Genomic DNA, 72,089 nt, shown 5'->3' with positions numbered 1-72,089 from the left:
GGGTTAAAATTGTAAAAACCTTGTTATGTGACGTCACTCTGTAAGGAAACAGAGCCATGAGTGTTAACCTCTCCGCTGGCATACTTATCGAACCATTCAATATATTTACATGAAATTTATCCAGACTGACGCATGTAGCAACCATCCCATGTTCTGTGAATTTCGGTGCCTTGCCTATACTCACTTAATATAAGTTTCTTTGAATGCTTTCTATGCTATGTTCCCCGGCTGAACCCTTAATGTTGATATGGCATGACAATTCGTGTTCACTCTCAGCAGAGTAGCACGAATTTCCAAATATCAAGGATAAGGTCTTTGCATAAGGTATTCAATCACAAAGCATGTTGCTCTCTATCTATGAACTTAAAGAACTCTGTGTCAACAAATATAAAATCAATTACTTTTGCGCCTTGCGCAGTATACCAGACCTTGCTTGTCGAAAGTAAGCCTACGCAAACTAGGTAATTAATTCGCCATGGATTAGTAGGTGCAAAACCCCAACCAGAATCAGAAAACAGGGAGTTGTAGCAGCAAAGAGAGGCGTGGCCATGCCTTAGGCCAGCTGGCGCCAATTTCCATTGGCCACGCCCCATCCTAAACCGGCCTTATTTCCCCCGACCAATCAGGTCGCCTCAAACTCGCCACGCGCACATAAGTTATGGTTGGGCCCTTACTTCCGTCCCCACTTCCCATTGACCAATCAGGTCGCTCTAAAGCCGCCACACTCGCACCAGAAGTGCATCCACGCCCATGCTTGGCCGGACCCTCTCCTTCCTACCGACCAATCACGTCACTTTTAAATGCGCCACGAGCCCTAGAGGTGTGGTCGCGCCTTATGTTTAGCCGGCCCCTTTTTGTGACCAATCAAGTCGCTCTAAACTCATCATTATACATTAAAGGCCAAACGCACCCTGCCGCGCCACTATACTAATTGGCCATCCAAACGCGCCCTGCCACAACAACATATTAATTGGCTTTCCAAAAAGACGCACCAACATGTCGAACGTTCCATGTTGCGCCAATAAATTGAGCGGCATGCCACTTCGTGGCAACATGCCATAAATAGCGCCCTACGTGCTAACCTACCTCATGTTCGGGGCCAACGCAATGGTAAGCTCAAATTAGGGTTTTCTAGTCAGAAGCACGACCCTATATTAACCAAAACCCTAATTTTCGCAACACAAAGTATGCCTCTTCGTCCCCACAACATGCCACGAGCCGTATGGGGCCCAGGAAACCCTAGGAATGGCGACATATCATAGCCACCCACGACAATCCTTAATCCTGTGTCCGTTTCCACACAACGGCCTCGCCATAGTTTCTTTGGCATAGCTATGGCACATTTTCACAAAAAAAGTGTCGCCATGCCGCGACCGCATGCTACAACCAATTAGGGTTTCGACATGCCAAACCCTAATTTAGGCAAAGTTGCTACGCCAAGCAAGCCAAGTAACGTTTCCCAGAGCGTTGGGATTGATGTAGCAACAGGGCCAATGTTGTCAGGCCACATGTGGGTCCATCACCGAGGTGCCAAAGTCCAGTGGCCATGGCTATGCCAGACGCTACTTCGTGCCACTGACATGTGCTAACTATGCTTGCCACGCCGCCATGCCGCAATCATGCCGCACGTGCTAAATAGAGTTGTGATGCGCCAAACCCTGATTTGGCTAAAGTTGCCATGCCAACTGAGTCCAGTGACTCTCCTAAGGCCTCAAGATTAACTTAGCAACAAGGCCAATGTCGCCAGAAGCTATATTTGGGTCTAACACCAATATGTCAAAAACAGCTGCCACGGCTACGCCACTGGCATGCCGCTATGACATGGCTCCACCAGGAGCCACTATCCAATGGCGCCCCTTCGCTATACAACAAGATGCGTCCATAATCAACGACCATCCTTCCTCATGAGATGCAATCTCAGCCATCCAAGTTCATCACCGAACTGACAGACTTGTGGCAAGTTTCAGACAACCAGCTGTCTATATCTAGTGGCCATGGCTACGCCAGGCGCCACTTGCATCATCGTGCCACTGGCATGCACGAGCCATGCCAGCCATGCCACATTACCACTAGCGTAAACCAAAACACCACTGCGCCATTATCAGGCGCCAACACAAGGTAGCCATAATCAACGGCGACCCTCCTTCATGAGATGCGATCTCAGCCATCGAAGTTCACCACCGAACTGACAAACCTGTGGAAATTTTTAGGCGACCAGCCAAAACGAGCCTAATAGCATTGCATGCTATTTTCCTGCGGTAAGTCCCTTGACTTTGACTTGACACACGTAGCAAAGTGCTACATGTTTTCCACGAAAACACTCGAGACATCAAACATGTCACAAACTGGGGATACTCATCAAGGTATTGGTCTGGCGGTTTACAGCGTGCGGTGTGCAATACACCCGTTACAAGAAAGTTTCATGAAGAAGGGCAGTTAGTAATGGCAAGAAGTAATGGTGTAAACGTTTCCTTCATCATGGATGCATAAATTCTAACATTACACGTTACTCCACTCTTCCACCACTCAATTGTTTCCACTTCCTACGAGATCAGGGTACGTTTTATTATGACTTGTATAAATAGGTTTCACCTATTTCCACCAGGCAACAAGTTTTGGTCGGCAACAACACAGTATCTAGAAATCACCTGGTATCTTTCCATTCTTCTATCCAGTTCTACTTTCAGATACAAGTCATAAACAACCACACCTTCATAATGAACTATTCTGGTCTCAACACTCTCTTCGCTTCCCTCCCTAAGACCAACTCTTCTCCTTCACTTTGTGACCGAAGCAAGCCTAGAACGGCCATTTCTTGGTTTAGGACAGGATTGTACAGATTGATCTCTCGAATCAAGAGTACTCCCGTGCAGTACATTGTTTAAGGTTTAGATTCGTTTCTCATCCACACATCCAAAATTACCAAAATCAGCAGAAACGGTTTTCACCCATAAACAGTTGGTATGTCAAGTTTGGTTGTCATATTTTAGTAAATCAAAACTCAATTAAAGAGTCGCTTGATTATGTACTAGAGACAACTTCGTATAGGTTAGACTAGAAATATTAAAATTACGAGACATACAAATATTACTCGAAGACTTGAAGAATGTGAAGAAGTAACAAGCTACAACGACGACATCATCCTTCCTCTTGAGGTCAGTAATATTGTGACTTGAACTTCGAAGTATAACGCTTATCTTTTGAACTTTGTATATAAGACATCGACATAATCGTATGAATGCTATTATGATTATGTTTATGGGTAAGGGAGAAGATTTCATCCTAGGAAACAATGTTTACATTTGTTTAAAGAAAGTACATTCATGAACTTTTTTTATGAATTGAAAGGGAAATAGCTAGGCTTATTGGTATTGTTATTCATTGCATATCTTTAGATTACCAATATGTGTGAGTTAGTAGAACCGATCATAACCTGTTATGTATCTTGGTAAAACTAGTCACAGTACCTGACTTATGTATGGGTATGACTTTTATTAGTGTAATTGACCCTAAGTAATCATCTGAGATGGTATGATCGATATTTGTAATTGGTGTAACCGATCCTAGTAATTGGTATGACCAATCACAAAAGAGTTGTGTAATCGATCCTTGTAATTGGCGTAGCCGGTCCTGGTAATTGGTATAACCGATCCTAGTGACTTGTGTAACTGATCACAAGTAATACCATGAGAATATGGTAACCGGCCCTGGTAATTGACGTAACCGATACTGGTAACTGATGTAACCGGTCCCAATAACCATATTAAGGTAGAACCGATCCTTGTGTTTGGTAGAACCATAAACCCATGATTAGTGAATTGATATTTGATCAATCACATAGTTGTTCTTGGAATACAGATCAACCAATTCTAAACTTGTTTGGAAGTGTGGTATAATCGATTCCAAGATTGTAAATATGAAAAAGGATTTACAAAGAAAAGATGTCGACATACTTTGAACATGTTCTGTAACTATTATCTTTTATTATTCAAAGATATTCCTTAATAACTCAATGAGATCCCGAACCGAAATAAATTAAGAATATTTTAATTAAGGTTGTTAATTTTATATGCTTTTAATTACCAGGAATTAAATGCATATCTCTGGAAAATAAAAATTGGTAATGTGCATTTACTAATTGGAGATTTTCTAGTGAGATTTCGGAAATATTGGACAAAGCATTTCCAAGAATTATGAAAACCGATTTGGGCATTTATTGCATATCTTAAGAATAATTCGGTTTTGGAAATTCCTTGGTGTCCAAGCATCCTTGGTATAGAAATACCCAAGTTTGCATTTCGAGCAAACTATCCTATGAGCCAGGAAAACTTCATCTTTTTGTTGTTCTGGTAGAGCCGTCTATTCGGAGAGGAAAGTACCCTAATTAGTCGAAATCTCTTATGACCGCTCGTTTAAAGACTTATGTGGGATCAAGAAGCATCTACGAGTACCATCGGTGGGAAACTGGATAATTGCAGTTTATTTTAGTTTTCGATTTATTTGATTGACTAACGATTGTTAAACTTTGATTGCACCTAGTTTGTTTATTCTTGAGAATCTTCTCTTCTGATATAAGATTCACTCAAACTAGATCGAAGTTTCGATGGGATCTTTAGAAATGTTTGTAGATCTAAAGACATCTTGTGATAATTTATTGTTAACAGACTTCGTTCTGTGCGTGATTGATCACAAGAGATTGAAGTGGTGTTGTGCAGGTGTTTATTGAAGATTAAAGAAGATTTGAAGACAAGGAAGATTTCTGATTTGGTTTTTATATCTTTGGTGTGCACAAACCTTGATCGGCAGGGATCCAACTAGAATCGTATTTATTTGATTGATTAGTTGTGTAAGATCGGCATCGCCTTATAGTTTCTTGTTTGATTCTATATTGATTGATTGCAAATATAAACTCTGCTACTTCGGTAGTTATTGGATAGATTGATCTGACCAGGAAAAGAAGTTTATTTGTTAAACAGAAGAGCCTTTGCATATGACTTGAGATATCTTCATCTAAAATAATCAAGAGAGTTGTTACCAAACATATTTGTTGTTCCTTTACTGTTTGGAATACGATCCAAAGGAATCATTCCAGTGTGGGCACTTATTGAATGTCGGAAGCGCAGGGATACTGAAGAAACTAGGTGCACTATAGGTTTAGTTGCTTGGTTTCAACTAGGGCTGTCAATGGGTACCCATTACCCGGGTCCGGAACCGGAACCGACGTATTCGGGTCCGGTTCCGGGTCCTTAAATTGGACCCATTAACCATTTTGGACCCGGTGGGTAATTACCCATATATACCCGTTTATGAACGGGTCCATCCGGATCCTACCCGTCGGGTACCCGCGGGTATTCGGGTATTTCATAAAGGTTAATTTTGTAAAATCCCCAGCGAAATTAGGTCATATATAAGGAAAGGATGAGAAGCTCGCCCCCATTCCGATCTACTTTCTTCTCCTGCCTCTGCCTGCAGAAGTAGTTAGAGCTTTCACCACCCATTCCGATGAATTCGATCTACTGTTAATGTTGGCGTTAATCACTTAATCCATCAAAGATTCAAAGTGTGTTATACTGTTATTACTAAGCTCAGACTTGATAAGGATAGGAAGTCGCTCTTGGATCGTAACTCGTAAGGCCAAAGGTAGAGCTGCTGCTGATAAAGATAAGGGTACCAAGTTTACTACTGATGATGTTATGCAGAACGTTGATTAATTGATTGGTGGTTCATCGATCCTCTCTTCAGGTTATTATTATATTGTTTTTAGGGTTTCTTTGTTATGAGTTATGTTTTCGTTTTAGGGTTTCATGAATTTGGGGATTTTGAAAACATGGATTATTATGATGATGATTATGGTAACATTTTGTCTATGAAATTGGATATTTTAGGTTTTAATTTGTTTGTTTATGTTATTATTGAATCTGTGAATGGTGAATGGATGTTTTGAATTTACCCCTTTCGTTTCTTCTTACTCAAGAGGAAAGAATTTTTTAATTTGCAGTATTGGGTGTTACTTTAGTGATTTTGAATTACTGGTGAATGGGCAATTTTTTATGATTCTGAAAATTTGTTATGGATTACTTTATGACACCTGATAGGCTGATACAGATGTTTGTTGGGTTTTCCTTGCAGAGGCAACATGAAAAGTCAAACAGGAAGTAGTGTTGGTGATCATTGTGTTCCTGTAAAGAAGACTAAAGTTACCGTTTCGAAATCCCCGTGTATGCCGCCTCCTAAAGCTGCCGTTTTGAAGGCTGCAAAGAAGAGTAAAGTTGTAAACTCAGCAGAGCCGAAAGAATTAGAAACTGTAGCCAGTGAGTCAAGTGATACTGGTGATTCTGATTCTGATCATATAGAAGCGGCAACAACAGATGTGGTTCCGTCACCTACACGTAAACGCAAAAGAACCTCAAAGTATTGGGCTGAATTTCAAGAGGTATTGATAAAAGGGAAAACACACGGAGAATGCAAGCACTGCAAGAGGAATATTGGTGCGGAGAGCAAAAATGGGACAAGCAGTTTGAGGAAACATCTAAATAGTTGTATGGCGTACAAAGGAGCACAACAGCAAATTAACCAAATGTTCTTGAAAGCTAGTGAAACACAAGATGGGTCAGTAGCTGCTTACAACTTTAAGTTTAACCAAGAAGTAACTCGTGATTGTATTGCAAGAATGATTATCTTGCATGAACTCCCTTTCTCATTTGTAGAGTACATTGGTTTTAGAAGGGTGCTGACTTCATTACAACCCAATATTAAACTTGTGAAGCGGAACACTACGAAGTCAGACTGCATAAAGATTTATCAAATGGAAAAGAAGCATTTGTACGATATTTTTAGTAAGGTACAGAGTCGCATAAGCCTTACTACTGATATGTGGACTTGTACCACTCAGAATAGAGGTTATATGGCTTTGACAGCTCACTATGTTGATGAAGAATGGAAGATTCAGAAGAGAATTTTATCTTTTAACGCTGTGGATGTGCAACACACAGGAGTTAACATTGCAAAGGTACTGATGGAGCAGTTGTACAAGTGGAATATAGATAGGAAGATAGCTTCAATTACGCTGGATAATGCTTCAACTAATAAAGTCGTGGTAAGTGAACTTCTTGCTCAGCTAAAACCAGATAATGGATTACTTTTGGATGGGGAATTATTCCATGTTCGATGTTCTGCTCATGTAGTTGCCATTATTGTTGATCATGGGATGCTGCAAATTAAAGAAGAAATACAGAAAATTAGAAATTCAGTGAAATTTATTAGAGGTTCACCACAAAGACAACAAAAATTTAAAGAAGTTTGCTTGCAAGTCAATGCTCCTGATAAAAAGTTGATTCAAGACGTTGATACAAGGTGGAATTCTACCTATCTGATGCTTGAAACAGCACTTCTATTTCGGGAAGCATTTAACCGGTTTGGGAAGATTGAACCTGATTTTCTTAATGTTGCTCCAACGAGTGAAGACTGGAATAATGCAAGTAGTCTTTCAATATGCTTGAAGGTCTTTTATGAAGTCACCATTCTCTTTTCAGGTACGTCATACGTGACAGTTAATCGTTATTTTGATACTGCTTGTTCTTTGTATTTAGAACTTCGTGAGTGGTGTGATTCCGATGATGCATTAATCTCAAAAATGGCAGTGAATATGATGAAAAAGTTTGAAATATATTGGCAACTTACTAGTAAAACATTTGCAATAGCTTCCATTTTAGATCCTCGGTTTAAAATGAAATTATTGGATTACTATTTCCCATTAATATATCCTGGTAACAGCGAGGAGAAGAAGTTAGAAGTTATGGAAGTCTTGAAAAGATTGTATAATGAATATGCAACAAATTATGCTTCTTCAGCTCATGTATACTCAACAAACATTTCGACAAATCAAGTGAACGTGGAAGATTCAGTTGGTAGTAGTGGTAGTACTTTATCTTCTCAAAGTTCTTTTACTTCTAGAAGGAAAGGTTTGACGGCATTTCTGGAAGAAAGTTCACAACATGACGTTGTTCGCACAGATCTAGAGCAATACCTATCAGCTGATGTTCACCCTATTAGAAAAGGAAGTGGTATTGATCTGAATGATTCTAGTTTTGATGTTTTGGGGTGGTGGAAATTTCATGGACCAATGTATCCAATTGTAGCAGTGATAGCTCGTGATATATTAGCAATTCCTGCGTCATCGGTGGCTTCTGAATCTGTTTTCAGCACCAGTGGTAGAGTTGTAGATAAATTTCGTTCTTCAATGCTTCCAGAAACAATTGAAGCTCTGATATGCACACAAGATTGGATAAGAAGTGCGCTGAAGAGTAAGTAACATATTCAATTCATGTTTGCTATTATATCAATTTTAGTTAGTGATTCATTTACTATGGTTCTTGTACGTCAACTAACTATTTTATTGTGTTAGATGAGGGATATGGGTTAGGTAGTACTTCACTTCAGACTCTTTTGGAGGCAATTGAGGAGCTCGAGTCAGACGATGATGATGCAACATCGCACATTGTCTAACTGACTGACTATCAATTTAAGGTAAAATAACCAGCTAACCTTGGAATATGCACCCTGTACCCAGGTCTCCAATTAGATGAGATAAAGTAAATAAAGGTAGAAAAACAAAACAAGATAAAGTGCATGAAAAGAGTAGAAACAAGAAACTTGTTACTGTGTATATATGTATATTCATTTTCAATCATCCTCTTACATATTTTGCTACAATGACCCTCTGAATTACTTCAGCATTTCATAGTTTTCTTGTATACGTATGATCAGATAACCCTAATGAATAATACTAATAAAGAAGATTTATGGAGCAAATTACTAAATCACAGGCAAGGTCTTTGATTGTGATATGGTTGCTTCTGTTTGGTCAATTGGGAATATGATCAACTGTTTTTGTTTCTCTTGCAGGAACAATTGGAAATATGATGGTTGGAACTTCTTTTTGGTATATATATATTATATAGGCATAGCCAAAGAACATGCGAAGTGCGCGAACTACATCCTTCTTTTTTGTATATGTACTTGTGAAGGAAAAACGCATTTATCTTTTGGGGCTTCTACAGTTTATAGAATGATATGTCTGTCAACTTTTGTGGTTATAATACGACAGACTATAGCCATTAAGGCAGGTACTGAATCTACTGATGGAGCAGTTATCGGCTAAAAACATGTCTGCCAACTTTTGTATTTAATATTTATCATATATAATGGCAGATTCTTACTTACAGCTAGGAAAGTAACTTTGTTTTTCCTAATCTAAGGATTCTAAGCTCAAGTTTACTCTACTTTTGTATGTATGTTAAAGATGGTCACTTGGGAAGTCATATAACTGATAATCTGATATAAGTTTGTGTTTTTACCCGATGGGTACCCGGACCCGGTAATTACCCGTGACCTTTACCGGGGTCCGGTTCTGGGCCAACACATTATGGAACCGGCCCCGGAACCGCTAGGACCCGGAACCGACGCTGATATGTCGGGTCCGGTTCTGGGCCATGTACTACCCGGGAGGACCCGGACCCGTTGACAGCCCTAGTTTCAACTATACGAAGTTTGTTAGATTTTGTATAGCGGCTTAATTCTGAGTATTCAATTCTGGACTAGGTCCCGGGGTTTTTATGCATTTGCGGTTTCCTCGTTAACAAAATCCTACTGTGTCGTTTACTTTTATTTTCCGCAATTATAATTGTTGTTATTATAATTTAAAGTAAACTACACAAACGTTAACTCTGTATTACTTGATAGTGATCTTATAGAGTTTGGTTAAGTCTGAACCTATTATCAAGTAATCACACTTTTCTTGTTGTTGTTTGTGGGTGAAAACCGATCTGCTGATTTTGGTAATTTTGGGTGTGTGGATGAGAAACGAATCTAAGCCCTAAACAATGCACTGCACCGGAGTACTTTTGATTCGAGAGATCAATCTGTACAATCCTAGCCTAAACCAAGAAATGGTCGTTCCAGGCTTCCTTAAAGTCACAAAGTGAAGGAGAAGGGTTGGTCTTAGGGAGGGAAGCGAAGAGAGCGTTGAGACCAGAATAGTTGATTCTGAAGGTATGGTTGTTTATGAATTGTATCTGAAAGTAGAATTGGCTAGCAGAATGGAAAGCTACCAGGTGATTTCTAGATACTGTGTTGTTGCCGACTAAAACTTGTCGTCTGGTGGAAATAGGTGAAACCTATCGTAATAAAAAGTACCCATATATCGTAGGAAGTGGAAACGATTGAGTGGTGGAAGAGTAGAGTAACGTGTAACGTTAGAATTTATGTTTCCATGATGAAGGAAACGTTTACACCATTACTTCTTGCCATTACTAACCACCCTTCTTCGTGACACTTTCTTGTAACGGGCGTATTTCACGCCGCACGCTATAAACCGCCAGACCAATACCCTGATGAGTATCCCCCAGTTTGTGACATGTTTGATGTCTCGAGTGTTTTCATGGAAAACATGAAGCACTTTGATACGTGTGGCAAGTCAAAGTCAAGGTACTTACCGCAGGAAAATAGCATGCAATGCTATTAGGCTCGTTTTGGCTGGTCACCTAAAACTTGCCACAGGTTTGTCAGTTCGGTGGTGAACTTCGATGGCTGAGATCGCATCTCATGAAGGAGGGTAGCCGTTGATTATGGCTACCTTGTGTTGGCGCCTGATAATGGCGCGGTGGTGTTTTGGTGTACGCCAGTGGCAATGTGGCAAGGCTGGCATGGCTCGTGTATGTCAGTGATACGGTGCTGCAAGTGGCGCCTGGCATAGCCATGACCACTGGTCGCCTGAAACTTGCCACAAGTCTGTCAGTTCGGTGGCGAACTTGGATGGCTGAGATTGCATCTCATGAGGAAGGATGGCCATTGATTATGGCCGCATCTTGTTGTATAGCGAAGTGGATCCATTGGCACAGTGGCGCCTTGCGGAGCCATGGCATAGCGGCATGCCAGTGGCGTAGCCGTGGCAACTGTTTTGGCATATTGGTGTTAGACCCAAATATGGCTTCTAGCAACATTGGCCATGTTGCTAAGTTAATCTTGAGGCCTTAGGAGAGTCACTGGAATCAGTTGGCATGGCAACTTTTAGCCAAATTATGGTTTGGCGCATCGCAACTCTATTTAGCACGTGTGGCATGACTGCGGCGTGGCTGGCATAATTAGCACATGCCAGTGGCACGAAGTAGCGTCTGGCATAGCCATGGCCGCTAGACTTTGGAACCTCGGTGTTGGACCCACATGTGGCATGGCAACATTGGCCATGTTGCCACATCAATCCCAACGCTCTGGGAAACGTTACTTTGCTTGGTTGGCGTATCAACTTTGCCTAAATTAGGGTTTGGCATGTCGAAACCCTAATTGGTGCGTGTGGCATGCGGCAGCGGTATGGCGACACGTTTTTGTGTAAACGGTGCCATAGCTATGCCAAAGGAACTATAGCAAGGCCATAGTGTGGAAACGGCCACATGAGTAAGGGTTGCCGTGGGTGACTATGATATGGCGCCATTCCTAGGGATTCCTGGGTCCCACACGGCTCGTGGCATGTTGTGGGGCTGAAGTGGCATGTGTTGCGAAAATTAGGGTTTTGGTTAATGTAGGGTCGTGCTTCTGACTAGAAAACCCTAATTTGGGCTTATCATGGCGTTGGCCCCGAACAGGAGGTAGGTTAGCATGTAGGGCGCTATTTATGGCATGTTTCCACGAAGAGGCATGGTTGGCATGTTGGTGCGGCGGAGTGGCATGTTGGCGTTCCGCTCAATTTATTGGCGCAACATGGCACGTTCGACATGTTGGTGCGGCTTTTTGGAAAGCTAGTTAATATGTTGTTGTGGCAGGGCGCGTTTGGCTTGCCATGGCGCGGCAGGGTGCGTTTGGCCTTTAATGTATAGTGACAAGTTCAGAGCGACTTGATTGGTCAAGAAAATGGGTCGGCCAAACATAAGGCGCGGCCACACCTCTAGTGCTCGTGGCGCATTTTAAGGTAACCTGATTGGTCGGTAGGAAGGAGAGGGTTCGGCCAAGCATGGGCGTGGCTACACTTCTGGTGTGAGTGTGGCGGCTTTAGAGCGACCTGATTGGTCAATAGGAAGTGGGGCCGGCAAGTAAGGGCCCAACCATAACTTATGTGCGCGTGGCGAGTTTGAGGCGATCTGATTGGTCGAGGGAAATAAGGCCGGTTTAGGATGGGGTGTAGCCAATGGAAAGTGGAGCCAGCTGGCCTAAGGCATGGCCACGGTTCCCTTTGCTGCTACGGCTCCCTGTTTTCTGATTCTGGGCAGGGTTTTGCACCTACTAATCCATGGCGGATTAATTACCTAGTTTGCCTAGGCTTACTTTCGACAAGCAATGTATGGTATACTGCGCAAGGCGCAAAAGTGATTGATTGAATTCTATGTGTTCACACAGAGTTCTTTAAGTTCATAGCCAGAGAGAAGCATGCTTTCTGATTGAATACCTTATGCAAAGACCTTATCCTTGATATTTGGAAATTCGTGCTTCTTTGCTGCGAGTGAACACGAATTGTCATGCCATATCAACATTAAGGGCTCAGCCGGGGAACATAGCATAGAAAGCATTCAAAGAAACTTATATTAACTGAATATAGGCAAGGCGCCGAAATTTACAGAACATGGGATGATTGCTACATGCGCCGGTCTGGATAAGTTTCATGTAAATATATTGAATGGTTCAATAAGTATGCCAGTGGATAGGCTAACACTCATGGCTCCGTTTCCTTACAGAGTGACGTCACATCGGATGTAAGGTTTCAATTTTAACCCTAAGCTAAAAACCACCATCAACAGTTGTACTGTCTCGATCTCGTATCCATAGACAATCACACAAAGTGTGAATATCGATTTGTTGTATTGTTTCGACTTTGTCCATAGACAATCACTTTCGGTAAGAGGACTTATAGGTGGATAAATTAAAGACTGTGGTGTATTTGGATATCCTCATGTTTTCAAACTCAAAAGCCCCTAGGAAAGAACTCTATCAATAGAATGTTCCAACTATAGAAACGGGTTTACTTGGGATCAAAGTGAAAATCTATGCTAAGCAGTATTGTGATTACTTGAGATCAAAGTAATTCGTAAACATGAAGACTAGTTCATGAATTTACTTAGGAATGCAAGTAATTGTTGCATGAACTTTAACCAACCTAGCCTTATTCATCATAATAAATAAAGGACTCCCTACAACTAAGATTCTCAATGCCTGCGTACTATGCATCTTGTTGCTGCAAGAATCGTCCTTATAAATCTAGGTTTGCTTTAGAAACATAACTAGGTTAGGACTTTGAAGTCTTCACGTGGAATTCCTAAAGTCCGGTCATACTATCTTTTACCTGATAGAACTTTGTTATCTAAAGTCTTATCTTGATCATCGTAGTTCTAGTCTATTCCAAGGTTCGTCTTTTCAGCTATGCGACCATTCAAAAACCATAACTTAAGGAACAAGATTCATAAAGACTTCAAGGATTTCTTCGTCCCACACCTTGTTAGTTCCACTAGATTAGGATCTAACTTTGACTTAGATAGATCTAGTGAGATAGGATCAATTAGGTTTTGTTGCATGTAAACCCTAATTGTTGAGGATTGGAGCGAAGTAACTCACATAAGAATTAATTCTTCCCTGGTTATGTATGAACGTAAAGATTAAAGTCTCAATTTTATCCGCTACCAATTATGGATCGAGAGAGATAAAACGTTGACTAAGACCATCTTATAGAATCCCTGCAAAATATTTACAAAGTGTAATCGTAAGAAGATCAATATATTCACAAAGTAGTTTACTCCTCCTTTAGTCAATTATGAACAAAAAGAGTTAATATCTTAACATATGAGAACATATGAGATATTTGTTCTAATCACCAGAAATATGATATCAAATAACAAATATACAAATTCTTGGAATATGAAAAACGCATCTCTAGGAATCAGTCGTGTCTACCCAACTATGAGTAAAAGTTAAAACGATTTACTGTTTAGCTAAAAGTTTAAAGTGGTGCATTTCAGATTCTACTACTTCAGATATAAGTGGTGCATGTGAAATTCTACTGTTCAGTTGGAATGATTTCTCAATCTATGATAATTCATTCACCAATCAGTTCTTTACAAACGATAATTAATAAAATAATGAATATATTCAAAATGCCTTCCCTTCCAAGAGAACATGTAGCAACCACAACTTTCAAATGCATGTATAATTAAGAATTATTCATTTTTCCCTTGGCAAAGATAAAAATCCATCAAAAAAGGATCACAAGCAGTAAGAAAATAGAACAACCAAAATCTTAAAAGCAAAGCAAACATAACAAATAGAAAAAGGCACAACAGACAGACTCCAAAACAGACTGAACACCGAACGAAAGAAAAATGAATAAAAATCTCAAAAACATACTAATAAACGAAGCCCCAAAAGATTAATTTCTGAAAATTTGATCCCAACTAAATTTTACAGCATCCTTCATAAATTATTCTCGAGTTTAATTGTTCATCTTGATATCTTATTCATTCAAACCCTCAGAAACTAACCTACTTTAATTTTTAATTTTCAGTGAAGAAGAGAATGAGAAGAATGATGAGACAGATGTCAAAGAGAGTTTGGAATTCATTTTCAAACTTGTGGCTTTGTTTGTGTTTGGGACATTTATTGACGTTTCGCTTTCTTCTCTGACCGATAAATCATTAGGAGGTTGATTTTAATATAATGTTGGTTCCGAAATTGTTAAGAGAGTCATCGTATTATTACACTCGGATTCTTCGGAGTGTCAGTCATTGTTGTTGGAGTCTCTTCGCTGAACACAAAGCAATATAGAGGTGCCCAAAACAGGGGGAAGAGAATCTTGATTCTTCAACGTGGATTGTTAGCCTCACAACTGTTTTTTTCATTCGGATTGGTATTCTTAGCATTGTCTCTTACTGATTTGGTTCAGGTTAGGCTAGGACGTAGGTGTTGTGGATCCACGGGTCCACATTAATAGCATGGGGATTGGTTTTGGTGTTCATAGGTTTTAGCAGTCGTGATGATTGCACAAGGTGTTTGGGCATATAAATTAAAAAAATATAAAAAAAAATTTCTCGTCAACTATAATTTATTACAAATTAAAAAAAAATCTTGCTATAAAATTGTTTCCCGTCAGTTTTTTGGGCACCATGGTTTTTATAGGGATCATTCTCCTTATTATAGGTCATTATGAAGTAAAATTCAACACCCCTTATCTATATATTTTTTTGAATTGCCAAAATATCTTTTTTTTTAATTTATTATAAATTACATTTAGATAAGATAATAGATTATGTTAGTAAGGTTAGATGATCTATTGATTTGATATTAATGTACGAGAATTAATATTAAATATCATTTAAATGAGAAGAATGAGAATAAGAGTTTTTAGGAAAGCTTTCTCAAAAACTAGGCTTTGAGATTCTTATATCCAAAATGAATGATTTGAAAATCAATTTTGAGGAATGTGAATATTCAATCTTCATAACGGTTCGGTAATGAGTGATGGAGGTCTAAAAACTCATAAAAACTTCAGAACTTCCGATATATTTATAACAATAAAATATAAATCGTAATTTCGAATAAGATACTCAACAAATGGTATCTAGAAATATAAATGATTATTTAAATACAATTACAAGATATATGTAGTATTTTACGTTTTGGAATGCAAAAAAGACAACATGAATAAGACATTTTCATATAAAAGCATCACATGAATCACATATGAGAAACATGAAATTTTCCGAGATTCAAATTATATAAGATATTTGTTATGTTACGCATACAATATGTTTTGAAATGACGAGGTTACCAGGTACACCACAATATTTTCGATATCAACCTGTAAGTATGATACCTTGCGTGATCTAATATAGACAGAGACTTTAAGGAATATAACAAACCACAAGGTATACACTTGGTATATAGTACAAGTCTGAAACCAAACTTTAAACTATAGGGATCAACCCAAGTGTTGGATTAACGTACAATGTATTTACTCTTAAATATAACTAAAACAATAATTATAATCGTGAAAAGTAAAAGTAAAGCCACAACAAGATTTTGTTAACGAGGAAACCGCAAATGGACAAAAACGAAAACTCTTAGATTTAAGTCGCTATACAAAGAATACTGTCAACTTCGTATAGTTAAGACCAAGTAAGCTACCCCTAGTTACCTAGTTTCCTTTATATCCCTGCGCCTACAACCAATCTGGCCAATGCACGTGAATCCTAAGATAGAGTCAACTATCTTAAGTTTTTTCAGCCGCTGTGAAGACTTAAAGCACTCAACTCTTTTGGATCGTCTTCCAATCAATAAAGGACTAATCTGTTTAGTAACCGTTCTTCAATCTCTAGAAGTAAATCTACGACGAAGACTCTTCCATTTAAATCAACAAACTCCTTTGTCCTGTTTAAATCAATCAAGATTTGAATTACCAAAATAATCAGATCTAGATTTACAAGTTATCAGATTCAGATACTGAAGAATACTACCAAATGATAACTTGTTGATCTACTACGACTAGTCAATAATTTTCCTATCAAAGATAAACGATATCTAATCGTATCCCAGCTGACCAAGTTTGTGCACGAAGCAAATCACAAAGATACAAAACCAATAAGAAATCTTCTTGTCTTCAAATCTTAAATCTTCTTATGTACATGCACAACCGAACTTGATTCCAACTTATGATCGATCACGCAAAAAACAGAGTCTGTTAATAAAAGATGATCACAAGCCAATATCGGATCTAAAGATGGATCTGAACTACCGCTAGTCTCTTGATCTAGTTTGAGTGAACTTATGTTAAAAGAGAAGGCTCTCAAGAATAATCAAAATAGGTGCAATCAAGGGTTAACAACCGTTAGTCAATCAAATCAATAATTGAAAACTAAAATAACAATGAAATTCTAGTTTCTCACTAACAGTACTAGTAGACGCTGCTTGAACCCAAAGAAGTCTTTAAACTAGTGGACGTAAGAGATTTCACCTAATTAGGTTACTCCCCTCTCAAAGATAATATCACAAGTAATACTATTAGTCGGCTACAATGGTGACTACAACCAATATCCAATTGTACAACCGAAATCCTTATTGGATATTGATAGACGCATTTATGTGTCTAATATAGCCCAATTGTATATATTGTTAGTACCCATTTTTGTACTTATTATGGTATTTTATTTATTTGTAGGTGTTTTTAGAAGAATAAGGTTTTGCGGCGAAATTGGCTGAAAATGCGGCGTTTGGACCTCCGTTGATAGAGTACCGGAAGCACCTCAGAAAGACCTTGGAGGAACCCCGAAAAAGTGCGGAAAATGTCCCAGAAAACTCACTATACGGACCCTCAATTTTGGATAAGGGGTAACCTAATTACTAAGGGGTGACCCATTTCCAGGCAGCTGCTAAAGGGACACCGGAGATGGATAGGGGGCATCTCTTCTTCACATTTCAAATGAAGTTTTGGCGGGAAAGTGAGTTTGTTAACTGGCAGTTTTTGATCGGAATTTTTGAAGGAGCTATAGTGCGATTAAAGGGCTGTAAATGTTTGGGCTTACTCTATGGACTTATAGGAAGCTAACAGGGGTGATTTTAAGGGCCAGAAGTGGCTGGAATGACCGGGAGAAGAAATCAAAGTCCAAACAGGACACGTATGTTGCTGTTCACGTTCAAATATTTTGTGAGAAATTTTTGGGAGACTTTCACGCTGGATATACATGTATTTGGTCCTGTTCAAGTCCTAAGAATAGTTTGGCTGCTATTTCATAGCTAACAGCACGCGTAGAGAGTCACATGAGAGATTTTCTCTCAACTGCATGCGGAGAAGAATAAAAAGAATGGTCGCTGTTAGTAGAGATTTTTGGGGGATTTGAGGGCTATATAAGAGTAGGTTTACGTCATAGAAAGGGGATGAAGAGTTTGGGGTCGAGCCAGAGCCAGGAGGAGCGAAGAAGAAGGAAAAACAGCAATGTTCACCTGCTGCTGCTGCTGCCATTAAAAAGCTTCAAGAACACGAAGAACAGACTCTCCAGGACAGTCTTTTTTTCAGCAGCTCCAGAACAGTCTTATTTTCAGCAGCTCAACAGCAGAAGAGAGGTGTCGCAGTTCGCTGCAGTTTTCTGTTGTCGTTCTTTTCTGGACGTGTTTTGTGAGTCTCAGAACTACTATTTTATAACTTTTGACTCTTTTAATCACACTTTGAGCTTTGAATTAATATGTTGAGTGTGTGATTGATATGAATAGCTAAACCCCAATACTAGGATGATGGAGGAAACCATTCTTTATGCATGAATAATTTTTATTTAATTCTTTTATGACTATTTGCATTATTATGAATTGAATTATGATTTTTCTTAATTATTTGTGATTTCATTTGATGGTTTATGCTTGGGACTAATCCTTTTGATAGGCCATGCTTAAGATTTACACTTAATATTTTTAAAATCTATTTTGGCAAATAAAGAGTCGATGTTTAGAAGCTATAACTGTTTAGAATAAATACATGAATCGCATGAGTATAAGAATTGGTGAAATCCTGAGTCCTAGTATCTCTTGATCCTGTGACAATTTTGTATATATTTTTGTTTTTAAATCTATTCAAGTCCGAGCAACGAATCCGTATTTACCGCAATCTTAATATTACATCAGATACAACATAATATTAGTTATCATACAAGATATTTAACTAATATCTTGCATAGATATGTTTTGCTTGCTTGTGTTGATGTTGGATTTTTGACGAAGGTTATATTCGTAAAATCACATCGAGAATTATGTATCTCTGACCATTTCAGAAGCATAAGAGATTATATGTCTTCACATTCCGCAAGATAAGTGAATTAAGAGATAAAGGTAAAGTGGATCCCCTTGTCTCATTCCCCTTGTTGGCTTGAATAGTGTTGATGGAGAACCACTAATCATAATCTCAATCTGAGTTGTACTGATGCACTGAAAAACTAGCTGACAAAATTTATCAAAAAAACCAAACTTCTTTAAGATTTCAATGAGGAAATCCCGCTCTAATCTGTCAAAGGCCTTTGACATATCCATATTCAATGCTAAATGACCAGTTTTACCACCTTTATTCTTCATTTCTTTAACTAATTCTTGTACCATGCAATTATTTTCTGAAATGAGTCTTCCTGGAACATAAGCAGACTGCATTGGTGAAATAATATCAGTAATATGTTTCTTTAGCATGAGAGCAATAATCTTATAGATTGTATTTCATAAAGCAATTGGTCTGAAGTCTTCTGGCTTATGGGCTGAAGTAGTCTTTGGAATTAAAGATACTCTTGTGTTGTTTAATTTCTTAAGAAGAAAACCTGAGCTGAATAATGCTTAAACAGTCTTGCACACATCATCTTTGACAACATGCCATTGAGTTTGGTAGAAACTTGGTAGAAAGCCATCTGGTCCAAGTGAAGTCCATGGTTCCATTAACTTTAAAGCTTCATGAATTTCTTGATCAGTTGGGACAACCACTAATTATGCATTATCTTGATCAGATATACAGTTTGGAATGTGTTGGAGAAAGTGATAGTTATCTGCATGATTTGAAGTAGTGCTTATCTTCTTAAAGTGGGAGACTAGAAGATCTTCAATAGAATTCCTATCTTGACATCAAGTACCATTTGGAGCCTGAAGAGAGTCAATTTTGTTTCTTATTCTTCCTTAGTTTGCTCTTATATGAAGATACATGGAATTTCTATCCATATCATTGTAGAAATAATCTCTGGATTTTTTATCTGTTTAAGCTAGCTTGCAATTCATTTTAAGTATCAATCTCCTTTTCCAACTTCATTACTTCAGTTGTGTTGTTGCCTTGTATATCTGTTGCTTGCATATGAGATAATTCTTGTTGAAGACTTGTGATTATTTTTTTTTGAATATTACCAAACATGCTCTTACTCCAAATGGATAATAAAATGTTTAGTATTAGACAAGTTATCAGATAAGATAAAAGAAGCAGACCTTGTAGTGTTAGATTTCCAAGCATTTACAATTTCATTCATGCAGGTGTTGATGGTGGTTTTTAGCTTAGAGATAAAATCGTAAAACCTTGCATCAGATCTGACGTCACTCTACAAGGAAACGGTGCTGCGAGTACTAACCTCTCCACAGACACATTTACTGAGCCGTTCAATATACTTTTATCCATAACACTCTGTAAATTTCGGCACCTCGCCAATACGAGACTCACTGAGTACTTTCCCGTGCTACGTTCCCCAGCAGAACCCTTAATCGGTATGGCATGACGGATTTATGTTCACTGACAGCGGAGTAACATGAACCTCCAAGTACCAAAGTTAAGGCCATCGCACGAAATGCTCAGACAGAAAGCACACTGCATTCTGTAGATAAAGATTTTGTGTGGCAGCATACAAAATCCAGATAATTATTGTGATAACTCGCAAAGAACTCATAAACCCAACTAATTTGCAAATTAGGGTTTCTCGCCCCACGCAGTATACTGGACCCCGTTGGTCGAAACCATGCTTAAACAAGCTAGGAAACCAAATCCGCCACAACGCGCTAAAAGTGTGGCCGCGCCCTAGCATGCCGACCCTCTTCCCTTCGACCAATCAGGTCGCTTCAAACCTGCCACTGCCTCAAAAAGGTCGCCATGTTAAGTTGGCTTCCCAAAAAACGTCAGCTTCCCAAAACACGCCAGCTTCCCAAAAACGCGCTAGCTTCCCAAAAAACGCCAGCATGCCGCACGCGCATACCGCACATGCCAGGTGCGCTTACCAGACGCGCATGCCAGACGCGCTTGCCAGACGCGCATGCCAGACGCACATGCCATACGCGCTTGCCAGACGCGCTTTCCAGACGCGCATGCCAGACGCACATGCCAGACGCGCTTGCCAGACGCCCATGCCAGACGCGCTTACCAGACACTCTTCCCAGACGCGCATGCTAGCGCCACTTACAACACCACGGCCACTGGCAGACCATCATGCCACGGCTACTGGCACGTCGCTATGCCACGGACACTGGCATGCCACAGCTACTAGCACATCGCTATGCCACGGCCACTGGCATGCCACCATGATACATCTACTAGCACGTCTCTATGCCACGGTCACAGGCATGCCACCATGCCACATCTACTAGCCAAAACGATCCTAGCATCACATATGCTATTTACCTACGACAAGCCTCTCAATTTTAACTTGCCACACGTAGAAAAGTGCTACATGTTTTCCACGGAAACTCTCGAGACATCAAAACATGTCACAAACTGGGGGATACTCATCAGGGTATTGGTCTGGCGGTTTACAGCATGCGGCGTGCAATACGCCCGTTACAAGAAAGTGTCATAAAGCGGGGCGGTTAGTAATGGCAAGAAGTAATGGTGAAAACGTATCCTTCATTATGGAAACATCAATTCCAGACGTTACCCGTTACTCCTTTCTTCCATTACTCAAACGTTCCCGCTTCTACGAGACCAGGGTACGTTTTATTGCGACTTGTATAAATAGGTCTCACCTATTTCCACCAGACGACAAGTTTTGGTCAGGAGAATAACACCACATCCAGAAATCACCTGGTAGCTTTACATTCAGCTCACCAGTTCAATTTTCTGATACAAGTCACAAAAATGCCCACACTTCCAGAATCAACTATTCTGGTCTCAACACTTTCTTCGCTTCCCTCCCCAAGACCAACCCTTCTCCTTCACTTTGTGACCGAAGCAATCCTGGAACGACCATTTCTTGGTTTATGCCAGGATTGTACAGATTGATCCCTCGAATCAAAAGTACTCCCGTGCAGTACATTGTTTAGGGTTAGACTCGTTTCTCACCTACACACACGAAATTACCGAAATCATTAGAAACAGTTTTCACCCACAAACAATTGGAGACCACAGTGGGAGATTAATCTCTCGGTTACAATATATGTTTCCAATTCCAAATTTCATCTTCAACCCGATCTCAAGATGGTAGAACTCAGGTCCGGATCAGCAACAAACCCTGAGAACACTAGCGCTGAAATCATCCCTTGTACTAACGCTCCTTCCAGTGGCACTAATACGCCACCTGCCAATACCAGCGGCGCGGAAAATGTTCCTTCAGGTGTTACATCGCCGATCATCACAGCCGTTGCCTCCACTCCCAACGTTTCTTCAAGTGTGAGCTCCAACCGTCACCAGAGCCGCTACTACTCCACCATCAGGACGAGAGACTGGAGGAGCCAAAAGAAGACGACCGCCTCTTACCACTATTGATTTAATGGAAATACAAAAGGTTCTCGTGAGGCTCAGATATACATGGATACAACTCAGAAAGAGATACCTATTTTCCTCAAGACACTAACGGAGCGGCCACCACAAGAGTCACGTCAACCCCATATGGAGATGACAAGGAATACTTTTAACATCCGGCGCAGGCACTTCAGCGGGACGCGCGTTTATAGATGAAGAGGCTCGCGTTTCTCTTTAACTCCCAGTAGAAGGGAATCGGCAATCCAATTTCATCACACGTGAAGATCAGGAACGACTTCTCCAAAATCGAGGCAAAGAAAATCAGCAACCCTCCTGAGTTCACAGAGACCCTCTTCCCGTCAAGAGTTGCATGATTTCTGGGGACTTCGCCCACAAAATCGTGCAGTCTATGATGAAACATTTATGTGAGATTCTATATTTCTCCAAGGCGCAGCGTCAAGACATATTTGCAGTCCTCAACCGCACTTCATCAGGAAAGCAGTTGTTTCCATCCCGGGAAGTCGTTCCCAAACCCCAACCTCTCCTGGAAAGCACAATTGATAGATGAAACTGGGGACTCCTTACCACTGTTCACTTTAAGGATGTCGAGTTTGACAGCACGCTGACTGACGCGGCCTCCGACTTCAACATTGTAACCGTCAAGGATCTGAGAGTTGCAAGGGAAAATCAAACAGAAGAAGCGTATTCTTTAACATGAGAGAAAAAACACGACTTGTCGACCAACACTATTTGTGCCGTCTTCCCATATATCATATCGTATCAAGTCTTTTTCCGAAGTCAAGGGTTAAAAGCGCCCTCACTGGAGTTTTTTCCAGGAGCCGCTTTGATGTTTCTCTCCAGGAGCCGCTTCAACGTTCTCTTCAGAAGTCGCTCCGCTTCAACAGCGGCTCCGCTTCAATGTTCGCTCCAGCAGCCGCTCCGCTTCAGTGTTTTATCCATAAGATGCTCCAGGATCCGAAGCCGAAGCTTCAGCGTTTTACTCCATAAGATTCAACGTCCTCTCCAAGATCCGAAGCCGCTTCAACGCCTCCTTCCTGCCAAGGATCGTGCCGTAGCCGCCACTCCTCCCTTCCAAGGTTCGTTCCCGTAGCCACCACACTCGTCCCTATCAAGGATCGTGATCGCATCCAGCCAAGGTTCATAATTATGGCCACTTTTGCTTCATCCCATCAAAGACCTATGACTTTTGTCCGTCTGTCGACCCGTCATCGTCTTGATGTCATCACTAATGCCTGATGCTGCTTACTCATGGGGGAGCCTAAAATACCCAAAGACCAATCATGCGCGAAGGACATGCCTAGCGGAGACAGAGCTAAGTAACTATCCTTAAACTAAATGTTTTATATCTATTAGGCATATTTAATAAATTTTAAAATATCTTAGTGTTGAGACGTCTAAATTCCACAACACTCACTACCGTGTTGCTAGGCATCCTTCCTCAACACATTCTTCCTCTTGGTGTTGAGACGTGCAAATTCCTCAACACCACTATTGTATTGCTAGGCAAGCTTCCTCAACACATTTTCCTCTTGGTGTTGAGACGTGCAAATTCCTCAACACCACTATTGTGTTGCTAGGCATGCTTCCTCAACATATTCTTCCTCTTGGTGTTGAGACGTGCAAATTCCTCAACACCACTACCGTGTCGCTAGGAAAGCTTCCTCAACACATTTTCCTCTTGGTGTTGAGACATGCAAATTCCTCAACACCACTACCGTGTTGCTAGGAAAGCTTCCTCAACATATTTTCCTCTTGGTGTTGAGACGTGCAAATTCCTCAACACCACTACTGTGTCGCTAGGCATGCTTCCTCAACACATTCTTCCTCTTGGTGTTGAGACGTTCAAATTCCTCAACACCACTACCGTGTTGCTAGGCAAGCTTCCTCAACACATTTTCCTCTTGGTGTTGAGACGTGCAAATTCCTCAACACCAATACCGTGTTGCTAGGCAAGCTTCCTCAATACATTTTCCTCTTGGTGTTGAGACGCGCAAATTCCTCAACACCACTACTGTGTTGCTAGGCAAGATTCCTCAACACATTTTCCTCTTGGTGTTGAGACGTGCAAATTCCTCAACACCACTACTGTGTTGCTAGGCATGATTCCTCAACACATTCTTCCTCTTGATGTTGAGACGTGCAAATTCCTCAACACCACTATTATGTTGCTAGGCAAGCTTCCTAAACAAATTTTCCTCTTGGTGTTGAGACGTGCAAATTCCTCAACACCACTACCGTGTTGCTAGGCAAGCTTCCTCAACACGTTCTTCCTCTTGGTGTTGAGACGTGAAAATTCCTCAACACCACTACTGTGTTGCTAGGAAAGCTTCCTCAATACATTTTCCTCTTGGTGTTGAGACTTGCAAATTCCTCAACACCACTACTGTGTTGCTAGGCAAGCTTCCTCAACACATTTTCCTCTTGGTGTTGAGACGTGCAAATTCATCAACACCACTACTGTGTTGCTAGCAAGCTTCCTCAACACATTTTCCTCTTGGTGTTGAGACGTGCAAATTCCTCAACACCACTATTGTGTTTCTAGGCATGCTTCCTCAACACATTCTTCCTCTTGGTGTTGAGACGTGCAAATTCCTAAACACCACTACTGTGTTGCTAGGCAAGCTTCCTCAACACATTTTCCTCTTGATGTTGAGACGTGCAAATTCCTCAACACCACCACTGTGTTTCTAGGCATGCTTCCTCAACACATTCTTCCTCTTGGTGTTGAGACGTGCAAATTCCTCAACACCACTATTGTGTTGCTAGGCATGCTTCCTCAACACATTCTTCCTCTTGGTGTTGAGACGTGCAAATTCCTCAACACCACTACTGTGTTTCTAGGCAAGCTTCCTCAACACATTTTTCTCTTGGTGTTGAGACGCGCAAATTCCTCAACACCACTACTTTGTTGCTAGGCATGCCTCCTCAACACATTCTTCCTCTTGGTGTTGAGACGTGCAAATTCCTCAACACCACTACTGTGTTGCTAGGCAAGCTTCCTCAACACATTTTTCTCTTGGTGTTGAGACGTGCAAATTCCTCAACACCACAACTGTGTTGTTAGGCATGCTTCCTCAACACATCCTCCCTCTTAGTGTTGAGACGTCTATATTCCTCAACACTCATTACTGTGTTGCTAGGCATGCTTCCTCAACACATTCTTCCTCTTGGTGTTGATACGTGCAAATTCCTCAACACCACTATTGTGTTGCTAGGAAAGTTTCCTCAACACATTTTCCTCTTGGTGTTGAGACGTGCAAATTACTCAACACCACAACTGTGTTTCCAGGCATGCTTCCCCAACACACACTCCTCTCGATGTTGAGACGTGCAAATTCCTCAACACCACTATTGTGTTGCCAGGCATGCTGCCTCAACATATCCTTTCTCTTAGTGTTGAGACGTGTAAACTCCTCAACACTCACTATTGTGTTGCAAGGCATACTGCCTTAACACATCCATCCTCTTAGTATCGAGATGTGTAAAATCCTGAACACTCACTACTCTGTTGTCAGGCATGCTGCCTCAATACATTATAGTGCTGACGGCTCCACCACCTCAACACTCATCTTAGCCGTTCAAAGCAGCGGCATCTTCTCCGCTTCATAGCCAGCCAACAGCGCCATATTCTCCGCTTGATAGCCAGCGCCAACAGTCCGCTCCACAGCCAGCACCAACAACTTGCATCCTCCCAGCGCTAGATTCTCTGCTCGATAGCCGATACACCTGCGTCCTTCTCAGCGCCAACTTTTCCGCTCTTGACAAGTGTCATCCGCAGCCCAAGCCAACTCCAACCGCGTCCTATCCAATGCCCAAGCCAAGTCGCGCCCAAGCCAAGCCAAGTCGTGTGCAAGTCAAGCTAGCACCAGTGCCAACGCCAAGACGCATCTATGCAAAATCCGCCAGCACAAGGATCACAGATTTCTTATGCCTTCCACTAAAGGTTAGTTGAATTTCCTTGGCGATCTCTTCACGTATTGCTATCTCGATTTTACTCTCGCCTGTCACCATCTCATGCTTGCCCCGCAACAATGTCACTGTTACGTGCTAAGCAGGGGACTTAATATTGATAGTGGTGTTTAGCTTAGGGTTAAAATCGTAAAACCTTGCATCAGATGTGACGTCACTCTACAAGGAAACGGTTCTGCGAGTACTAACCTCTCCATCGACACATTTATTGAGCCACTCAATATACTTTTATCCATAACACTCTGTAAATTTCGGCACCTCGCCAATACGAGACGCACTGAGTACTTTCTTGTGCTATGTTCCCCAGCAGAACCCTTAATCGGTATGGCATGACGTATTTATGTTCACTCGCAGTGGAGTAGCATGAACCTCCAAGTACCAAGGTTAAGGTCATTGCACGAAATGCTCAGACAGAAAGCACATTGCATTCTGTAGATACGGATTTTGTGTGGCAGCATACAAAATCCAGTTAATTATTGTGATAACTTGCAAAGAACTCATAAACCCAACTAATTTGCAAATTAGAGTTTCGCGCCCCGCGCAGTATACTGGACCCCGTTGGTCGAAACCATGCTTAAACAAGCTAAGCAACCAAATCCGCCACAACGCGCTAAAAGTGCGGCCGCGCCCTAGCATGTCGGGCGTCTTCCCGTCGACCAATCAGGTCACTTCAAACCTGCCACGACCTCAAAAAGGTCGCCATGTTAAGTTGGCTTCCCAAAACACGCAAGCTTCCCAAAAATGCGCTAGCTTCCCAAAAAACACCAGCATGCCGCACGCGCATGCCGCACATGCCAGGAGCGCATGCCATACGCGCTTACCATACACGCATGTCAGACACGCTTCCCAGACGCGCACGACAACGCCACTTACAACACCACGGCCACTGGCAGACCATCATGCCACGGCTACTGGCACGTCGCTATGCCACGACCACTGGAATGCCACAACTACTAGCACATCGTTATGCCACGGCCACTGGCATGCCACCATGCCACAGCTAATAGCACGTCGCTATGTCACGGTCACTGGCATGCCACCATGCCACAGCTACTAGCCAAAACGAGCCTAGCATCACATATGCTATTTACCTACGGCAAGCCTCTCAATTTTAGCTTGCCACACGTAGCAAAATGTTACGTGTTTTCCACGAAAACTCTCGAGACATCAAAACATGTCACAAACTGGGGGATACTCATCAGGGTATTGGTCTGGCGGTTTACAACGTATGGCGTGCAATATGCCCGTTACAAGAAAGTGTCATAAAGCGGGACGGTTAGTAATGGAAAGAATTAATGGTGAAAACGTATCCTTCATTATGGAAACATCAATTCCAGGCGTTACCCGTTACTCCTTTCTTCCATTACTCAAATGTTCCCGCTTCTACGAGACCAGGGTACGTTTTATTGCGACTTGTATAAATAGGTCTCGCATATTTCCACCAGACGACAAGTTTTGGTCAGGAGAATAACACCACATCCAGAAATCACCTGGTAGCTTTCCATTCATCTCACCAGTTCAATTTTCTGATACAAGTCACAAAAATGCCCACACTTCCAGAATCAATTATTCTGGTCTCAACACTTTCTTCGCTTCCCTCCCTAAGACCAACCCTTATCCTTCACTTTGTGACCGAAACAAGCCTTGAACGACCATTTCTTGGTTTAGGCCAGGATTGTACAGATTGATCTCTCGAATCAAAAGTACTCCCATGCAGTACATTGTTTAGGGTTAGACCCGTTTCTCACCTACACACACGAAATTACCGAAATCAGCAGAACAGTTTTCACCAACAAACAGCAGGCATCATTTTCAAGTCGATGTTGAAAGAACTTCCAATTTTTACCTGATATATTGGTTGTACAGTAAAGAGACAATAAAATGGGAGATTGGTCTGAACCTTTTTGAGAGAGATGAGTTAGAGTGGCATCAAGGTAACTTAAAGTCCACTTACTATTCACTAAAGTTCTATATAGTCTAAATTTGACTTTACGTGTGCCATGACTATTACTAGTCCAGGTAAAAGGGTTACCACTAAAACCTAGATCGGATAAATCAGAAGCTCTAATAAGGTCTAAGACTTCTTGAGTTGTTATCTCAGAATTAGTATTTCTTTCAGAAGGTTCCATAATAATATTAAGGTCACCAATAAGAAACCATGGGATTGAGACAACAGAACTGGGGTTTTTTATGTACCCCCATTGACTAGGTTGACCATTTTTATAAGGAGTTCCATAGACACAAGATAGTAACCACTGACTTTTGGCATGATCATTAATAACTAGAGCATGAATCATATTGGTAGACTAATTAACAATTTCTAGAATATAACCATCCTTCCAAAGGAGGACAATACCACCTGCCTGGACTATGGAAAGAACAAAACATCTATTTGTCAAACCTAAAAATTCAGTGAGCTGTATGATTCTATCATCAATAATTTTGGTTTCAGATAAAAAAAATGATATCAAGTGAATGCATTTTATTTAAATGATCTAGATGATCTCTTGTGTCTTTGCCCAAAAAACCTTGGCAATTCCAACTTAAAGATTTCATGTTTAAAACCGAAAAAACAAAATGTAAATTGATACTCAAGTCAAAAACCCTCTAATGTACGGATGCAGCAGAATTAATTAACAAATGACATGCAAAATTATTAAACTTTGTATAAGAGATGTAATACTGACTATTGATAAAATTCAATAAATAACAATTAAGAGAACAGGGTGAATGACAACAACCTCATTCATCTCCTGGGAATACTCCTTTGCTCCTCCTTCTTCTTCTTGTTCAACCAAATCATGTTCCATGTCATCCATTTCATATGAGGATGTTATCTTCCCAGTATTACCATCTATGTAATCATCAAGAGAGTCATTAAATTCAGTTCTGGGTCTTTTGTTGGTTCTTATTTCCGCTTCTTCTTCCTTAGTTTTTTTTACTTTTTGATTACGAGCAACTTCACTAATTCTTTGTACTAGTAATTCTAGATCATCAATAATCTCAACACCATAATCCTCTGAAAAAGCGGAGGTCTAACAACCACACCCAATATTTTGTTAGGCAATTTGTATGGACTAACTCCAATATAATTCCAAGAGAATCAACTAGACAGTCAGACTCAATCAAGGAAAATATATCCAAGATTTATATATTTGTTTCTCAATGTAATCAGCAAATCAAACAGATAGAATCCGTGAGCCTGATTATCATGAGAAACAACTTGAATGGTACCAAAGACCAATGTTCAAGTGTCAATCAATTTCAATCAACAACTAACGGTTGGATTTACCAATTGATTGAACTACGTACAACCTGTGATATTTATATAAACAAATATAACGCGGAAAAAAAAAATAACATAGACACCAAAAGTTTTGTTAACGAGGAAACTGCAAATGCAGAAAAACCCCAGGACTTAGTCCAGATTTGAACACCGTACTGTATTAAGCCGTTACAGACTCTAGCCTACTACAAGTTAACTTCGGACTGGAATGTAGTTGAGCCCTAATCAATCTCACACTGACTAAGGTACAGTCGCGTTCCTTACGCCTCTGAATCCCAGCAGGACTCTACGCACTTGATTCGCTTAGCTGGTCTCACCCATAACTAAGAGTTGTTACGACCAAAGTCGAAGACTTGATAAACAAATATGTCTCCCACAGAAAAGTCTTTTTTGATAGATAAATTTGTCTCCCACGGAAATACCTATGAAGTTCTTGTTCCGTCTTTTGATAAATCAAGGTGAACAGGAATCAATTGATAATCCGGTCTTATATTCCCGAAGAACAGCCTAGAAATATCAATCACCTCACAATAACTTAATTATATGGTAGTAGAACAAGTTATTGTGGAATCACAAAGAATGAGACGAAGAGCTTTGTGATTACTTTTTATATCTTACCTATCGGAGATAAATCTCGAGCAAATATTAGAGAAGATGGTACTCAATACGATAGAACAAGTAAGATCAGAACATACAACTAGATAAAAAATAGTTGGGTCTGTCTTCACAATCCCAATGAAGTCTGTAAGTCGTTAACCTATAATGGTTTTAGGAAAAACCTAGGTTAAAGGAGAATCGACTCTAGTCGCAACTAGTATCACACAGGAGGTGTGGGGATTAGGTTTCCCAATTGCTAGAGTTCTCCCTTATATACTACACCATATTTGGCGTTTAGCAACTGAAATAGGATGTTGCTAAATGGGGTTGTAACACAAATCAACCGTTATAAAAGGGGGTGTAACAAAATTTCGTAACGAACATGTTGTCGTTACTAATCTGGAGTCGCAACTGTTTTTGTAACGAAAATGTGGTCGTTACTAATGTTTTAGTTCGTAACAGACTGCAGGTCGTTACTAAATTTTTACCACTGTTGCCGAATCCTTTCTAGGTCAAAGAAGACGGACTGTTGTTCTTTACGGTAAAAATTTAGTAACATGTCACTGTCGTTACTAAACTTTTGTAACATAAAAAAAAGGAAGGTCGGTCTTCATTGACCCAGTCAAAATCAGTTTTCCCCCAATAAAAGTTTCCCTATAACTACTCAATTCAACACCCAGATTCATCCAATTCTAGAAACAGAAACAGATTCATTCTAAGTTATAAAAAAGTTTCATATTACGCAAAAAAGTTAGAAAAATATTACAAGAATCATGAGAACTAAAATTTCCATTTGGATAATGTCTATACACTCAATACTATACCAAGTACCAACAGAATGTTACATAATGTTTCAAACAATAAGGGAGTCTAACATCCTATGTCTTTAACAGAAAAATGAAATCTAAAAGACAAATACATGATTCGTCTCTAGATACAACTGCATCATAACCAAACAAACACATAATATGGGAAATGTGTGATCATGAAAGCTATTTCGAATGTCTGGATTTGCAGTACCTTTTATGAGACAAGGAAAGGTGTTAAATTTCCTGCGAAGTCCTTTCACCATCTTAAGAGATGCACTTCCTACACTCTTCATGCATGGTCATAGCAGAACACCAGTATGGAAGTAGAGCTCCAACGAGCAAACCAATCAAGACTTTTGGTGCTTCCAGCAGCATCTAGGGCATCAGTCCTTTTGAGAATTCAGTGCATATTCAGTGCCCAACCTGAACCCTATTAAAGTAAACAAAAGTGAAGTAAGTCATCAGGCTTTAACATATGGGGGCAAAAGAGGCCGCAAACTATAACATGTTGATTTGAACAACGTTTAAACAAAGAGTATGAATGTATATCAAGTGTTGTATAAGGATGTGGAGACGATAAGGAGATAAAAACATACCTTGACTAGAAAATAACAAGATAAGACCATTTAATGGTGGAGAGATATTGCCTTGGTTTTGAGGAAACTTAGCTTGAATCTTAAATCAGGTTTTCATCCAACGGTGAATATTGATTGCTTTGTTCCAAAGTTATCAAACCCTGATTTGAAGACTATATATATTTGGCGTTTAGTAACTAAAATTAGTGACGGAAATGTGGCTGTTACTAATTCGTAACTAAAAATTCTGTTACTAAAATTTAGAAACGGCTAAGTTTCAGTTAAGAATTTTTTACGGATTCGTAACTGCCCTGTTTCTGTTACTATTAGTAATTGACAAACTTAAATCGTGCGAAACAAGCGTGCGCAAGGTAACACTATCTAATTTAATTCCGCCCAAATTTCGTAACTGCTAAAAATACTTGGAAATTTTTCCACCCTATGGACCTAGCTTATAATCCTAACTCCTCCCACAATTATCTTTTCCTCTTCCTTCTTCAACGAGCATAGAACAACCCTTTCTTCTTCTCTTCCTTCCTCTTTATCTTACTTCGCTCGAGCACCACCATCACCATATCAACAGTTACATTTGAAGAAGAAAATTGTCAGAAACGACCTAAAAAGATAAGTTTAATCTTTCCTAATCTTCGTATTTCAAATACAATCTCTAAGTCTTCGATTTGAATCGATTTTTAGAAAAAAGATTTTTAGGGTTTTGAAAACCCAAATCTCTATTTTTATCTCAAATTTCTCGATCAAAATATGAACAGAGCTTAGGTATGTATTCTCCTTATCTAAATCTTTCTATTGAGATCAAAATCTCGAGAAAAAAATTGAATAACATGACTCTTAGGTTGAAGATTGAAAATCATGGAATCTCTTTATCATTATTCTTGATTGAAAATCTGTCTTTAGATCCGTAATCAGCGTCATTGAATCTCTATTACCCGTAAAATCAATTTGATTTTCATCGACTTTCAATTTTCAACCTCATATTGAACTTAATATCAAAATCTGTTTAGCAACTTGATTATATACACCAGCAGATGTAATTTGATAACATGTCTCGAGCTATGTATCTAACTATTTGTGACTTGTCCAAGTTCAGGTGTTTGAGTCTCAACCTTGTTTCTCTTGATGGTGTATGTTTTCTTTCTTCAATGTTTTGTAAGAATTAGTAATTAAGCTTCGATAATGCTTGTTTGATTGAAAATGAGTTTTATTTGAAATTGATTTCTGATGTTAAATGGGTTTTTATGAATTTTTCTCACAGACTATTATAGCAGGTGTCTTGGCAGGAATAAGTGATTTTGTAGCTCAGAAGCTGTCTGGTATACAGAACCTTCAATTGAAACGCCTTCTTTTTGAAGTGATAACTTCTCTTCTTCTTTTCTCAGTTCAAATTGAAGTTGTTGAATTTGCATATTTTCTCTCTTGCTTCTGATGTTGTTATCTTGAATTTGCATATTAGCTTCGTTGCTTCGTAATCTCAATATACCATACTGCTTACAATTGCTCTCTGTCCACCAAATAGCCAATTTTAGCAGCCACAATCTTTAATCTGTAATTTGTATGCTGTTAAGTGTATGAGTTTAAAGATGAAGTTTAATTTTTTTTTATTAATGTATTTAGCGAGGTTTCAAAGACTGGAATAAATTACAATCATTTGGAATAAAACACACTCCAACTGGAGCAACTGTTGTTTCTCCTGATGCCGCCTGCAGAGGTATGTTATGTGTACTAGTTTGCATTTTGTGGAAACAAATTTGGTTTATCATTTCCAAAGTCCGCAAACTGAAGCAGAATGTACAACAGAGTTGCATTGCCAATCTGCATTTTCTTCGTTAAATACTTTTATCACAGAAGGATGTCAGATACTTACCTAATGAGATAGAAACATAAACGTAATAACAAGGGCGGATTTTTAATGTTAAATTCTTTCTTGTACAGGATTATTATAGATAATCAAGCATTGTTATTGTGTTTGTTGTGCATACCTATACATATGCTTGAACTTTGGTTTTCATTGCAATTCAGATCAAAGAGCAAGATGAGGAGATTAAAGCAGATTGAGTTAATTATCAGCTGGAAGTGATGTGTCACCTAAAGTGACTAAAGATAATGTGTGCTTACTGTTTAATAGCTTTGGATAAAATGTTATGCATATGTTGTTACGCCAGTTGTGAGTTCATGTGTAGAATATATACCTACTTTATCTACTCCCTGGATTTATGGTGGGTTGCAGTTGAGAAATTGTCCAGAGGCTGGGAGGTGATGCAGCAAATATACAAAGTGACATGAGATGTTTGGACCGTGGTCCGTGGGAAATGGTGGTAGTGGTGCAGCATGCGCTTACCATTTCGTTTATAATGTTTTGATCTATTTGATAGTAGCAATCACCCAATATCTTGATCATTTTCTGCCTTGCTGACTCTCTTTTGTAGGGGCAAAAGCTTTTTTATAAACATTGACTGTTCTTCTCTTATTCTTACCCATATATAATCATTACATTATATGTGCAGGTCCTTGGATCAATGCTAGGAAGACAAATGAAGTACTAGAACAAGGATTTTACACACAAATGAAATATACCTTTATTTAGATATGGGTAACCGTACCTAAACGTGTATATTGAGTTGGCTCAATAACAGTTAACCGAAGTTAGCCATATGAACACTTTTGCATTAACCATGTTCATCTTAACACTTCTGGATCAATTGATGATCAAATGAATCTAGTTGTGTTACTCATAGAGTTGTTCAATTGTTTATATTCTCATAGAAGTATACAAGACACAATTGAAGTATATTAGGTTACTCATAAGACTCGTTGGTAGACTAGCTCAGCAACCTGTTCAATTTATGTAGTAATATGTTGTTGGAGCTTCGATTGTTAGGCGTCCAACTAGTTAATGTAATACTTTTTATCCTCAAAGTAAATCGGATTGATTCAAAAGTATCAGTTCATTAACATTTTAGCCACGGTTTGCAAAAATTGCATTCCTTAATATATAAATGTATTCGTTCATGAGTATGAAATCATACTTAACCGATTTTAGAACTTAACCTCATAAGTTTGCGCACGGGTATACAATGTTAAGTTCCGGACTTGATCCTTTCCGACAGTACGCAAATGGGTACACATATTGTCGTTCCAGACTTGATTTTTTCCGACAGTTCGCAAACGGTACGCATATTGTCGTTTCAGATCGAATTCAGGTGAAACAGTTTGCAAACAGGTACGCAAACTTAGTTCCCGGACTTTACAGTTAAAACCGTTCGCATACGGATATGCATACTTGTTTCCCGGTCCTGAATCATTCTTACAACAGTTTGCATACGGGTATGCATACTGTGCTATATCCAGACAGTGGTTAATTATTCTAAACTCCTATTTCAATCTATGAAACATTCTTAGAAAGCGACAATAGCTGTCTCACACAAACTATTAGCTTATAAGCAATTTTCAAGTGATCGAATGATCTATACGAAACATTCCGAGTCTACATTAAATGACTGTCTCGCACAAATCATGTAAGATGTTACAAGGCGATTTTCACATGATCATATTTTGACTTTCATCAAGAATAATGATGAACGTAGTTAGAGAAAAAAGCTTTCCAACACATATTTCGAGAAAGATATAAGCGAGTTAAACTTAGCTCGAAATATCAAATGTGTATAATATTAAAGTCTATATAGCTATACAACTTAGTCTCAATAGGAGATAGAATAGAATAGACTTTTGAGTGATAGATGAGTTCAAGTCTCAACATACCTTTTGTTGATGAAGTTCCTCCAAGCTCCCATTAGTAGATCTTCATCTTCAATCGATGAACTTCGTGAAGTCTAAAGCTCAACTACACATTCTATCCTAATCCGAGACATAGCTATAAGTAGACTAGAAATCAAGACTTATAGTTTTGACAACTAAACTTGACAAACAAGCTTGAGATAGCAACGCTTGCGAGTTCGACCGAGCAATGCTCTAATAATCTCTCCCTTTGTCAATTTTAATGACAAAATTATCAATACACATGGATTACAAAATAAATAAACTTTGTACCTAGCCGAGAAAAATACCCTCATCGCTTTTTGAATCAAACTTCCCTTTATGTTCTCTATCCTTTAGAATGTAGCACTTACTGCCGAACACTCTGAGATAGTGTAAGTTGGGTTTCTTACCGTACCACAACTCATAGGGAGTGTTTAAGGTCTTTGACCGTAAGTAAACATGATTGATCAAATAGCAAGCCATAAAAACAGCCTCACCCCAAAACCTTAACGGTAAGTTTTTGTTATGGACCATTACCCTAGTCATTTCCTGAATATTTATATTCTTCCTTTCTGCAACTTCATTTGCTTGCGGAGTGATAGGTGGTGAATATTGTTGAATAATTCCCAGAGAGTCACGATATTCAAATACCTTGGTGTCTTTGAATTCTGTGCCACGATGGCTTCTAATTTTCTTTAGTTTGCTACCTTATTCATTCAGGATTCTATTAACAATAATCTTGAACTCACTGAGAGTTTCATTCTTGTGAGCCAAAAATGCCACCCAGGTGAATCTAGTGTAATCATCTACCATAACCAAAGCATACTTCTTCCCAGCCATTGTAGATTGTTGAATTGGGCCGAAAATATCCATATGAATTAAATCAAGTGGAGCTTTGGTGAGAATATTTCGGGATAATTTGTGTGGAACTTTCGTTTGTTTACCCTTTTGACAGGTACCACATACACCTTCAACCTTAGCATTGATTTTGGGACTCCTCTAACAAGTTCTTTGTTAATGATCTTAGTTAGAAGATGATAACTGATGTGACCAAAACACTCATGCCAAACGTATGTACATTCTACCTTAGTCAAATTGCAACAATTGCTGAACTGAGTATCTAGAAGATAACAATTATTTTTGCCACGTGATCCTTGAAAAATCATTTTTCCAGATTTGTTGACAATGTCACATCCTTTATCATTGAAGACAACCTTATGGCCTTTGTCACAGATTTGACTAACAGAAAGAAGATTAGCAGACATACCTTTAACGTATAAGACATCACGAATTTCAGGAACGCCAGGAAACTTGATCTTCCCCTTCTTGCTTATGTAACAGCAGCTTCCATCTCCAAAAGTTACAGGTCCACCATCAAAATTGCTTGAGTTGATAAACCATGAGAGATCTCCAGTCATGTGCCTGCTACACCTACTATTAAGAAACCATTGAAAGGGTGATGTTGACTTCAGAGCAAAAGCTCCACTTTAGGCTTTCTTGTTAGTATTGAATGTCTTTTAAGGGATGAAAAAAGTTGAATAGCTTTCTTATGAAAATCACTAGCAACCTTTAGTCTTCTATTGAAGGACAAACACACATGTTGAAAGTGATTGTGAGAACCACAAAACAAACATGTACCAACATCATAAACCTTGTTCGAAGAGTTCTGAGAACTGTCAGGTTTCACAAAGCCTAGACCTTGCTTATCACCTGACATACGACAATTCTTCAAGGAAGAATTAGAGTTGTCATTTAAAACCTTTGAAAAAGACTTTACAGACTTCAAATTCTTAAGCTTTGCAATTTCTGCAACAAGATCAGAATTAATCTGGATTTGTTTATCTAACTTTTTCTGGAGGTCAACAACCTCTTCAGAGCAGTCTCGAGATTTAGGTTTTTTGATATAACCTTCGCAATGAGATCCATCAATTTCCCTTATCCATCGAAATTTTTCGAGACACAAGAACTTGTTGAGTTTTTTCAAATCAGGATTCTCAACCTTTTCGACGGTTTTTAGAACACAATCGATGTTGAGTTTATCCATTTCTGGCTAAGCGTTTTCAGAGACAATGTTGTCCATCATCAGATCGCTACAAACACAGACTTGTAAGGTCTTTAACGTGTTTGCATGCTCTGATACCAATTGAAAATGCGGGGGTCTAACAACCACACCCAACAATTCGTTTGGAAATCTGAGAGGACTTACTCCAATACACTTTCTAGAGAATCAACTAGACTGTCAGACTCAATCTAGAGTAAAGTATATCAAAGAGTTTTAATATCTCTGTTTCACAATGTAATCAGCAAATCAAATAGATAGAAATCCGCGAGCCTGATTATTATATGAAACAACTTGAACGGTTCTAAAGACCAACGTTCAAGTGTCAATCAATATAAATCAACAACCGAAGGTTAGATATTCTAATTGATTAATTTTAACGCACAACCTGTGATATTTCAATTATACAACAAAATATAATGCGGAAAAGAAATAACACAGACACCAAAATGTTGTTAGCGAGGAAACTGCAAATGCAGGAAAACCCCGGGACCTAGTCCAGATTGAACACCACACTATATTAAGCCGCTACAGACTCTATCCTACTACCAATTAACTTCGGACTGGAACGTACTTGAACCATAATCAATCCCACACTGATTCAAGGTACAGTTGCGCTCCTTACGTCTCTGATCCCAGCAGGATACTACGCACTTGATTCCCTTAGCTGATCTCACCCACAACTAAGAGTTGCTACGACCTAAAGTGGAAGACTTGATAAACAAATCTGTCTCACACAGAAAATTCTATAGGATTGAATAAATCTGTCTCCCACAGAAATACCCAAGAGTTTTTGTTCCGACTTTTGATACATCAAGGTGAACAGGAATCAATTGATAAACCGGACTTATGTTCCCGAAGAACAACCTAGTATTATCAATCACCTCACAATAATCTTAATCAACTAGTGAAACAAGATATTGTGGAATCACAAATGATGAGACAAAGGTGTTTGTGACTACTTTTCAATCTTGCCTATCGAAGAAATTGATCTCAAGCCAATTTTAAGATTGTACTCAAATACGATAGAAACGGCAAGATCAGATCACGCAATTACAAAGAGAATAGTTTTCCTAATTAAAAGAGAATTGACTCTAGTTATGCAACTAGTAACACACAGGAGGTGTGGGGATTAGTTTTCCCAGTTGCTAGAGTTCTCCTTTATATAGTTTTCAAATAAGGGTTTGCAATCCAAGTTACCTTAGTAACAAAGCATTCAATATTCACCGTTAGATGAAAAACCTGATTCAACCAAGCTAATATCTTTCAACTGTTAGATCGAACTTAGCTTGTTACACATAAATGAAATGTACCCTCATTTAGGTTTATGTAACCGTACCTAAATGTGTACAACATGTTGGTTCACAAATAGTTAACCGAGGTTAGCCATATGATTACTCTCATATCAACCTTATTCATCTTAATCATAACTAGTTCAAATGAATCAAATGAAACTAGTTAAAGAGTTGTTCAATTGTTATATTCTCATAGAATTATACAAGAACACAACTGAAGGAAAATCGGTTTGATTCACTCGAATCAATACATGAACATTATAGCCACGGTTTTCAAATCATTAATAATATATGTTTAGGTTCATGTACACAACCGATTTTAGAAAGTAAGCCACTTAAGTATGCGTACGAGTATGCGTACTTAAGTAACTAGATTTGAGTTTGGTTTGGTTTTCAAACTCAGCAGAAATTCACGGACGTGAACTTTCCGCCAGTATGCGTACGGGTACGCGTACTTTAGGTAACCGGATGAGTTTGGTTTGGTTTTTAAACTCATCATAAATTCACGGACGTGAACTTCCGCCAGTATGCGTACGGGTACGCATATTTACCCAGTTTCCTTCAACTATTTTGTATACACACAAGTATGCATACTTTTGGTTCCTGGTTTTGGACTTATACACTAATGTGCGAACACACTATGCTTATATCAAAGATGGTTACAAGATTTTAAGCTCTTTATTTCTATCATTGAAACATTCTTAGGGGATAACAATAGCCGTTTTCACACATTATTAGCATCAAAGCAATTTTCAAGATATTGAAATAACCATTATCGAAACATTCCAACCCTACATCAAATGATTGTATCACACAAACCATGTAAGATGTTAATCGGAAATTTTCTCATGATATAAGATGAACTTAGTCGAAGCGAAAGCTTACCAACACATATTTCGAGAAATATGTAAGCGAGATATACTCAGCTCGAAATCTCAAATGTGTATATAGAAAAGTATATCATAACGCGACTTATGTCTCAATATAGGATATAGAGTAGAAATAGACTTTCCAAGTGATAGATGAGTTTAAAGTCTCCACATGCCTTTTGTTGATGAAGTTCCACAAGCCCTTAGTAGTTTTTCGTCTTCAAATGATGAACGCCGTGAAAACTAAGCTCAACTACACAATCTATGTCCTAGTCCGAGACATCTATAAATAGGCTAGAAATCAAGACTTACAGTTTTGATCACTAACATTGACAAACATGCTTGAGATAGCAACGCATGCGAGTTCGACCGAGCAGTGCTCTAACAGTATTATTACACAACATCAAAGTTCAATTGTATTATTCCCGTTAGTCAATACTTCATCTCACAATGAAGACCACTCCCCCTTAGATAATGATCCGTAAACCATATGTATATGTAGTGTGAACTACAAAATAATTCTCCCCATTTTTGTCAATATAAATTGGCAAAGGTACAAAAACTAGCGTGATCATAATGAAAATCTCAAAAAGATACTTCATGACTAAAAGAGAACATATCAACTTTGTTTCGATGATTTCTGTTTCGATGATTTCACATAGTCGAAACTTAGTATATTCATCAAGGAGTTTATAAAGATACAAGATAACTCCTACAATATTCCACAGTCACACTCCCCACAAATATTTAGTAATCAAGCAAAAGTTCAATTAAGAACTCTCCCCCATTAAATGTCATTCCCGAAAGAACAACAAGAGCGTCGTTACTTTTACAAGAAAAGAAGGATTTCTTTGGACATTAATAAATCACATGAAACATGAATTTGTATCCAGAAAACTCAATTAAATTAACCACAGAGGAACCTTAATGATTAATTTAATCAGAAATGCTCAACATTGTAGATGGGGAAAAACGATTTGCTGGTTTTTAAGGAATTGAGGAGACGACCGTACGGAGGAGACTCCTTGAACCGAGCGAAATGTTAAACCTCACACAAATGCACTGCTGCAAAGGGGGTGCTTTAGATTCGAGAGAGCAATATGTAGTACTCCGACCTAAATCAAGACAATGACCGTTCCAGAGTAAATTCGGTCACAAGAGAGGATGGTTGATCTGTAGGAGGGAAGCTGAGAAATGTGTGGAATCAATGGTAATCAAAGATTGTGAGTGTGTGGATTCTGAATATGATAAGCTCTGAGTGATTGAAATTGCTCAATTGAGAGTAATTGCTCAATTGATGAGTTGATGATCTCGTGTTGTCAGTTTGACGTGAGATTGATGATACTAATGATGTTGATGATTCAATCATGATTCAAAGACTTATTTATATTGCTGGAATTTTAGACACCATGATCCCATGAAGTGTGACAGTTGATGGAATCAAGGAGTGGGGAAGTGGAGATCGTGTTTGAAACCGTTGCTCAACGTGTGGAGACTTGGTCGATTTTCCACACACTACCTCGTGAATTCCTTCAACTGATTGCACGACTTGCTCACATTCCATCATGTGTTTGAACACACGTGTTGTAGACCGCCAGACCAAAACCCTAAGTGATATCCCCCAAAGTGACACGATTGACGTCTCGTGGTATGTTAGTCAATTGATGACTTCGTGGTTTTATGGGAAAATGAGTCCATGTAGTTGCTGAGTTGAACATGATGTTCTGAAACTCACGAATTGAACATGTCATGAGACAGAGGTATAGTTCTTACGATGAAGTGAGCAAGTATTCCTCATTCGATGGATAGTTGCATATTGATTGTTGAACCAATATTCCTTGGTTTGAGAAAATATTTATCATCTGAGCAAGTGTTTCCCATGTGATGAATTTTTGAATATTTGATCGTCTAAGCATGTGTTGCTCATCTGATGGCTTATTGGCAGCATACCAAAAACATTAATTAGAATACTGGTCGTTGAACCGAGCATAATTAATAAAATTAATGACCATGAGGCCGTCGTAAAATTATTAAGGTTGGAATATGGAATGATGATCCTTGGATTCAGAAACCCTAATTTGATCAATTGATGATCAATTCATGGTTCGTCAGAAGTTTAACCATGGGACGAAGGAGGGAGCGACTACATGGGACCGTGGATCAACCATGTAGTGTCCATATGCTCACCTGAGCAAATACTAAGAACTCCTTGTAGAGTTGACGATTTTTTGGTGAAAGAATGATTAAATGCTGGTTTAATCATTTATTCGAAAATGCTCGTCTGAGCCTTAGGTGAGAAAACCTAATTAATTATGACGAGGCGAGGGACCGACCATGGAGTCATGAAACCGTCCCTGGGTTGTCACGTGACCGACTGACGATCACTTCATGACAACGGTCCCGTGGTGCTTTTTCCTTAATTTTATAATATTTTGATGATTTTATGAAAAATTCATGAATTTTGAGAAATTTGATGAATTTAGGGAGTTTCCATGAATTGAAGGAGTTTTCATGAGTTCATGGAAGCAAAATATTAAAATAATAAAAACACGGGCGTGTGGGACCATGGAGGCATGGTCGGCCGGCTATGGACCGGTCCCACGAGTTTTTTATAATTTTTTAATATTTTTTAGGTATTTTTGATGATTTGAGGGAATTTTTCCTAATTTGAGAGAAATACCATAAAATCAAGGAATTTGATGAATTCAAGGAAAAATAGGATAAATAATAATAAAATAATAAAGCAAAGGGCGTGTGGGACCGGCTAGGGCATGGCCGGCCGGCTAGTGGCCCAGTCCCACAAGTTTTCATAATTTTATTTTATTATTATATAATGATTTGTGCAAAAATACCATGAAATCAATAAGTTTTTTCATGAAATTAGAGAAATAATAAAATAATAAGGAACCGTGGGGTGTGGGGCAGGTTGAGACCACAACAATGGTCACGCCTCACACTCTTTTCCTTAATTTTATATTATTTTTTATGGATTTATGGAAGTACCATGAAACCGAGGAGTTTCCTCGAGACGAAGGAGATTTGATAAAGTGAGAGAATTTTCATCAAATCATGGAAAATAATAAAAATGTATTAAAAATATAAAACTGGCGTGGGATTGACCACGACACGGTCGGTCGGTCGTGTGTCCGTGCTCCCAGCATCCTGGTCAATATTTTTAATTATTTATTATTTTCTTCTCTATTTTGCATAGGTTCATCATTTCGTTGTATTTTTTAAATACTCGTTCGTGCGGTGACTGTTAGTGTATCGTCGTTGAATACACCTTCACCATTTGAATCAGGGCTTACTTAGAGGTAGCTCAGACGCCCGGTTGTTGATTATTTATTACTAATTGTGGAATTCGGTGGAGAATAATTCACAAAACTGAGCAATAAGATGTTTATTATTAATTCATAGGATCAGCTGAGGATTCGACTACGAATTCAGAATAATAAAGTGAGCATTACCATTCCATGGGATCGTAGATTCGACCACAGAATCGGAGTAATTAAGATTTATATATTACCATTTATGAGACCAGTTGTGGATTCGATCATGAAATCGGAGTAATGAGATAATATAGTTATTGTTATTCTATGAGATCAAGCTGTGGATTCGATCATAGAATCAGGACAATTGTTTATTGCCATTCCATGGGAGCAGTCGTGGATTCGACCATGGAATAGGAGCAATTGTAATTAGGAATAATTAACTTTGTGGCTCTATACTAGCAGAGCAAGCTGTCTAGGAGCATTAATTATCCCGATATGAGCTTGTTGGTAAGTTATATCCTTTATATAGTCAGGGTAAACTCGTTGTTTGTTCCTGAAGACGTTATCGCTCTATACTAGCAGAGCAAGCTGTCTAGGAGCCGTCCATCTCGTGATACTATATAGAAATAATCACTGAAAGTATTCAGTATTCATGAGATATGTCGTTGTCCAGTCGTGAGACTACATATCTACATGTACTCTGAGAGAAACTACTCTCCGTTGAGAATTCGATGAGAGAGTCGTGTCTCGATACTCACGTCTGATTGATGAATCAGAGCTTTGTATAATTATGAGTTTACGATTTTAGCCTTTGTCGAAAATCCACCATCTACAAACATAAGAAAACTTACGGAGCCATATAGTACTTTCACACAATGTAGTTAATATCGGATATCGGTTTATCTCGGCCGAGACAGATACACTGGTATAACTTTATATCGGGGATATTATCGTTCAAATATCGGTGCAATATCGGTTCAATTTAATACTATAATTTTTACAGTGAAATTATAACTTTATAATTTCAAATATTGGGGATATTATCGTTCAAATATCGATGCAATATCGGTTCAATTTTAATACTATAATTTTTACAGTGAACATTTTATTCGCACATTTTTAATCACACAAAAAATGTCCTATGCAATCAATATCAACCAGATGGTACGGAACAAGATGGCCTTTCCTACCGAGAGTTTAACCATAAGAAAATTTAACAATTGAAAACTAATACCTCAAAATTAACGAGTATAATTATTTACATAAGCATAAATGAAAACACGATTTCAATATTCATTCAAAATCATGAACCTACCCCGAACCAAAGCTTAATACACAACTGAAATCTCATTAAAAACCTAAGACTATTTATGTTGCTAAACCTATGTGTTTTTTCAGTAAGCTTAAACCTGTGTTGCTAAACCTAAACCTACAAACTTCCTGCCTGTTACCCGTACAAAAAATCAACCATTAATCACAAAAAAAAATCATAATCAAAGCAAACAAAGGAAGTAATTATCAAAATATTCAAGACCCCAACCTGTTGTTAGCCAATAATCTATGATATTTAGAGATGTAGAAGATCAATAAACAATAGTTCCTTCCCTAGATTGAGATCCTCAGTTATGAGATTGAGAAGAAGAACATGATATGTTAAACTAAATTTCTGAAGAATATGATCTCTTTTCCTTTCACTTCAGTTTTGCGGCTGAAGAACTAGATTTCGGATCGAGTTTTAGGGATTTATCCATTCCCTTACCCTTATTCTTACCTAAAACGACTAAGATATCCCAATACTGGAATATCGGGAATTCGTATCGGCACATATCGGTCGATATTATCGGGCAGATATCGTTTCGCATATATAGTACTTCTTGTATCGCTCCAAGAGTGATATCAAAATTTCGCCGATATATCGGCCGATATTGACTACATTGCTTTCACATAGAAGTGGATCAGGGAAAGATCAAATAGATGGATTCCAAATACATCAAGATAAAAGATCAAATTACAATTCAAAGGTACTAAGAAATAGTAATTTGTGAAGAAAAGTGACAAATTACCAACAAGAGTACCAACCAAAGTAGTTGAAATTGCTCTCCTAGGCCGAGTAATCGGCGAGTACTCGCTACAAGGTAAATGAGCGAGGCGATTTCCGAGTCCAAGGTCATTCCGAGTAACAACCGATTAATCGACCGAGGAGACCGAGTAATCCACCGAGGAGCCGAGTACTCGTCGAGTAATTGGACGAGGAGACTGAGTATTATATATAAATCGACCGAGTAATAGGTATAAGTCACGACTTATGAGTATTATATATAAATATCTAATATATTGGTTCCGAGTATGAGGCCGAGTATTGGCGATTTCCAAGTCCGAGCTCATTGCTCCTCGCTACAAGGTACCCCATCGAGTAGGACCGAGGAACGTTTTCGATTACTTTGGTACCAACAATTCTAAGATTGTGAGAATGATTTTGAGATTATAATCCAACCATTTTAAAAGGTTTTTTTTTTCTTAAAAAATAAATCTTCCCATAAAAATACGAGAGTAAGAGGCTCAAAATCTCGAAAAAGAGATGCGGAAAATTCTAGTGCCCCAAAACAAAAAGAGGTCGCCCTAGTATAAACAGGGCGAGGAGTGTCTTACTTTTATCTCCACACAAAAAAACCACTATATAAAAATCAAAACCCCCAATTCGACGCTTTCACTCTCGCATAAAACCGAAACCCTAAGTTTGGGCATCTAAACCAGTTCGATTCAATCATGGTTTGCATCCGGCAAGCAACGATCGATGATTTACTAGCGATGCAAGCTTGTAACTTGCTTTGTTTACCAGAAAATTACCAGATGAAGTATTATTTTTATCATATCCTTTCATGGCCTCAACTTCTCTATGTTGCAGAAGATTACGGTGGTCGTATCGTTGGTTATGTCCTTGCTAAGATGGAAGAAGAAAGTACTGAATGTCATGGTCATATTACATCATTAGCTGTTCTTCGTACTCATCGCAAATTAGGGCTTGCTACAAAACTCATGACTGCTGCTCAAAATGCTATGGAACAAGTATTTGGTTCTGAATATGTTTCACTTCATGTTCGTAGGAGTAATCGTGCTGCTTTCAATCTTTATACTGAAACATTAGGGTATCAGATTCATGATATTGAAGCTAAGTATTATGCTGATGGTGAAGATGCTTATGATATGAGGAAGCAACTTAAAGGAAAGCAACTTCATCACCGTGGACATGGGCATGGACATGGACATGGTCACCATCACCATCATCATGGAGGTGGATGTTGCTCGAGTGAAGCGAAACCTGCAAAGGGGGGAGAGACTAAAGCAATTGCTGCTGCTCCTGCTGAGTGAAAGTTATACTGAGGTAAAAAAAAATTGATGGGAGTTAAAGGGGTTTGTTTGGGTATGTTTGTGACTCTGTATTTCTGTTTCTAAATGCGTGCGGTAGTTTTATGGATGAATTATGTGCTAGAAGAATGTCTTTTATTTATTTACTTGATTATGAATGTATGAGGATAAACATGTTTCGGTTTTGACATGCTCATTTATAAACCTTGAATTGTACCTCTCATCTTAGATTCAATATATTTTTGAGGTTCAAGTAGAGCTCTGGCTGGTCAATTTTTCTCGTTATTAGAGGATGTTAATTTACATGTTTCAACTGAGATGTGGCTATATATATGGAGTTTAGGTGCCAAAACAATAAATACTCGGGGTATGATGTTCTGATGTTGGTTGCCATAAAATGTTTAAGATGATGATTTTTTCTTTTATTGATTGTTAACTGATGTTCAAGATTTGGCTGGTAGTAGGTTTAGTGGCAGAGGTTTTAGTGCCGACTTTGTTGTTTTGTGATGTTCTTTTTACTGCATTGTAATGATGGTAGGTGACTTTTAAGATGGGTGGAGATGCTCAGATTCTTAATCAAGCTATGTTGTGGTTGAAAGAGTTTTCAGGAAGTTAGCATAAAACTACAAAAGCTCTAGTGTTGATGAATTGAGGGTTTGATGTGGATATCCTGCAATGCCAGTAATTCATCCCTAATAAATCAACCTAGTAAACAGTTGGACCCGACATTTAAACACCAATTTAAGGAAATTCAAGCACCTGAGAGTAGTAATCAGGGTGTAACATGACAGGTTTATAAAATCAGTACTGATGGGGGTGGCAACTAGGATTTCTTTGGGCTGTTCAATGCTCTAGTCCCTTAGCTGACGTTTTATACAAGTGTCTTTCTGAGAACACATTTATCTGTCCTGATTAGCTGTTCTAGGCTAAGCCTTGATCCTTTGTTTCTTGTTGGCCAAACTGTGTTCCCTAGGAAGTTTGGCAAAGCACTCTTACCGATCTTTTGCTGTTACATGGATGGCCTATTCGTCTCTATAGTTATTCTTCTTTGCGATGGTTTGTCCGGGCAAAATCACAACTTGTTACTCAAGCCTTGTGTACCTTATAGATATAAACTGTGTGGCAAGGAGTTGTCTTTGCTAGTTTGGTGTATGACAATCTTAATTGGGTACCACAATTTTACAACATCTCATGAGTTACAGGAGCTCATGAAGGTTGTAGGATAGCCAGGTGCAGACCGCAGTTGTATATAAACAATGCAAAAAAGTTGCTCTGGATTTTTGGAACTGCTGTGAATACTCTGCAGAGAAAAACTCCGATATTATCCTAGGCTTCCTACGAATTGTTATCTCTGTTGTTGAATATTGCAGATGTGAATTCACTGTTGTTGAATACATCTATGAGATTACAACCAAGTGTTCAACCTCTAGACATAAATCCTGGCTTTCATGCTTTAGATGACACTCTCTGGAACCTTACTGAATAGAGGATGCACATACTTCCCTTCTTACTGGTAGAGTCAGGAGTGTTTGGTGGTTTTCTGTCATTTCAAAGCTGATTCCACACCAGCAATTTATAAAACCTCCAACGTGGAGTAGACATGGGTAAACAATTTACACTCGCAATGGAGTGATGGGAAATAGCTAATTACTTACAGTAATCTCAAAAATAAAGAAAACTATAGAAAGATAATCTTATTATCTTTACCTAGGAGAGGGTGGTTCCACGGAGAAAGAGTTGTGTTTATTTCTCCTTTAGTTACAATTAGCTCGTTATTTGCTAGACTTTGGTCGTAAAGAAGGAGCATTTTTATTTTTGAAAGACATGCTGGAAGGTTGTTTGTTCTTGTAGCTAGCTATCAGCCATTGTATGATGAATGAGTATGTTGCACCAGTCTAAGTAGGTCATACTTAACCCTTAAACTGCTAGCTAGAGCACGTGAAAATAAAGTCTAGGCAAACAATCCATATACTCAATCAATTTGAACAAGTACCTAAGGACAAGCAGGACGAAGACAATAAAGCAACAATATGAAATAATTTTTTTTGAAGGTTGCATTTATCATGTTTGATATGCCTATGTTGCTCATTCATCACACTTTCGTTGTACCTAGGCCCAGTAAATTATTTTAAAGGTTGACATGACAGTCTGTTTGTTTCTTCTCGTGACTCTGTTTGTGTATTGAATTTTTGATGTCGGTGTTTTGAGAAAGATATAACTGTTACATTACTATCCAAAGAGCATTTCAATAGTTCTTTGAGTGATTACTGATATAATCATACAGTATATAGTAAATATGATGGCCACCTTCGACCTTTGAGTGTAATTTTTAGGGACAATAAGCTTATGGGATTTCTTACTAATAAACTTAAGGGTAGCTTTTCTAAGTAGTTGTTTTGGACCTCTGGTCAGGCTGTACGTGGATTTCTTGACTGGTGCTAAGTAGCTTTTTCATTGCACCTGGGCTTTCTTGAAATTGTAACTCTGGGTTTCTGTATTGTACGTCAAGGACTCAAGGCTAAAGGTTACGAAATTGTGGGCTATTCTGCAATCTATATTTGGTAAAGGAAATTATCAGGATGGGTGTATCTAATTCGAGATTTGTATGATGATTTTATTATGCAATTTTTAGCTTCAAAATTAATACTATGCTGTCTGTTTTGGTGAAGTGGATTGTGGAAGTGTGTGAAATATAAAGCAATCTGTTTTGGTGTCTTTTTGTTTTTAGGTGGTGGTTACACAATAGAGTCTTGCAGTTTCTTCCGTTAGATGACAGGGGAAACTTGTTCACAGTTGATCTTCCTCTTTGTTGTTAAGTTGGAACTAATTTTTTCTTTTCTTTTTGTTTTTTTTTTGCAATTTCTGTTTTTTGTTTGTTTAGACGGGAAAGCCGTAAACTTACAAGTGTTGATGTCTAAAAAAACAATGAAATCACAAATCGTGAGTGAAAAAAATACGAGTAGCATTTTTCATGAGCATTTTTGTTATGACACTTCTTAGCGGTTAAAGTTGTTGGGATGAAACCTGTTAAACTTGTTATAATTCCCCTTTTCCTACCCTTTTTTTTTCTTCGAAAGGTTGAAATCTAGAATCGCTTAAAAGATGAATATCGGTACTTTTCTTCTCAGTTCTTGCTTTACAAGTATTCCAGTACTCCACTTTTTTTTGCTTTAAAAAACGAAAATAGCATTCTTCTCTTTTCAAAAACATGTCAGTATCTAAAAAATGGAAGTCTTTGTAGGTTGAAACTAAACTAGGACTATACCCATACTTTCTTTTTGCTCACCAAATTAGCCATATTTGGAATTGGATGAAGTCAGAAAGTATAAGCTTACCTCTGACGGTGTTTTGGTATTAAAATTCTAAAGCTAATCCTGAAATCATCTGAATCTTTAACGCAGTTGTTGTGGTTTTTGCTGGTCATTTAAAACATTCACCTGCAGACATTTGTGTTCGGAATATGCTGAAAGTTGTTCCGACAAGTGTGTATCTATTAGACCGGGGCTGGTGGATTGCAGGACCCTTCCATTTACTGCTTTGTCTGCATTCTCTGGACTTGTAACCGGAATACTAGAGTATTGTATTAACTGACACTGACTTGGAATCAATAATTTATGTTTATGTTATGATATTCTATTAAGCATTCTACTAATACTTACAAATCAATTCTGGCTAGATTTCTTAACCTGACATTTTTAGGGGTGACCCCAAAAGAATTAGGGGCGATTTTTTTATTCCCAACCCATACACAACGTTAAGGGATGTCCAAAAACGCGGAGAATACGTTAATGCCCTTACACAATCGGAAGATTTATCTTTATGTAGGTGCTATGTTCAATTCTATCCGAGACGAGGAGAAGAACGTAGGCAAGGCGGCATAATGAGTCTGAGTTATTTGGGGAGAATTCACGAAAAATTCTGCGCCGACACCGGTAACCCAAACAACCGCTACTCCGCTGATCTTTTCTGCCAAATTGGTTCAATAAACGGACACGTCGAAGAATTCGTCCATTTAACTTATCTTGTGAATCAATATCGATTGAGGGGTGAAACCAATGATGAGATTAAAGAACGATCTCTAGGGGAATGGCGGAGATGGAAAAGATCAAGCTTCCGTTATGAAGCTCATTTTAGAATCCTTAGGGCGATGGAAAGATTTAATCCGTTTAGGACTCGTCCAACACGTCCACGACGCTAATCACAATACCTTGTAATAGAATTGTGGAAGTTCAATGTAAAATTATGATGATATGTAGGTGATATTGTGAATTTCAAAATATTTATGAAAATCAGAAGTTTTAATTCTTTATATACCTACCGATTATACTCCAACGGCTATTTCTTTCAAAAGAATCTAGTTGTGCCTCGAAAACCACACACAATCGGTAGTATATAACTATCAATGCCTACCGATTATACCACTCTAATGAGACTGAGAACTCTGTTGACAAAACAACCTATAATCGGTAGTATATGACTATCAATGTCTACCGATTACGCATAATCGGTTGCTTTGGTTCAACCATTTCTTACCGATTTTATGGAATAATTGTACGTAATTTCAATACAGTCTTGTAAAAGTACGCATCAACGACCATATTTTCAAAAAATAGAGACGTTGGGACTCTCATCTATATAAGGAGAGTAAACTCTTCTTATTTTTGCACCAAACAACACATATATAGCATCGTGTATTCTACAAATACATTTTCCATCGTCTACTCTTGTGAATTCATTCTATATCTTAACTTACAAGCATGGCAATGTTTGACGCAACTGAAGATTTGGTCATTGTTAAAACATGGTATCATGAACACAAGACGTGAAGATGTCATAACAGGAAGGTTAACACCCGAAGTCTTTTGGGCGAGGGTATATAGCCAATTTGTGCGAAAGTATGGAAATCCAAAGCAAAGATCACTCCAACAAGTCCATGGTCGTTTCCGACTTGTCCAAAAAGGGGTAAATGATTACATAACGATACAAAAGAGGATGTTTAACACTAGCAACTTAAGCTTGTCGATCCAACAATTTTTAAGTATTTGCATACTTTTTTTAAATAACACCGGGTGTCTAATCTTTCTTACTAAAACGAAGTTGACATAATTTTGTGTTTGTTTATGTAGGAGACACTCGCAAAAAGACAGTACTTAGTGGAAAAGGGTGAAGAATTCACTTATGATGGGAGTTATGAATTCCTGAAGTCTGTGGCAACAGTGTGAAGATTGATCGATGGTTACAATCGGAGGTTATTAAGTTATGTAGTCTACTGATTACAGGAAACCGGAAGTTTATTTCATATGTTGTCTACCGATTCTGGGAAAAATCTCACTCTTTTTTGTCAGAGTTTGTTGACAATCGGATGTTTATTTAATATGTAATCTACCGATTCTGGGAAAAAATTTCAGTTTTTTTGTCAGACTTACAATCGGAAGTAGCATTAGAAAATATGATAACCGATTATAACATTGATTGTTTCTGTTTACAAAAGCTTGTATAATCGGTTGATATATTAATAATATACCTACCTATTATAGGTTTATACTTCACAGAAGTTTCCAAAAAGTTCCAAAAAACACATCTTTCAAAAGTAACGATCATTCATCTTCATCATCTGACGGAACCAATTCGAGTAGGCCTTCCGGAAAGTTGTCCTTCATGACGCGATCCCAATCCAAAATGTTGGTCTCATATTGTTTCAACCAATCGTTACATTGATTCGTTGGGAAGTAATCACTCCAGCCACCCAATGGAGGTAATGGGCACTCTCTCTTTACTCTTAAACCGATAAAATGCATCTCATTCACAAATGCCATAACAATTCTTCTGTTTTTAACCGATTCATCTCAAACCGTCCTTGTAGGTGCAAACGTAAAAGAGTGTCCATACTTAGGAGGAACAAAGAAATGTACCACGCAATTCAAAGTGTCCGCTAAGAGATATCCACATTTAGGCATTGTCATCCAATACTTGGATCCGATTGTCTTCAATCCCTTTCGTCACTTTACATGCGCAACTAAGTCTTTGAATTGTAGTTCTTTGTCGTGTATATCTCCTTCCTTCATCATCCCAATATATAAATCCTTGTCCTTGATTAGTTGTACCGCCATCTTAGTTCTTAAATCTTGCCATTGGGTGACATCTTCGTTCACCGCCTCTCCAAAGTAACCAATTTGTTCCGTAGCGACGTGAAACCCACAATTGCCATCCCCATCAACCTCGTCGGTGGACAAAACAAATGGAACAATGAGTGGAGGGAGTTGTTCCATATACTCTTCTATAATCGTATACCTTGATCGTGTTGGTATTCCATTAAAATCCCTAGGACAACGAAGAGTACCATACTTCTCTCTTATAGTCACGATTTCCGTTGATTGTGTTTGTTGCGAGTCGCTCATTTGATCAATAACTACAGAGCTAGTTTGGGTCTCCACCAACACAACTTCTTCCACCGTCTCGGCTTGACTTACTTGAGAAGGATCGATAGAGAGCTTTGGCCTCACTTATCGGACGGTCGGTCCATTTTGATCTTTTCTTGGACGACCTATTTTCTTTGGTACCGGCTCATCTTCAAATTCGGCTTCCGAACGCTCATGCCTACACAATATTCTTTTACTAGACAAATACTCCTTCAATTCTTTTCTTTCAATGGTCCTCGACACTTAGGTGATTGGCCTACCCGCACTCTTTTGCTTGATAGATTCATCAACCTCTCTTAAACGAGGGTGAAGAGCTTGCTCCAAATCATGCATCAATATTTGCTTCTTGGCGCCATTTTATGTACCATAACGCTCGGCTATTCTTTCACACAATTCCGACTCCATGAACGACGGACCATCAACTACGGGGGTGCTTGGAGTGAAAGTTAATTGCTTCCAAAATGGATGAATATCATTGATGTCAATCACATCGACTTACCTACCCATTTTATGACGACATGGGAGACCAATACCTATCATATCCTTGCAAACACAAACCGTATTCTCGTCATCATAAGCCTTATATAACTTCAATTGTTCCATCATGTGATTTATTGCCCATTTTGAAACTTTATGAACGATGCCCCTTAGAACCAATCTTTCCTTTTCATGTTCCGTAGGAAATTTATGCACACTAAATTGCATAGAATCCTTAATCTTTACGAGATCACGATTGGTGAATTCATGGATTGCTTCTTGGATCGACACAACTCCATTTTGATTACCTAGAAGTATTTTCTTTAATCGGCCATGAGATCCCTCCGCAATGCTCGTCGCCTCGTTCTTGAAGTTACGATATTCGTATGTCCATGCATACACAAACCTCTCCTTAATCGGTAACCATTGTGTTTCACAATACTCAACGGCCTTTGGGTAGTCCGTGCCATATTCATCCTAAAACTTCTTCAAGTTACGTTTGTATATTTCCTCGGTTATTGACCAAACGATCTTGTCTCATGCTTTCATGAACGCTCTCCAAATCTTTTCATCCTCCTTCCATTTTTCATCAAATAACCTCTTCTCTTCCTCTCTTTGTACCACGGTTAATTTACTAATGCGCTCGTCCTCTTCCTTCGACCTCTTGGTACCCTTCCTTGGTTTTTTAGCTTGGAAATGGAGATGAAAATTGTGTTTGATGTTGCATCGAATGTGCCACGTACATTGAAAATTTCGGGCTTCAGGAAACACTACCGCTATTGCATGCATTAAGGCTTGATCCTTATCCGTTATAATAACCCTTGGAAAATTATCGCCATTATAAATGGACCTCAACGTCTCCAACATCCAAATGAAACTCACGTTGTTCTCATGATCCATTAAACCCCATGCAATGGTAAACGTGTTTTTGTCTGAAGTGTGACAAGCAATGTTCAACAACGGCATGTTATATTTGTTTGTCTTGTATGTGGCATCTATCAACAAAATTTGATGAAAACACTGAGTTAATTTTATCATTTCGGGATGTGCTAAGAAAATATGTACCACTTTAGCATCCTTTTCTTCCGTTCTCAACGTGTAGTCGTGTAACTCAGCTAACCACTGCGATTGTTGCATGACCGTTCTACCATCCCATTCCGTCCTTTTGATCGTAGCTAGGACTGACTTAATTGTAGACAAAGAAGACAAGTTGTCGGGGTCGTCCGCCTTTATTTTACTTAAGATCGCACTCGCCTTTTGGATACGCATAGACCTCACCGTCTCCATTTCATGTGGTTTTAACTTCGCAACCATTACATGTCTAATAAGAGTATCCGGATCATCGTGGTTGTGACAACCATTAGAAACTTTAGACATTTTCCACTCTTTACTTTCCTTACCATAGGGCTTATAGAAGACAATCTTAAATGGGCATCCAATCTTCTTTGTATGAGTTCGGTACTTCTTCCTCTGCGTCTTCCTTACATACTTATTATTCTTTCCCTCGTGACTCTTTTTCTTCCCACTTCGCTCACACACCATTTCAAACCTAACGTCCTTCACACAAGGGTTCTGAACTACCACACACATATCCTCTTTTGCCTTGTTCACAAGCCATACCTTTGCCTCCTTCTTACTTCCAAATATCTAAATGCGCATATAACAAAACAAAAATAATAAGCATAACCATGTAACATACATGATTGGAAAAATAGAAGATGATTCATGACCATACCAAATCGTTTGCATAGCGTAGGGAAGTATCCGGCCTCAAATAATAATCGTCATTAACCGCTACAATCGCCTACGCACCATAAAAACAAGTTTTTGATTAATAATCGGAAGATAGTTTAGAGACGACACACCCGATTATAGATTAATCGGGTACCATTAGGACACAGGCTGACCGATTATAGATTAATCGGTAGCCTATTACGACCATAAGCTACCGATCAACGAAATAGACAAATGAACAATTTTCCTGTAAAGAAAACTTCAATAATCGGAGGTAAAAGTAATTCATAAACAACCGATTATGAAATATCAAGAATCACAAATATTTTATTTTTGGAGAATTTCGTATTTGGGGCAAAGTTTTACAATCGGACGTTTGTGGATGTATAAAACTTCCGATTGTGAGAAATTGAAGCTTTCAATTTGGGGATTTTTTCCATATTCGGCAGATTATTACATCAACATATATCCGATTTCCAATAATCGGTAGATATGGTACTAAATTAACTACCGAATATATGTCGTTCATGGCATTCAATGCATGCAGAAATCGAATTTTCACGTTCAAAAACAGACACAAACGCATATAACATGGATAACTTGGGTATTAGAGTTTGATAAAGACATACCTGTACGTTTGATGCATCGTTAGCTTCGATCTCGGGTGATTCTCCATATTCTTCCATGAAAGCGTCGTCGTCTAGGGTTTCATCTCCATTAAAGTTTTGATCATTCAACATATACCCCAAATCATCATCTCTAAACGGTAGTGAACCTTGAACTTCAACAACTTCACGTTCTTCTTCGTACCCATCCATGTTTATGGAAGTTGGAAACAATCGGAAGTTGACGACATATACCCCTTCTTCTTCTTTTTTTCTTCTTCTTCTCTCACTCAATCGGAAGATATCTCACAATGACCCAAAAACAATTTCCAAACACTAATATATAGACCCCATACTACCGATTACAGGATTACACTTCCGATTATTTGTATAATCGGGAACTTTATAAGTTGTATATCCTACCGATTATAGCAGATTTCAAAATTCACGAGCCACATGGTTATGTCTGGCTCTGTACCCTCTAAACCTATGGATTTTGGCAAAGGTTGGACTTGGGGCTTCGTATAATCGAACGGTAAGAAGTAATATATCCTACCGATTAGGCTAGATTTCAAAATTCATTACATGAAGGATTTTTGAAAAAACTCATTTTGGGGCAACTTATAATCGAAAGGTTGTGGAACATATTAAAATTTCGATTACCGCTGCATCCAAAACACGAACCAAGTGGTTGTGGCTGGTTGTGTACACTCAAAACCTATGAATTATGGCAAGGGTTCGATATGGGACTCCTTGTAATCGGTAGGTTGTTAAGCTGTACAAACTTCCGATTATAACAGGTTTCAAAATTCATTACGTGAAGGATTTTAGAAAAAATTCATTTTGGGGCAACTTATAATCGGTAGGTTTTGTAACCTATTTAGTTTCCGATTATGGCTACATCCACAACTTAAACCAAGTGGTTATGGTTGGCTCTACACCCCTCAGAACCTATGAAATTTTGGCCAAGGTTGAATATGGGGCTCCTTATAATCGGTAGTCTTATAATTTGGATAACCTACCGATTATACAAGGGATTATTAGCCAAAGTATCTACACTATAATCGGTAGGTATAGTTTCAATTCAACCTACCGATTCACCTCTAACCTACCGATTATGGTGTAGGCTCCCGATTATATGAGGACATATTTGCCATTTCGAAAAATCAGAGATAAGGGGTAGCTTAGAAATACGCTTGGGTGACCTTTTTGTCTTTTAGTGTTGCCCCTAATTCCTTTTGGGTCGCCCCTAAAAATACCAGGTTTCTTAACGAGTTAAAACATAACTTAAAACTGAAATTTCCACTAATGATGAAAAAAAGTAGAGGAATACAAAAATGTTTATACACGTTAACAAGACGAACAAGACAAGTAGATTTGTATGCTTAGTGGAATCTTGTCAGCCAATAGAAGAGGGCCACCAGCGATTAGGGGCCACCAGCAATTGTAATCTGAGAGGATCATGAGGAAATCTAATAATTTATTGAATTGTCACCTTCACCAACTATCTCACTAAATATTATTGGCCATGATAGGCTCATAGTACATCCATAATTGAAGAAATGCTGGTATCAGAATCATCCGGATCAACCCAATTACAAAATGGTTAAATGGGTCTAACCCGAGAGAAATGTGACCTTGCCTAGGATCTCTAATATTCAATGAGCTAAGGTTAGATAGATAGAAAGACGGCTTCAAATACTTCTTTGTACATTGTTTTGAATGAATAGATGGGATCAATATTAATCTAAATTCTATTTTTCTTTAGTTTAATCTCTGAATCGTCGAGGAACTCGAGGAGTAGGTACAACAATATCACGGTCGTTTTTGATTAGATCTAAACGTTTAGGAATTGTGTCGCCGAACAGCGTGCCCCGAGGGTTCTCTGCGTAACATACATAATAACAGCTCACACAAGCATGGGGTAATGCCATCCCAATTCGAGTCTGCAAACAACAAACAACACTTATTAATTAATCAAACTTAATACTGAATCCATAGGATAGTATTATCTGCTCCAATTGCTGACTAACCACTTTCTTGTTGGGTACTAAGCACCTGTCTGTTATATTACTCTGCACTAAAAACTCACAGCTAAAGATTATGGATTGTACCGTATGAGAATCCTCAACGGTCACGGGCACGTTTTTAGTGCTCAGTGTCAGATTTTCATCCGGGAAAATCATAAAATGAATAGTTATGAGGTTTTTGTTACTAACCAAGAGGTATCCAAGGAAGAAAGCAAGGAGTGAGACGGTGGCTGTATAATCCTTGTGAACAGTGAAAGTCCAAGAAGCAGTAACGATGACACAAATGGATCCACTACATACACCAGTTAAGAAGCAAACCGAACTTGTGATGTCAGCATCCACCACTTGTTCCATGTTATCTATTCTCTCAAACAATGCCCATGTATCTTGTGATGCCCTCACAAAGCCCTTACCATATGCAGCAATCTATAACAAACAAAAACATTGAAATTCATTAACAGTTAATTGATGAAGGAATGAACTAGATTGGTTTTAATTTCTGTTGTGAATTATACCTGAACAAAAGCCCAACTGTTGCCGTACCGAAAAATGGAATCCATAACTCGAAGGCAACAATGAGCACAAGAGAACATGAATTCATCTTCACCTTCTAATAAGTTCAAACCTCTTGCAATAATCCGAAGAGCTTCAATTGCCGGGACAAACAGTGACCCTAAACAAGCACTTCCAAGGTTTGTAGACAATGCTCTTTGAAAACAAAATCCAGTACCACATTGCATCCCTCTAAGATAATACAATGCAATCACTCGGCTAACTGTTATATTCGCAACGTTCCGTAATACTTCAGCTGTCCAAGCTAAACTAAGTACTAATCCAATTATAACCAACGGCGGAAAGTAAAAATTCAAAGCTCCGATGATTGCGAAAACCCAAAGAGTAATGTAGATGAATCCAAGTCCAAGCATCCAATAAGTTGGTTGATTTAAATCCCTGAATTTACAAACAGGTTCGAGCGACTTCTCAAGAACTTGAGCTGTGAATCTAATTCTTTGACTAACCCAACATGCATAAAGACCATTGCCGATTGCAAATGCAATCAGTGCAACACCAACACCATCTGTTGAAGGCTTTTGAAAAACAAGAAGAAGAATTCCAGCTGCAAGTGAAGTAAAAAAACTACACCAAAGTATGAGCTTCAGTGTTAATGATGGCCAAGTTCTCATAGCTTTTTGCCAAGTAAATGCAAGAATTATACTTAAAATTGCTGCACCTTCAACTTGTGGTAACCAATATTTCAAAATCTTTGTCTCTTTTCTTTGAATCTCTCCTGGTTTTATAATTCCTTCAATTGCTATGTACCCAAGATAGCCTTGTAATCCGATTACTGCAACCATATGCACTAAGAATATGAACAACGAAATCCTGTTTGTATATGTCGTTGAATTCAATGTTGGTATCTCCAAAACTTGGTTCTGTTTCATTCAACAAACCAATCAATACCCACAAAAATTAGATTAAACAAAACCAAAATTAACATGAAACTTGATATCTTACTTGTTGTGGTGGAGTATTTGGATGAGGATGAGGTTGTGGGACATGACGAGACTGCATCTGATGGCGATGATCAGTTGAAGGAGGTGGAATAGGTACTTGAGAAGCACCTTGAATTACAATCCTCAATGGATTTGTAGGATTTAAAGTTTGTAACATATTAACCTTAAATTCATTATTATTGTTATTCTTATCTAAAGATTTATCTTTTAATTTTGCTTCATAAAATTTCTTCATTTCTTCTTCTTCTTCTTCATCATCATCTGTTTCTATATCTATATGATTCATATCTTCTTTTTCATTTTTTCTGTTCTTTTCTACTTGATTATTACCTTCTTCTAAATCCCTTCGAGTTTCTTCTTTGTTCATCACAACCTAATCACACAAATTCAACAATAATCAAGACAAATAAGATATCGAAATATGATGGTAACAAAGCTCAGTAAGGTAATGCAAGAAAAGTAAGCTCTTACAGTATCTGAACTGAGGACACCCATTTAATCAAATAGTCAAGAATGTTTGATAACGAACTTCTTCAATGGCGGCTTTCTTCTTCTACCTTGCTGGTTGGCTTTATAATAAACCTTTGGATTCTCTGGGTGTGGTTGAAACTTATAATAAGAAGAAAATAAATAAAAATCCAGTCTTTATTTATCACAGACAAAAATATTCAATTTTTAATTTTTAATAAAAATCCAGTCTCTATATAACTCAGTTTTGCATCATTTTTTTTTATTAGGTTACATCATCAAAATTTCTACCCAGACAAACCCCACAGTTTTAGTTTATGTTTTTTGTCTGTTGATTCCATTTTTGTGAAATAATTTGAGAGAGAGAAGAAGAGAACAGAATTTTACTGAAAAAAAAACCTGTCGTTTTTAGGGGCCATCCCAAAGGATTTAGGGGCCATCAATTTATACTCAGTCAAATACTCTAGTTAAGGGGTACCCTATATGATATTGAAGTTACATAAATGCCCTTCTAGTAAAACTGTATAAAAACCAAATCAAAAACAATTCTACTCATTTCAACTCTTCTTCTTCCAGTTTCATATTATCTTCCGATTGTGAAAGAAAAAAAAAATTCCTCGTTCAACCGAAACATCGCCGCGAATCGTAAAATCAAAACATCGTCGATTCGATTATAAAACAATGGATAAGAGAAATGAAACCCACAGACCTAGAACCAAAAATGTTGCTCGGGGTATCGATCCAAACATTGGAATTTTAGCAAGAAATAAAGAAATTCTTGCTGCAAATGAAGAAGAACGCGAAGAACGCGAAGAACAAGTACCCGACAATGTAGTCGGTGGTGGCGATTCCGAGACTCAAACACTTCGTCAACTTCAAATGGCCCCAATTAGGTAAGAATCTATCATTTTTGGGGTTTATTTCGCTTTAATTCGTCGAATCGAGAAAAAAAATTTCTAGGGTTTTCGGTTATTTATCCAGATTCGGACGATATGCATGCTCATTTACTTCCGAATGTAGTCGTGTTCTTCATTTTTCAAGAACATCGACAGTATTCGGGAGAAAGATTTGATGATTATCTGCCGAATATTGGTGGCCATATCTTCCTGGATACAAACTGCTAATAATCGGTAGTTTAATGAATTTTTTGGCTACCGAATATATTTAAGTGGACACAAAGTATTCGGAAGAACACTCACTACCGAATGTATATATTGAAAAAATCTCAAAATTTATGATATAGGAAAAATCCCATTTTGGGGCCAGTATTTATTCGGAAGACAATATAATGTTTTATACCTCCGATTGTGTAGGATAAAATTTAGAGTTTCTGAACTCCAGTTGATGAATATTTGGTTTTAAACGTGTTTAGTTATATTCCGATTGTTTTTCATTCGAAAAAAATATGTGTCTTCTTACTTCCGAATTTGTACATTCGGGTTATAGAGGTGCACTTTTTCTTCCGATTGTGTAGGATGAAAAATTTACAGCTTCTGAACTCCAATTGATGTATATTCGGTTGCAAATATGTTTAGTTAGCTTCCGATTGTTTTGTATTCGGAAACAATATGTGTCTTCTTACGTCCGAATGTGTACATTCGGGTTATATTTCCATACTTTGTCTTCCGATTGTATAGTTTGTAAATATTGTTCCTTTCTTTGTTGTTTAGACAAAGTCGAGAAGGGAGGAAGAAAGTGACAGCTAGTGCTAGGAGGGAAAGGAGTGCCAAAGATAATTCAGGTGCTCAACAAAGCGAACAAGAACAAAGCAGTCAACAAGGAGTGCAACCAACTGTTGAACAACAAGGCAGTGAACAAGGGGTGCGACCAAGTGTTGAACAAGACGCTCAACAAAGTGCAGGACCAAGTGTTGAACCAGTTGATCCAGTGGCAAGAGTAGAAGAAGAAGGACAACCAAGTGGTACCCAAAAAGCCAAAAAAGGAAAAGATGTTGTAAGGAAGGATATTGCTAAGAAAGCATCACATCTTGTCCCTCAGCACTTGAAGAAGAAGGGTATTCCAGCAGGCACAATCCTTGGACTACCAGCGGATGGAGGAAAATTGTTATTTGGATACAAAGACTCATGGGCCAGAGAAATATATGAAACCGAGGTAATAAAATTACTATTTTTTATTAATGTATTGTCTATGTGTTATATCGTAATACTTGTATTAATAGGATCATCAAGATGCGGTCCGTCTACTCAAACCTACCGCCGCACCAACAAAAATGCTTGCGTGGCCTTTATCCGGTGAATGTGAAAGGTTCAAGACAATTGTTGCCAACTCGGGGTTAGCTAATGCCGCCGAGAATTCATTGTTGGAACATGATCGTGTGGCCATATCGGCGTTCGTGGAGAGAATGTATCCTGAGACCGATACTTTCCATATGCCGTTTGGGGAGATGACGATCACCCCGGATGATGTTGTGCAGATTCTTAACCTTCCCGACCAAGGCACAGCTGTGAAGTTTAACTACACAAAGCAGTTAAGTTGGGCACAACTTTATTCTCTAACTAACAAGTGCTTAGGTTGGGATGAAGAGACAACAACAACAGAGTTTAGGAGGCATGCAAGTTACAGAACAAGACAGATCAACATTACAGCTTTGATGAATATGTTTCGAGGCACCTTGGAGAAGGAAAAGAATGGAACGTTAACTGATGAGCAAGTGAACCACGCTGCCACCGCATATCTCCTTTGTGTATTGGGATGTGTCATATTCCCCAATACTTCTGGCAACCGGATCGACGCCAACCTTATACAACTTTTGGATCCTCTCCATGAAGTCGGTGACTATTCTTGGGGCACGGCATGCCTAGCATTCTTGATGGAAGAGTTGAGAAAGGCTTCGAGGCTAGGAACCTGCCAAGTTGCCGGGAATGTGGCTCTATTGCAGGTTTTTTCTTTAACTCTATAACTCACTCTATAGTTATTCAGTAGACAATACATATGATGCATATCCATAACTCCAAATGACGCATATTCGGTAGGAATTATCCATCTCTTTTCCCGAATGTTGGTTATTCGGTGGTTAAGTACTTACTTTGTTTTCCGATTATATACAATCGGAAATATTCTTTTGATATTAGAACCGAATATACAGGCCAGAAAAGCTATAGGTTACTGAACTCCAAATGACGCATATTCGGTAGGAATTGATCCATCTTATTTTCCGAATGTTGGTTATTCGGTGGCTAGGTACTTAATTGTTTTCCGATTATATACAATCGGAAATATTCTTTTGATATTAGAACCGAATATACAGGCCAGAAAAGCTATAGGTTACTGAACTCCAAATGACGCATATTCGGTAGGAAATGATCCATATATTTTCGAATGTTGTGTATTCGGTGGATATCTACTCAGTTTTGTTTCCGATTATATATAATCGGAAATTATGTTTGGAAATTACTACCGAATATACACAATCTATTTACTAAAACTTGGTTTCTTATGTATATAGGCATGGATCTATGACCACTTCCCTATCCTGAAGTTGGCCGGAGAGAACCCGGGGTGGTGCAAAGGTACTCCTAGAGGAACAAAGTATATATTTGAAGACAACCGTTCTAGGACAAAGGAGCAGCAGTTGATTCGCATGAGGGAGATTTTGGACCAATTGAAGGCCTCAGACGTATGCTTTGATCCATACAAAAGATCGAGTCAGTGGGCATATAAATGTTCGGTCGGACTTGTCCCTTTATTTTGGACCATTGTGGCACCCCACAGGATATGTGATGTATAACCCCTCTAGGGTGATGCGACAACACGGGTATATACAACATCAACCTCTGGAGAAAATGGGGGATTACTACAAATTGGAGTTGGAGTTGTGTTCTTCTAGTGGTGACAATCTCACGATTGTTCACACAGGCCCACCTACTGTTCTTGATAACTGGGATAAGAGGAATGACTTCATTATCGACACTGGTAGACGAACCATCCGAGGTGATGAAAATTCTCCAGACTATATGAGTTGGTATAACAAGGTATCACATCCTTTGGTTATCCGTGAAATCAAATCCAACACTACTGCGGCGGGTTCAAGTTATAATTGTATCATCAAAGACAAACCAGCTGGTTATGATAGACTGGTGCGTGTTCTTATATTTTTGTTCATTTTATATTATTCCTATAAATCTTAGGTAATTACCGTTTGATGTTATGTCATTACGTATAAAAAACAGGTGAATAGGTTCAAGCGTGTTTCCAAAATGTTAACTGCATGCTTGAAGAGCGGAGATCCCATGCCAGCTGAGAAGATCAAAGAGGCTAGAGATCTAGTTGATAATATGGATAACGAAGATTATGCTGCCCAGTTTGGGGAGAAAGTCACGAAGAGGCATCAGCCCAAGGTGGCAGTATCAAAGACGGGTAAAAGAACTCGAGCTTCATCGAGCGCTGAAGCTGCTCCAACTGAAGGTGCTCAAACTGAAGGTGCTCAAACCCGTGGTCGTGCAGGACTGGGAGGTAGTCACGGTCGTAAAGTAAAGAAGAGCAGATAAATGACAATGATTTTTGTTGTACATTCGGAAATTTGTTTGGGTAACTAAGTTAGACAAGTTCAAATGACAATGATTTGTGTGGTATATTCGGAAGTTTTGGTAACTAATTTAACTTCCGATTATTTCAAAGACAAAATTTGAAAAGTATAAGTTTTTCCAAATTCTGATTTTTGGGCCATCGTACATTCGGAACTTTATAAAAAACCTATCCTCCGAATATCACAAGTTCAAAACAAACCACGCCATGGCTCCAGGTGGTTCCAAGGGCCAATATTGAAGGTTAGACATCCCATATTCGGAAGTTTTGGTAACTAATTTAACGTCCGATTATTTCAAAGACAAAATTTGAAAAGTATAAGTTTTTCCAAATTCTGATTTTTGGGCCATCGTACATTCGGAACTTTATAAAAAACCTATCCTCCGAATATCACAAGTTCAAAACAAACCACGCCATGGCTCCAGGTGGTTCCAAGGGCCCATATTGAAGGTTAGACATCCCATATTCTGAAGTTTTGGTAACTAATTTAACGTCCGATTATTTCAAAGACAAAATTTGAAAAGTATAAGTTTTTCCAAATTCTGATTTTTGGGCCATCGTACATTCAGAACTTTACAAAAACATTATCCTCCGAATATTACAAGTTCAAAAAAAACTGTTTCCTGGAACCAAACAACACCATAATCGGAAAGAAAGTTGACTCATAAAATAACCGAATATTACACTCGGTAGGTTGTTTAACAAAATAATCTACCGATTTCGTATAATCGGCTAGTTTTTATATTAATAATACTCCGATTACATCCATTACATAAAGTTCAAACGGCCTTAACCTTACAATTTCGTCAAAAGCACCTAAATCCATACTCCTAATTGACCATAAAAGTATTAAAACAGATCATAACTTCCAGTGACCATAGAAATTGTCCCTCTTGATTTTGTAGCATCCTTCATGTTCAAATCGTTTCCCGTAGAGGTCCACATACCGGCGATCCGCAAGATTTCTCTGAAATTACGAATGAGTAACAAGTTAGTACTAACTTTTGTTAATGTGAATTGGAGTTACCGAGATACTTACTCGTTTTTCATACGTCCACCAAGGAAAAGCGTTCCTAACAAACCGTTCCTCATCTTCAAGTTTGTCAATCTCCTTATCTAGCGCATTCTTTCTCATCTTAATGTCATTGGATGATCTTCGAATTCGATTACCATCTAAGGCCTCAAATACCATTAAGATACGGTTCCATATCTGCTCTTCGGATTCCGATTTGTGGAGCTTGTGAACACGATCATGAGTAGTTACCACAACCCACGCTCTATAAATAGCACAATCTTCTTCTTCGGCAAAAGCAATATCCATGTTTTTTGTTATGAAAATTAAAACTGAAGAGAGGAAAGAGTTTGGTGCAATTGGGGTGATAGATATGAGTTTCTTTATATAGGTTTAGGGTCCAACGCTCTTTTTGTTTTTCCCAAAAACTCCAACGGCTAATTTGACGAAAGTTGAATGTGGAGAAACCAAAAATCGGTAGGTATTGGATTTAGCATATCTACCGATTATGGTAGCTTTCAAAATTTGAATTTGCGGTAACTTATAATCGGTAGGTTTTGTAATATATTTAACTCCCGATTAACGCTGAATCCAAAACACGAACCAAGAAATACTGCACCTCGTATAATCGGACGTCTGACAAATATTTTGGCCTCCGATTGCATTCGGAGGGTAACAATGTTATCATATCCTCCGAATATATAAGGGTAATTTCGTCATTACGAATTACGCGAGATAAGGACTGGCTATATTTTTCCTTTGGGTAACCTTTTTTGTTTTATTGTTGGCCCCTAAATCCTTTTGAGTGGCCCCTAAAAACGCCAGGAAAAAAAACGCCCCCACCATTATTCATAAAGAAAATTTACCCATTTTCTTTGTAAATGGTGTACTGCTTGACTTGGACTATTTGGGAAAGTGAGCAAGTTTCCCCACAAATTCAGCCAAAAAAAAAACACAGTAATAATAAGTCCCTTGTTGTGTAATGACTTAACTCTACCCCTTTGGATTCGTGTAGTAACACGACAACTTATTTGCACTTGGGTATACATAAATCATGTATGTATATATATGGGTATAGTAGAAACAAACATATACAAGTGGAAACTAAGAAATAAAATGAAATAGAGAAATGAGAGAAGAGAGGGTGAGAAGGATATCTTATTAATTTCATGTGTTCGTACAAAGAGCTAGCTTCGGCTATTTATAGTTCTAACCAAACATAAGGCGGTAGATGGAGATTTCGAGAATCTGCCCATATGGCAGTACATGAACATAAAAGAGATCTCAAGCTTATCTCTAAATAAAAACGCCAAATTTAAAATTTATCCTAATTCCAATTTTGACCAAAGTCAAACGGTGGTCAGTCACCAATAAGACTATAACACGACACTCTCAATGATGGTCATCCATCTAAAATTCCTTGGGACCCACATTATATAACACTCCCCTTGAATGACCACCGTTTTGAAATGTCATTTCATCAAAATCTTGCCAGAAAAATTCAGTAGCCAAAACTTGTTTCAGTATTGGTAGCTTCAAAGTGATGATGGTAGTCACACATTTCCTCCCGTCGTCAAAATCGTGTCAGGAAAACCATTTAGGAAAACCTGAACTTGAAATGAGATTAGTCACTGTCATGAAATGCTTCCTCTGTCAAAGTTGCATCAGGAAAACCATTTAGGACAAAACCTGAGCTTAGAGTGAGGGTGGTCGCCGCCACAAAATATTTTCATTGGAAAAACTGCGTCAGGAAAACCACTTGGGAAAAACCTGGACTCCTGCACTAGGAAAAACACTTGGGCAAACCTAGACCAAGGAAATTCCTTCCTCCGTTAAATTGAGTTGAAAAACCACTTGGGACAAAACCTACACGCCTGCGTCGAAAACCACTTGGGACAAAACCTGACCACCAAAATTCATATAATGCCGACGTCGAAGAGCATGTTGCCTCGTTAAAAACCTCGTCTGGAAAACCGTGGGACAAAACCAGACCAAAGGAAAAGAGTACAACGGACGTCGCCCAATGACAGTGCTGGACACCATATGCTGCCTCGTTAAAACCTTGACAAGGAAAACCCATCGGGACAAAACCTTGGCGAAGGAAAAAGAGTACAACGCGTTCAAGTCCACCAATGATTCTACGAGTTTACTTCCCCTGAAGCATGAATTCTTAAAGCGGTTGGTGGTGGAAATATTATATAGCCTTCACAAAACTTCTTTACCATTTGCATTTATGGAGGATTGACTGCATGTCTTGCGCCGGGTGACAATCGCCATTGTACACCTCGCATTATATCCTCCGTACATTTCACACATTTCACAACCAATTTATTTTCCCGTTTTAACTTCAGGCATAACAATGAAAGGCCTTTTTGTAAACTCAGAAATACCGTAGAATCATTCATTTCAGCCTCTAAAAGGTAAACTGCAAAACAAAAGTTAGAACATAACAGATAATGCATGCGTTATATTCGTATATGGTACTTCTGGACCATAAAGTATTATTTTACGTACATAACAGATGGATCACTTTTCCACTCTACGGGATCCAAATTAACGCTGCTAATTTAGAAGCACGATGAGTATCAAAACTAGATACTCTCGGTAGACAAGTTTTGTTATGCTAGCATGTCCTCGAACTCAGGTCGAGCAAATATTTCAATTTCAGTGAGATCTCAAAATTTAGTTCAAGCGTGGATTTTAGCGCTGTGAAGGGCTTTTCAAGAAACCCGAAAGATATCATCAATTCATCTGGATATTAAACCTATACCAAAGAACATAAAATTCACACAAGGATTGTTCATGAATTTCTCCTATGTGATGATAATGACTTATTTTCAAGCCTGACGTAATTCCAAAGCAGTCAGGCTGCCTGTCAGAACCTTGAATCCTTCAGGGATTAATTACAATCACTAACAATATGCAATGTGAGTCCTTCAGGGACTACCACGCTAAATTGCATCCATATTAGGAGAATACCTTTAGTTTTACAGAACCAATCCTGGGGTTCAGCAGGAAACCCTGTATCGCGCTTAAAACGATAATACTATTCTCTTTGCGCTTAATCTCAAACACCAACCTGTAATTTTCAGGCCTCACAATTTTGTGTGAGTCGGATCCGAACTTTTGCGCTTTTTCGAGAGATTCTATCTTCTACCTTAGTTTGATGGGAACAAGTATATGCCTACCAATCACAATGTCGATGTTCCTCTGCAGAGGGGTACACAACCACTATTGTAAACAGTAATCGACAATCATATACAATTTAACACATTCTCTAGTGCATGCACATTCAATAAACGTTTCACAGATTGGTACCAGCGCCACTTCAGGAGCATTATCATCTTCTCATTTTCAATAAGGAGTTTCAAACTTAGAGAATGTGGATCATATCTTGATAGTGTCCACGAGCACTATCTGTAGTCTCTCTTTGAGAGCACTACATATTAGAAAAGTGATTGGACTTTATTTTAAGAGGCATATATGAGGCAGTTATTCAGGCCTCAAGCGTGTTTTAACACACGACTTGGTCATTGCGAGATGCATGATTTAACCTGCTGAGACAACTTCCCGTGTCTGCATCCTCAAGCAAGTGACCAACAATACTGTCCCAGAGCTACTGCAGTTATTTGTTTTAATCATGAGTAATCTCCAACACCTCAATTACATCCAATATCTTGGTGTGAGAAAACAAATGAGATGTTTCACGCCAATTCTAGAGGCAGCCGAACTTTCTTTGATCAGGATAAAAACTTAATCGGATAACCTATTTAAATGTCGACATTGCTTACTGCAACCTTTAGGTGGTGCATGTCATCTCCATGACTTCAAGGGAAAGTCCTTAAATTTTTCGACATAATACTTGCCGTCTTCAGGTGGCAGTCTTTCTCCCCTGGTTAGGGAGGGAAAACCTTTTAGGTTATCATAATTTTCACCATCCTTTTATGGTGATGTTTCTCCCCCTGACTAAAGTGGGAGAACCTTAAAGGTTATCAACCCTACTCTTGCCGAACTTCTGGTGGCGGGTTGTCATGCCAACTTCTGGTGGCATTTTAGTTTTCCTGATCATGGCGGAAACAATACTATCTCATTTCTGGAAACTTCTGGTTCCATAATTGCCTGATTTTCAAAGAAAATTCTTCTCATGATAGATTTTGGGTGTTAATTAAACCACACAATAAGTGTCCCAAAAACAACTGCAGGCTCGACAAAAGATGAGCCATTTCACGCCGTTCCTTGTAACGGCTTACTTCCTCCCCCTAACGGCGGGAATACAGTCTCATCTTCAATAAGACATTACCAGCACATGGTTTTAAATGTCTTCTGAATCGAAACCAACATATATAGCTAGGTGACGTTATGGAACAAATACGTAAGTTGTAAGGTTGCTTCCCAAGATATAATTGATGGTAAATAGTTGGTCGAGCAATAAACTAAAGATGCTTTAAATAAAGAACTCAACTAGATCATGTCGAGTGCGCACATGTGCTAACTATATGCTCGATATAACACCAACTGAAGGCAAATCATCAAAGCCTATCAATTTACCACCAAGATAAATGGACTTAAGTGGAAAGTCCAAAAATGGATACGCAACCACAAGATTTGCACAAACAGTTCGGCAAAATCTAACATTACGTGTTAATATAACAAGAGACCATCTAGTAGATGTGTCTATCAATACATTAAATTATTGAAATAATTGTCCATATTGCAGGGTGAATAAGTCCTGCAATTTCCACCTTGAATCCTTTCTAGGAGTTAATGTTGGTGATTCAGTAATGGGTTACCATAATTTTAATGTTAATGCAATTTAATAATTAATTGTCTCTGGGACCAAACAACACAATTTACATCCTCATGTAATAGAAGCTTCAGGTTCTGTAAAGGATGTACATGAGCATTTTTAATTGTCTACTCATCTTGGTAGAACTTTGGTGTCCATACGGACCATGCCTAGGCATGAAAAATCGAGGTCATTAAACTTCTGGCTAATGACACTGTGAGATTCTACTAATAGAATTTTCATATGGCACACCCATAAAAGAAAGAGCCTAAAACTTCTCTTAACGTGCTTCTAGCACAAAAACAAATGAAGTAACAAAATACTCCATAAAAATGCTCATTTATTATTTCAAGGTGGTAATACCAAATATTTCTAAAACTCAACATATTCTTCTGGAACCTGATAGAATATAAGGCAAATACTACACCACCATATAAAATGATACACGCTCTTCTGCAGATGTCTATCATACTATTCGAACCTGAAATGATATTTTTCACATTTCCAGAAACCTCTACAAGGTTATAAAATGGTTCGAAAAATTGTGTTTGTTGTTCCGCTGTCTTTGAGACACATATCCCCATCATACGTATCTTTACTGGATAGATTACTTCTGGAATCCATATCCTTTAGTAAAGATAGACGGGAGAAAAATAGTAAAGTAATCAACAAAAACATTTGGTAACCATGGGCTACTTCGGGAACCCAAAATTTTATGGCTTATTCCTGAAATCCATGGACCACTTAACCACATATTATGGATTACCACATAAACCACATATTACACGTTGGACTGCTTCTGGAGTCGACAACGTCTCAGGGATTACTTCGAGAATCCATTATTTACAAAACAAGGAAATAAAATAAACAGAACTTAAAAGCAAAAGGAAACATAAACATATATATGGTACTTAAAGGAAATAACAAATCTCCATTTTCGTCACCTTCAGGGTCGACGAAATATTAATTTACAAGTGTGCAAATGGATACATGCTTTATAGGAAAATTCCTCAATATCAGTCACAGGTCACTTCAGGGACCGCTGATAGAAACCGGCTAGCACTTTATAATGGGTCACTTCTGGGACCAAACGGCTAGCAGACCGTGCCCTTTTGCATCCATACTATGCTAGACGAGATTCCAGCTTCTGGTGGAATTGTTTCAAAATCTCTGGAGATTATTTAGAGCAAGAGAAATTAAATTTATGTTATCCTCTAGGGATACAACAATTTCTCGCTTTGCCGGTATTAAAACCGCAAGTACCATAACAAAAATAATATAGCGGAAAATTATTAAAGTTTACGGGGTCGCGGTTCTCACCTTCCCGCACTTACCCAAAAATATTCGTACAAGTTTGCAATACTTGTAGAACAACTTGCCTCCATTAATAGTGTTACTACCTTTGTGGGTATCTTCCCGGCAGCTTGGCACAAACATCGTCGAACACTGGTTTATCAATTGGCGGCATCGAGCTATTCGTGCTGATAAGTGTTGTGTAATGACTTAACTCTACCCCTTTGGATTCGTGTAGTAACACGACAACTTATTTGCACTTGGGTATACATAAATCATGTATGTATATATATGGGTATAGTAGAAACAAACATATACAAGTGGAAACTAAGAAATAAAATGAAACAGAGAAATGAGAGAAGAGAGGGTGAGAAGGATATCTTATTAATTTCATGTGTTCGTACAAAAAGAGCTAGCTTCGGCTATTTATAGTTCTAACCAAACATAAGGCGGTAGATGGAGATTTCGAGAATCTGCCCATATGGCAGTACATGAACATAAAAGAGATCTCAAGTTTATATCTAAATAAAAACGCCAAATTTAAAATTTATCCTAATTCCAATTTTGACCAAAGTCAGACGGTGGTCAGTCACCAATAAGACTATAACACGACACTCCCAATGGTGGTCAGTCACCAATAAGACTATAACACGACACTCCCAATGGTGGTCATCCATCTAAAATTCCTTGGGACCCACATTATACAACATCCCTAGAATAGACCTCCACAAAAACGTGGGGCAATGAAAATGGCCGATTTGACTCAGTTGGAGAATCGGTGGGTACTGAAATGTGTTCTGGTGTAGCGATTCAATTGGTTGATGCCTTGAATTTTGAGGTAGGTAAAGAAGAAGGGATGGTGAATGGTTGGATGCAGCTAGTAGCTACGAATAGATTACGTATAGAGACGTTGAGTACTATGAACATGATGATGTTGGGAAGAAAAAATATATAGCACTATAAAATCCTTTAAATTTGGAAACAATGTACTGTTTTTGAACAAGACTTATTTAACTTTAGGCCTTTAGCTAATCCCTAATCTTATCTCTTCTACTTGTAAAGCCTTTACAGGCAGTGCAAGTTACTACAACTTCACTATCTTGTTATACAATA

General features: G+C 38.5%; 2 protein-coding genes and 1 long non-coding RNA gene across 3 annotated transcripts; 2 read left to right on the top strand and 1 right to left on the bottom strand.

The window, feature by feature from the left end:
- The first annotated feature begins 31,958 nt into the window (after positions 1–31,958).
- On the top strand, positions 31,959–34,392 carry LOC113308532. Its single transcript, XR_003339887.1, has 2 exons — positions 31,959–33,184; positions 33,496–34,392. It is a non-coding gene; the product is annotated as an uncharacterized LOC113308532 (long non-coding RNA).
- Positions 34,393–45,380: 10,988 nt separating this feature from the next.
- LOC113314218 (N-terminal acetyltransferase A complex catalytic subunit NAA10-like) lies at positions 45,381–46,351 on the top strand. Its single transcript, XM_026562995.1, has one exon. The coding sequence runs from the start codon at positions 45,494–45,496 to the stop codon at positions 46,094–46,096; it is 603 nt and encodes a 200-aa protein (XP_026418780.1). The 5' UTR covers positions 45,381–45,493; the 3' UTR covers positions 46,097–46,351.
- Positions 46,352–56,791: 10,440 nt separating this feature from the next.
- Positions 56,792–59,612, bottom strand: LOC113310721 (protein PNS1-like). The gene is made up of 5 exons (XM_026559479.1): positions 59,344–59,612; positions 58,874–59,245; positions 57,874–58,791; positions 57,548–57,784; positions 56,792–57,274 (listed from the first exon to the last, which is right to left on the bottom strand). Exons 1-5 carry the CDS (start codon positions 59,365–59,367, stop codon positions 57,098–57,100), a joined length of 1,728 nt encoding a protein of 575 aa, XP_026415264.1. The 5' UTR covers positions 59,368–59,612; the 3' UTR covers positions 56,792–57,097.
- Positions 59,613–72,089: the final 12,477 nt, after the last annotated feature.

The sequence above is a fragment of the Papaver somniferum genome, chromosome 9 (genome assembly GCF_003573695.1).
Source record: "Papaver somniferum cultivar HN1 chromosome 9, ASM357369v1, whole genome shotgun sequence".
Classification (NCBI taxonomy): domain Eukaryota; kingdom Viridiplantae; phylum Streptophyta; class Magnoliopsida; order Ranunculales; family Papaveraceae; genus Papaver; species Papaver somniferum.
This window is presented reverse-complemented; position numbering and strand designations above follow the sequence as displayed.

Bases quoted from the DNA above. Each gene is read 5' to 3' on its own strand.
- LOC113310721 (XM_026559479.1), bottom strand. From the start codon at position 59,367: ATGGGTGTCCTCAGTTCAGATACT. The intron at 59,246-59,343 runs GTAAGAGCTTAC...TTGTGTGATTAG, and splicing joins GTGTCCTCAGTTCAGATACT to GTTGTGATGAACAAAGAAGA. The intron at 58,792-58,873 runs GTAAGATATCAA...TGAATGAAACAG, and splicing joins CAAATACTCCACCACAACAA to AACCAAGTTTTGGAGATACC.
- LOC113314218 (XM_026562995.1), top strand. From the start codon at position 45,494: ATGGTTTGCATCCGGCAAGCAACGATCGATGATTTACTAGCGATGCAA.